The following is a 72,089-nucleotide window of genomic DNA, read 5'->3' as shown; positions in this document are numbered from 1 at the left end:
CTGGTGTATGGGGCAGCAGTGGAAGAGAAGTAACTACTTAGGGGCAGATCTTGTCCATTGGAGCAAGACAGACAGAGTTTTTCATAATCACACTTCCCTGGACCAGTTGGGGGACTCAAGTCCTGACTTGCTGTACCAGTTAGCTATTGCTGCGTAACAAAATATTCCAAAACTTTGTTTAAAACAACACACATTTATTATTGCTCATGAGCTTACAGGTCAAGTGTATGGTTCTTCTGATCTGGGCCAGGCCTGGCTGATTTTGGCTGGACATGCTCATGTATCTATGGTCAATTGGCTAGTCTAGGATGGCCTTTGTTGGGGGAACTGGCCCAAATAGGGGCTCTTTCCATGTGTCTTTCACATCCCTCCAGCAGTCTTGTTCACACGGCAGCATCAGGATTCTGATATAAATGGAGTAGGGGAGAGAGACAGAGAGAGAGGGGGAGAGAGAGAGAGAGAGAGAGATGGTATGCAAGCTTTTCAAGGTCTAAGCTTAAAACTTGTTCAATTTCACTTCTACTACATTCTATTCATCAAAACAAGTTACAAGGCCAGCCCAGGCGCATGGAGTGAGAAAACAGACTCCACTTCTTGATGGAGGGAGCTGCAAAGTCACATTGCAAGGGTGTTGATATTGAGAGGAGTAGAGGATGGGGGCATTTTTGTAATCGCTCAACCACACTCACTTTTCAGGGGTCATTGCTGGGGCCTCTCTCAAGCCCTCCTTTGGATCATTGAACAAAGCCAAAGCTGCATCTTGGGGGAGATTTCCAACCCTGCATGCATGACGCCTGGCTCTGTGTGGGCAGCAGGGCATGTTGTCTGGCCCTGAACCTCATAACCCCCCACCTCCCTTGGCTGATTGGCCCATGGTTACCCCATTCCGACGAGTGACCTAGTGACCTGTGCCTTGCAGGCTTTTCCCCAAGCAATGAGCTGGGCCACATTTCTCTACTGGGAGTTTGAAATCTGGACCCAGGGGTCTTGGAATAGTCAATGGTGAGTGGAAGCTGAGGGATCAGGATGGAGAGTCAGGACTTGGGGAGAGAGCAGAGCAGATTCTCAGAGAAGTGTGGAGACGAGAGAGGCCACGTGAGCCCAGAGGGAGGTGGAGAGAGGGGTGACCGGTTCCTGTGCCCTCCTGCTTCCCCATAACTTGGGTGACGTTTGTTTTCTGTCCTTGAATCCAGTGAAACCTCTGTTTCCTTATAATATACTCCTCATTTTTGCTTGAGAAAGTCTGATGGGGGTTCTATTCTTTGCAACCCAACACTGTTGATTATAGGACCCCCTTTGGGAGAGAAGGCAGGCCAGACAGCTTCCAGGGCCAACCTGGAGTCCACCCAGCAGGGACCCCCAGCTCATAGGTATACTTCCACTGATGCCAGAGCATCTGCCCTCCTGGGTCACACTGAGAGCTCAGCCCTGAAAGGACTAGCTCTCTATATCCAGCTTCTGCCCCAAGTCAGAGAGACAACTGATACCTGAGAGAGAGGATGAGAGCGTCACTGACATTTGCTTCTGAACATGCTAGAAGCTCCATCTTAGGGAGAGAGCCACATAACTCACTCGCCACAAAGAGGATTTCCCTAAACTCAGTTTGAACGTTTTGCTTTTTACCTTTGTATAGGGCTGATTGAGAAACAGACACCTGAAAAGAAATTCTACACTTTCTTTTAAACTCTCATTGAAAGCATTGCCCATTAAATATCCTCTATATAAAAGATAGGTCTGATCAATTCCTTGAAGAATTCACTGATAGATAAAATTTACGAAGAACATTTTATGAGAGAGACTTCTAAGACACAGTCTTTTCTCTTTTTGCCATGGTTGCCAGGAAGCCCACACGCAAATTTACCACTCAATCACTTGCAGAGAATTCCTGATGGTTTCCCATGTCTCTCTGTCTGAAAACATTCTCTGGCTGTGGGAATGTGCTTCGCAACTTTCAATCAATGAAGGATGTGAGTTGATTAATTAGAAACCAACTATATACATGTATTATATAACCAACTACATCTCTATATATTTCCTATTGCTGTTGTAATACATTACCACAAATTTAATGTTTTAAAACAACACAAATTTATTATTTTACAATTCTAGAGGTCATAAATCTGAAATGAGTCTTAAAGGCTAAAATTAAGCTGTTGTCAGAGCTGTATCCCTTCTGGAGGCTCTAGGGGAAAATCCGTTTTCTTGCCTTTTCCAGCTTCTAGAAGCTACCTGCTTTCCTTGGCTCATGGCCCCTTCCTTCACCTTCAAAGTCAGTAATGCAGTATCTTCCAATTCCTCTCTCTGACTCTGACCCGCCTGCCTCCCTCTCATAAGAACACTTGTGATTAAATTGGGCCCACCGACATAATCCAGAATAATCTCCCCATCTCAAGATCCTTAACTTACCTACATCTGCAAAGTCCCTTTTGCTATATAAGGTAACACATTCACAGGTTCTGGGGATTAGGGTGTGGACATCATTGAGGGGCCATTATTCAGTTTACCACAATAAATATATCTCAGCTTCCCTGCCCCATTGATGGGACAATTCTGAGGTGTGTGCTACAGCCTCACAGAGGACCCCCAGGAAGACTGAATCCAGCTGCCCACAGCAGTGGGCTCCATCTTTATTGCTTCTCTTCCTTTCTTGTGTTCCCACTTCCTCACATGTTCCCTGGGATCACCTCTCAAATAAACTCCTTGCACCAAAGCCTTGTCTCAGGGTCTGTTTGGAGGACTCTCCAACTGAATCAGGGACCGTATGAGCCTAGATTTGTTGGTATCATTGCCTCACCATCCTTCTTTGCAGTCCTCTGAATTTTCTATTTTCAGCAGTTGTATTATTTTTAAAAACCCAGCATAATGTAGAAAAAGAACAGGAGCTTTGGAGCTAGAAAGACATAGGTTCAAATGTTACCTCAATTTCTTATGAATTGTGTGTTTTAAAGCATTACACTCTGAAGTGTCTTCTGAATCATGCAAAATACAGTGCCCTCTGACCCAGTTAGTGCAGTACTAGAGCAAAGTGCATTTCATTTTCCTCTGAGTTCTTTAAAATTGATAATCCATGTGTATACTCTATACTGTGCAGGACATTTGCATCACCAGAGCATTTATTTCATGATCAGTTGGGATACCAGAGATCTACCGATGTGTGTATGTTGTTTAATGAGAACCCCTAGTTTTGCATTATTGAAGCCCATGTTTTCCCATATTTAAAATTATCAGAGCATCTGTGCTAGGCCTCTGAGAGACTTGCTGGGTAGGGTGTGGCCCTCATTACACGCTGACTGAGCAGGGTGGGGAGGATCTGGTCTTTAGAGTGTGTGCCTCTCATCACCGGGCTCCATAGGCCCCATCCATGTCCTGATGAGGGCTTAGAACCAAGGAACAGCTGTCTCCAAAGTGGGGTTTTCAAGACAATTCTTTGGAAGTGGGAAGAAAATATTAGAACTGCAATTTATGTTGATTTTTCTGCCTAAAAATAAGAGACAAGTTGATCTTTACTAACAGTTAATATATGGATTGACACTGGTGTCCTGTTACGTGTCAAGTGGTCGTGGGGCATGGAGGGGCCGAGGTACACCGAGGGAGGAGGGGGGTTCCACAGGCAACAGGGTTAACGGCAGTGCCTGCCCTCATTTGTCACTTCTGGCTATGTATTTCCAGTTTATATGTGGCTGGTTAAGGGATCTATGGATTATGTAGTTTTGTTTGACTTTAAGTAAACTTTTAATCGAAGTGTAATTTATACATAGAAAAAGTGTACAAATTATAAGGATACGGATCAATGGATTTTTATGAAGTGAGCACATCCAATTAACCAGCACCCAGATTAAGAAACATAAAGTTGCCAGTACACCAGAGGCCACTTTTATGCCCCCTTCCTGTCATTACCTACCCCTTGGTAACAGCTATCCTGATTTTTAGCATCACGTATTAGTTTTGCATGTTTTTGAACTTTGTACAAATGAGATAATATATTTTAATCACTTCTTTCATTCAGCGTTACATTTATGAGACTCCTTCAAGTCACTTTGTTATCGTAGTTCATTCATTCTCGCAGCCGTGTAACATTCCATGGCATGCATGCATCTATTCTCCTGTTAATGGACATTTTTGGTGCTTCCAGTTTTGGGATACAATAAGCAATGCCACTAAAAACATTTTTATATATGTCCTTTTATAAGATAATCCAATTTTAATTAAAGTAATCCTCACAAAACGGGCATGTGGCTTTAACATTTAAAATTATGATTACTAATAAATGCAAGTACAAGCAAACAGCTAGAAAATGGAAAGGCTTATACTTCTACTCCGAATAGAAAGTTTTGGATCACTAATGATGATTTAATCATTTTCAACAAGAAATTAGACAAAAAAGGAGGAAGAGTTTAAGAAGACTTTGTAAGTCTTCTTAATTTATGCACATGACCATTAAAGATAAACCTTGAGATATTCACTAATGAGAGTGTGAAGTGTCTGCTGTTAACAAGCATGGACATCATTGGTGCCGTGTGCCACATAGCTCTGATGCTCTTCTCAGGCGCATGATATAGGATTGGCCTCCTGGCTGGTTGGAGTTAAGTGTGCCCGTATGACTTGTTTTGGCCATTGAAATGTGAGCAGAAGTGACAGACATCGCTTCCAGGTAGAAGCTTTAAGAGCCAGTGTGTGATCCATCACACTCTCTTTTCTTTTTGCTACAAGGGCTGGGAATGTTCTGGAAAGAAGCTGCTTAGTCAGTCTGGGTCCCAGGGTGAGGACACTGTGGCTCAGAGCCACAGCTGACCTGTGATGTGCCTGTGGCATGCGATAAACCTGTATTGCTTTAAGCCACAGATGTTGGGAATGTTTATTATCACAGCATAACCTAGCCTCTCCAGACTGATACGATAGACTTAAAAGCAAAGACCCAGGGGTCGGCCCCGTGGCCTAGTGGTGAAGTTAGGCACCTCTGCTTCGGCAGCCCGGGTTCAGTTCCTGGGTGCAGAGCTATACCACTTGTTGGGGGCCATGCTGTGGTGGCGAGCCACATACCAATTAGAAGAGCATTGGCACAGATGTTAGCTCAGGGCAAATCTTCCTCAGCAAAAAACAAAACAAAACAAAAAATCCCAAAAAACAAAACCAAGACCCAGAACACAGAGACAAACCTGTAATATTTTTTCTACAGTGATGTCTAAAGTTATGTGATGCTCCCTCTGGTTCTTTACATAAGTTCTGAGATCTTGTGACAAATATTTAGATGCCTCTTTTGAGATTTTTCTTACTTAATAGTAAAAGTTAAAAAGCTACATATCATCAAGAAAATGCTTTTGTTCCTTCCTCAGGCAAAATGGATGAAATAATCCACAGAAAACAATTCATGGACAAACTAAAGTGCATTTCTTTGTCAGCAAATGTGGTTGGAAGATGCAAAGACAGCACCACTGAAGATGTGAAGTAACAAGTACGAGAACAAATTGTGCAGTCGGGGAGAATCGCTCTACAATTGGATGAAAGTACAGATGTTTCTAACGTTTCAGTTTATAGTATGTGCTAGATTTGGGTTTCAATAATGAAATATACAAAGAATTACTTTTTTATGAGATGGACCAGAGAAGATATAGTTTCAATAACCAGTGACTTATTTAATAAAAACAATGTTTTATGGAAAAACAGTATAAACATAACTCTCTATAGAGTAGATCCTTAACCGCAATACATGAAGGATTCCAGGTTAAAGTTATAGAGATTCCTGCAAAGATGAAATTCACTCAAAGACTAGCTGTTGAAATAAAGAGGTTAAGGCTAGATGGGCACAAAATGATGCAGGATGCCATCGATGTGGTTTGTATTATAAAACTAAGATCTTTAATAGATAGTAGAATCCTTACAGTATTTTGCAACAAGGATATAGAGGTTTGGTTATTTTGTAATGAGATACAGGGGCTTGGTGGTTATCTTGTGGCAAAATACTTTAATAAGATGGGGAACTTAAAGAGGGGTTATGCATTTTTCTCTTAAAAAAGAAAAGTGTTTCAAACTTGCTGTCTATTCTTATAATGACAACTTGCTATCAATAGCATGCTATACAATCAAATTAAAAAAATTTCAATTTTGAAATAACTTGAGGTTTACAGAAGAGTTGCAAAGATAATACACAGACTTCTTGTTTACTCTTTTCCCAGTTTCCGTGACGTAACTTCTTACATGACCAAGGTACATTTGTCGAAACTAAGAAATTAACATTGGTGCATTACCATTAACGAAACCCCACACTCCAGATTGCACCAGTTTTTCTACTAATGTCCTTTTTTCTGTTCCAGACTCCAATCCAGGATACTGCATTGCATTTAGGGAACAGATATTTTGAAAGGAACACACAAACACACACACACACACACACACACACACATTCTTTCTGTCCCTCCAGGGTATGTTGACATGTAAACAATAACTGAAAGATAAATTGCTTTCTGAAAGAAACTAGTGCTATGGAGAGAGCATTTTTAAAACAAATATTTGGAAATGTTTCCATTGTTGTGATTTTTGTGATAGAAAATGCTGTACATATATCACCTATAACGGCTCCCATGTATATAAGCTTTAAAAACTTGGAAACAGGATTTTTTAACCTGTTTAAAAAATCTGTCAAACAAAATGTTTCAGAACCTATTTGCTAAAAATATAAAAATGTAGCACCTTTTGATTAGTTTGCAAGAACCACTGATTGACATTAGGGAAGATGGAAATTTGCTTGCTGAATTTCAACAAAAAACTTTGCATAATTGGTGGATGGGAATGAAAAGCACCTATGAGGATTTAGAAGCACAGCCAGCATTGCTGTTTTCCCAGTTGGATCAATGCGTCTGTGCATGGTATCTTTTTTTTCCCCCAGCCATAACAGCAATTAAAACCAAGTATCAAAATGATCTGAATTAAGAATCAGACCTTTGAGCTGCTGTATCACAAAGCTTTGTTTTCTTTAAAATGAAACATTTTCAATCACATGGCTCTCATTAAAATTTTTACTGTGAGAAAAAATTCTTTGAACCTTAATAAATACAATACAATCAAATAATTTAAAATATTTTATCTTTATCTTATCATTTTTACTCTAAATAATTTTAATTATGTCTTACAATGTGTGTCAAATATTAGCGCAGTGATACAGGAATATGCTCTATCAATAAACGTGACAAGTGTAGGCATGTGCTCATTTAAAAAAAACTGATAAGGGTGGCTGGATAAAACAGTTTGGGATGGTGATGCCCATGTTGCTGGCGCCTGGTGGATGCTGATGAGGGGCTGCTCTGTGGAGGCTTGGAGGGCTGCCCGGGACAGAAGGGGTCAGAACCACCAGGCTGGGCCGGCCCTGTGGCTTAGTGGTTAAGTGTGTGAGCTCCGCTGCTGGCGGCCTGGGGTTCGGATCCCGGGCGCGCACCGACGCACCGCTTCTCCGGCCATGCTGAGGCCGCGTCCCACATACAGCAACTAGAAGGATGTGCAACTATGACACACAACTATCTACTGGGGCTTTGGGGGATAAATAAATAAATAAATAAATAAATAAATAAATAAATAAATAAATAAATAAATAAAATTATTAAAAAAAAAGAACCACCAGGCTTCCATGGCATGAGCCAGATGTCAGGCTCTGTACAGGGAGGCAGCCAGGACTAGCATGAGAGCAGAGGTCCAATCCCATTCCAGATTCAGGGAAAGGAGAGGAGTCTGGCATTAGCCTGTTGCCCTAAACTTAGCAACATCAGTGTCCAAAGAAATCTCTTGGGCACTCATGTGCCTACCAAGTTTCAGCCCTCTGTGATCCCATCTCTCATAACCAGTCTGGATGGGGGATCCCTGCTGATTTGGGCAACAGCGCCCACTGACTTCTCTGGATCCTGGAACCTCGGGCTGCTTGCCTCTGTGTTGACTCTGCCCAGGCCAGGCGAGCTCCTCCTCATCCTGAATCTCCTCTCACATGGCACTTCCCATTGTCTGTGCGGGTCCTATCATTTGCAGCCTTATCTTGCTCCCCTTTGCCTGGCAGACTCCCACTGTAGTGGGTTGAATGGTGACCCCTAAAATGATATGTCCACATCCTAACCCCCAGAACTTGTGAACATGACCTTATTTGGAAAAAGGGTCTTTGCAGATATAATTAAGTTAAAGATCTTGAGATGAGATCATCCAGGATTGCCTGGGCAGACCCTATATCCGATGACAAATGTCCTTATAAGAGACAGAAGAGGAGACGACACACACACAGAGGAGAGGGGAAGGCCGTGTGAAGATGGACGCAGAGATGGGAGTGATGCAACCACAAGGAACACCACCAGCACCAGCCTCTGGAAGAGACAAGGAATGGGTAGAGGAGGTGCAGCCCTGCCCACACCTTGATTTGGGGCTTCTGGTCTCCAAAGTACGAGAGAATAAATTTCTGTAGTAAGCCACCCAGTGGCAAATTATGGCAGCCCCAGGAAACTAATACATCCACTAACTTTTTAGTCCTGGCTTGCACATCTGGGAGGTCTTGTCTGGCCTCTGCAGTCTAGGTTCTTGTCCCTTCTTTGGGTTTCTGACCCCTCCCCGTGCCCGGTTTCTCCTATTAGCACTGATTCCTGCGTATTAGGAGTACATCTGATCTATCTGATTAGCCATGCCATTCTTAATAACCATCGTTCTCTGGGGCCCACAAAAAAGCCCAGAACGTGGAAAAAATGATGATAATAGCTCACATTCGTTGAGAATTTACAAAGTAAAAGGCACTGTTCTAGGAGCATTAAGCACAGTATCTTATTTGTTCCTTGCACCACCCCTATGTGGAAGGTACTTTTATTAGTTCCATTATATAGATGAGGGTAATTGAGGCTTGCAGAGGTAATCCGTCCAGGTTTGTACCATTAGTAAATAGAGCCAGAATTTGAACTCAGGTCTTTGGCTCCCAAGCTTGCATTCTTAGCCTCTACTGCCCCGATTAGTAGGTGCCCAGGGAATATTTGTTAAATAAATGGATGATCCTTTCTTTAGGGTGGGAGCCCGGACTCCCTCACCTGGGGTCTAGCCCCCTTACAGCAGTGCCCAGGTCAGGGCTCATTGCAAGAATCCATTTTGCACACCCGAGTCTAGGAGACGGGTGATCTGGCTTCACAGCCCGGAACTGAGAAATCCATCCAAGCTGAGGAGGGCTACAAGAGGTGGTCGGTCACTCTGTGACAGCTGGCATCTTGACGGAAAGTGGCTGGGAGGGGTGTGACTCTGGAAATCAGAGCAAGACCCTGCAACCTCCCACCTCTGCTAGCCGCAGGGCAATGCTGGGCGGCCCCTCACTTTGGCGAAAGAGTTCACTGGTGAGCACAGTATCCGAGCCAGATTTCATTAATTCTCCTCAGCATCCTCTGAGTGTGTGCCTGTGTGTGTGTGAGTGTGTGTGTGTGTGTGTGTGTGTGTGTGTGTTGGGGGGATGTAGAGAGAAAGGAGAGATGGATGGGAGCATGATACATTATGGACGATCTTTTAAAATTTAAAACAGTTAAAATCAAAATAATATTTTGGCTCCTAAAGGGGGTAAACTTCAATTTCCTTGAAAATTTCCTTCTGAGCAAAATCTCGTTGCTGATAATGTTGAATAAATGAGGTGTTACGGTATTAATACTGTCGATAATGACAAACATTTGCACAATTATTTTCAGGCTACAAGACACATTCATTCACTCATTCGTTCACTCACTGGTCACTGTGTCAGACAGAAATGTTCACAGCTGCAAGCATCTGCATACTAAACTAGAAGCGGCTTGAACCTAGCGGGCATTTCTTGTTAATTAATAAGGAATATCATGGTAGGAGGTTCCAGGATTGATTTGGCAGCTCAGTGGTATCATTGAGGATCCATTTTGTTCTCTTTCTCTTCTGCCATCCTCAGATAATGGTGACATTTCCACTTGTGGTGGCCAGTTGTCATCTCCACACACCTTACTCCCCAAAGCAGCCTGGAAAGCACGAGGAAGAAGTCAGGCACCGGAGCAGGAGCGCTCTCCCCATGACACACCTGCTTCCTTTATCAAGAAACTTTCCCAGAATCCCCAGCCAACTTTCCCTTCTATCTCCTTGGCTAGAACTGGATCACATGCCCACTCCTTCACCAATTACCACCCACCAATCACCATAATAGGGAACAAGCTTGCCATGACTTGTTTAGAGCAATCAGATGCAATTGTCATCTGGTCTGAACTGGGACTCTGTTCACAAGAAAGGAGTTGGAATGGCTATTAGGTTGGCTGCACTCATTCATTCCACAAACATCTCTCCTGTGCCCTGTTTTAAGTATAAGGGATACGCAGACGAGGATACCATCCAACGAGGGTGAATTCAGAATTCACATCATTCCCACATCCTTCCACAGCCCACTCTCCTTCCACCACATGTGGTTGCCTTTTTGCACTGATCTCTCTGGAGCAGCCCGGGTGGTGTAGCCTGTGTCCTCCCAGGCGGGACACTAACGGGGCTGTGGTTTGTGGCCCTGCTCTCTCGCTGGCAAGTACTGTCCTGCTCCTCCTGGGATTTATGGAGTCCCAGGATGCTCCTGTGGGATGCAGATGGGAGATACCTCCTGTCTAGCAAGCGGCAGGCTCCCTGCAGATGGGCCCCAGATGGTGGCATTATCTGGGCAGAGGGCTGGAGCCGGGGAAGGGGTGCTGGGAAAGGGTGGGGGCCAGGCCTGGTCAGCCAAGTGTTCAGTGGGGAGCAGGCCCAGGCTGCAGGGACGGAGCCTCACAGGTTTAGAGCTCCTGGCCTGAGATAGGTTTGGTCGAGGTCGGCACAGGGGCCCCCACCCTAGCACTAGACATTTTGCAGGGATCAGGGATCAGTGCCTGGCAGGGCGTGGCGCAGACCTGAGCTCACCGGAGCTTCTGAGAGATGCTGCACCTGGAGTCAGAGATGTGCGGGCTCCTGGCTGTGACCACGTCTACAGAGCCAGGGTCAGGCTCAGGGGGCACTCTGCTCGGGGAGCGCTGCGTGGCTCTCTCTCGCATGCACCCCTCCTCATCCACCCTTCGTGCCCCTTGAGGCAATAAGGGTAGTGGCTGAACACGTGGATCTGGAGCCTGACTTTGTGGGTCTGCCTCCCAGCCTCACCGATGAGCTGTGTGACTTTAGGCAGGTCATCTAACCTTTCTGTTCCCAGGTCTTCTCATCTGTAAAATGGAACTAATAATGGTGCCAATGCCACAGGACTGTTTTGCGGATTGAATACATGAATGTGTGTAAAATGCTTTGCCCAGGGCCTGGCGCAGAGTGAGCACTCCATGGGTATCAGCTGGTATTATTATCACCACCAACCGCTTGGTGCTGTATGAACCTCCCTAGTTTGTCTAACCCAGATCTTGGCTGGAAGCCTTCCCCTTCTTGCATTTGAGTGAAAATTTGGAGGAACTTCCCAATTTCTATGACTTGGGGAAGTCCAGTGCCTTCTCCAGGGTTGCTATGACATCTCGGGGGACTTGAGGTCTCTGGTCCCCACCACTTCACCTCGAGTCCACTTGGCTAAAGAATTCGGGCGTTACTTTGCTGGTTTTCACAACAAATCCAGTCTCGCAAGCATTTCAGGAGCGACGGCGAGGGGGGACAGGGACGCCACAGGTACAGCTCACCCTGCGGTCCTCCTCTCCCCATCGCTCATCTTCTCGCCTTTCTGGATCCCTCCAACTGTTTCTCCCTCTGGTAAGCAGAGGGGCCTTTCCCTGAACCACGCCAGGAGCTACCGTCTATCGAGCACTTGCGACGGGCCAGGAACTGTTCTAAGCACTTCGAAGAGTCACCTTGTTTAAACCTCACAAGATGTCTGTGAGTATGTGCTTTTGCTATCTCCACTTTGGGGACAAGGAACTGGTGACACATTCGATACAGGCAGTCTGGCCCTGAGCCCAGGGTTCCACCATCTGCTGCCCCTCTTGGCTTTTCTGAAACGTTAGCTCCCAGCTCTGGGGCTAAACCGATATCCAGCTGAGTTTGTAAAACAATCTTTTCCCAACAAACATGGATCTCTCCTTATAAGGAATCCTGTTCTAATTGTTCCTCTACGTTGTCTCTCGGTACACATAGGGAGGCAGGGAGAAGTAGAAGGAAGAGGTGAGCTTTGATGCTGCTCAGACTGGAATCCAGGCTGGGCTGTGGGGCCAGGCACTTCACCTCTCTGAGGCTCAGTTTCCTCTTCTCTGAAATGGGGAATAACAGTACACGAGTCATTGGGAGGCTCAGCGGTGGTCAATAGCAGGTCTCTGTTTCTCTGTCCCCAGCTCCCAGCGTGGGCCCACCATGGGGACATCAGAAAGGGCTTGTCGGGTTGCTTTTCTGTGTCTTCAGGGGTGACTTCTGTCTGTATAGTTGGCCTAAGGTGCAGTCTTTCTTTGTTCCATCTGTTCATGTTTCTGCCTCTGCTGGGTCCTCTCCCACTTGAAGCCCCTCTTCCTGTCTTCCATGTCTCCAGGGGCAGAGGGGCTGCTCTTTCCCATACCTCCTGATCCCCTATAGAGCCAGCTCTAGGGCAGAACTGACCCAGGCTTGTGGGGGACAGACAGTCCCTGAGTGGATGGATGTGCTTCCTGCTCGCCCAGCCCTTCTAGTGGTGACAGCCTCACCCAGGCCAGAGGATGCCTGGCCTGACCTGCCAGAGGCCGAGAGGAGAGGGGTACGCTGAGCTCTTCTCAGGATACCATGTATCCAGCTCCACCTCTGAGAGCAGCTTTGGGCTGGGGCCGTGACAGAGAGCAGCCCGGTTGGGCAAAGAGGCTTCTCCTGGTGGTGCGAGAGGCACAGAAATCTCCCATGCCCGCAATCACCCCGTTCCCACTGTCATCCCCGAGGCTGCTCCCCTGAGTGGAGCTGCAGAGCCAGATGGAGGCCGGAGCCAGGAGTCCTGGGTTCCCATCCCAGATCCATGCAGCTGGGCTGAGGCCCTGGGCAGGTCCCTTCCCCGTGATCTGGCCTCCCTCTCCTCTGCCCCACAAGGCTTGGGGGCAACTCCACTGTGATGGGTGCTTAGACTCTGATTGGTGTGAAACTGCTGGGTTGAGGGCGCCCCCTGTGCCCTATGTAGACACACTCACCCCCTAAGGGATGGGGGAGCATGGGCTGATCTGGCCTCTCTTAACTCTGTGGGGCTTTGGGGGAGAAGAAACTCCCCTGCCCCAACACACCATGGACCATGGACCCACTGTGTGTTTATGTATGTGCGTGTCTATATTTGCGCGTATGCATGTGTGTGCGTGTCTGTGTGTGTCTATGTCTGTATGCATGTGTGTGCGTGTCTGTGTGTGTCTATGTCTGTATGCATGTGTGTGCGTGTCTGTGTGTGTCTATGTCTGTATGCATGTGTGTATATCTGCGTGTATGTGTGTGTCTATGTCTGTATGCATGTGTGTATATCTGCGTGTCTGTGTGTGTGTCTATGTCTGTATGCATGTGTGTATATCTGCGTGTATGTGTGTGTCTATGTCTGTATGCATGTGTGTATATCTGCGTGTATGTGTGTGTGTCTATGTCTGTATGCATGTGTGTATATCTGCGTATATGTGTGTGTGTCTATGTCTGTATGCATGTGTGTATATCTGTGTGTATGTGTGTGTGCCTGTATTTGTGCCCCCCCTGTGCTAAGCTTTAAACGCTTCCCCACCTCCAGCCCAGGGGCACTGTGAACGCTGTGTGAGCCCAGGCCTCCTCCAGCACACACTCCAGGCCATCTTTTCCTTGACTCCTCAGCACAGAGTGTGAACAAGCCTGCGTTTCTGTTTCTGAGTCACTTCTCCACCTGGCAGGAATGGACTTCTGCGGTGAGTTGGAGCTTCCTCTTCTCTCTCAGGTCTGCCTTCTGCCTCTTGCCCCAGCCTCTCACCTTCTCTCTGTCTTCCCTCAGCTGTCTGATCCTCTCCTACTTCCCCCTCACGGCAGTCTCTGACTCTCCCTCGCCCTTCCTGGTCTCTGGCTCTGCTTCCTCTCTCAGTCTTCCCCTCTCTGCCTCTCCCTTCCCTGCACCGTGTCTCTCTCTGTCTCTGTCTCTCCCATCCCTGCCACCAGAACGTGCTGACAGCTGCTCTTCTGGGAGGCGTGAAGACAGACTTGGCAGCCAAGGAGCTGCAGAGGGTGCAGAGCCAGCAGCCTGGGTGGGGCTGTTCTGCGTTCAGGATGGGGAACAGTGGTGTCCGCGGGCGAAGAGGAGCTCCAGGAAGTACCAGGAAGAGCTGTGGGGTTGGGTCAGGTCAGCCCTAGGAGGGGCCTGAGGTCTGCAGGGAGTTGGAGATGGGGTGGACGGGGGATGAGGTTCTGAGGATGGTGTATGTTGGGGGAGGGGTAGGGGTGAAGCCCGGAAGCTCTCAGAAAAGAAAATTCTTTTCTGGGTCTCGTCCTGCCCATTCTAACCCAGCATAGGCCTGGGCACTGACACACAGAGCCATAGCAGATGGCACGGGAGCACAATTCCTATGAGCTGGGGTGGCGGCAGACCCAGAAGGCCTGGCGGTTTGGGAGCAGAAGGTGCCTAGCATACATTACTGCACCAGCAGCGAGGCCAAGGGCTGTGGAGGAAAACTGGGAGGCAGTAAGCAGGAGTGACATCCATGGGTCCCTTGCTCTCCAGTGCCCTGACAACGCTACACAGCATTGAAGGTGAACTAAGGGTCAAGAACTCAGAGTCGCCTTGCACTCTTCAGTGCCAGGAAGCTCACGGCTCACAGAAGCAACCCAGTCTGTTTTTGGAAACCAGGGTCTCCTAGAAAGAACAAACAAACAAACAAGGTGACAAACTCCTATTCATCCCTCAAAGCCTGGCTCAGATGTTACCTTCTCATGGGAAGCCCTTCATGACTTCACCTAGAGACACTCCCCTCTGAGGCATCTCTCTACCTTGAACTTGCTTCTGTCACAGCACTGAGTCCACCATTTGGTAATATTTGTGCACCTGTGTGTCTTCCTCATGAAACTTGGAACTCCTTGAGGGTAGGGCAAATGTCTGATTTATCTCCATGTCCCCCAAGTCCAGCATGGGGTGGACCCAGAGTGGGTTCTGAGATCCTTGGGTGACTTAGACTGGACCTAAGGGGTGGCGTTGGGCAGACAACCTGCTCCAAGTCCGGGGGTCTCCAGGGCACTGGATCTCAGTCAGTCAGTTGGTGAGCAGTATGGGCTGAGGGTCCACTCTAGGTACAGGTTGTCCTGGGACCCTGGGGCGGAGAACAATATGCAGGTGTCGGGAACCCCACTCTGAAGGAGAGACATGGCGCTGACCAGGAGACCCCAGTCAGAGGAGGACAGTCATGCTCGTAGAGGGAGTGTGTCTCCTCACCCTCCAGGCTGGCTTGTCACCACCAGCCTGGACAATATCTGTCTGTCTGTCCCATCTTTAATTCAGTTTTAAAGCGATTCCTCCACCCCCAATCCTATGTCTAATGAACCTGACATTCAGAGAAAATGTCTTCGGTAAAGGTCACAAGAGGAGGTGGCATTCTCGCTGACAGACCTGTCTTTCCTGCACGAGCACTCGCTCCTTCAGGACGAGGTGCCAGCGCTCGTGTCCCTCAGAGCTGCCCCTCCCCCATCACCCGCCACCTCCATGTGGCTTTTTCCCAGCCTCTCAGTCTATCTAGAAGGACACAGCTCAGGACCTGCCTCATTCATGTGTTCATTCTCCCTGCTGGTCATGGAAGACTCAGGGATGACTCAGATCCCAGCCCTACCTGGCAGGGCACCTGGGAGGCAGATCCAGGGACAGCTACCCCGGAATCATGGCTCAGGGGTGTATCTGCAGGGGCGGGCAAGAGATGAGGCAGGCACAGGGGGCAGACCTGGGTAGTGAGAAGTCACGTACCCCATGCTCAGAAGTTTGGCCTCGGTCCTGAGGAAAGTGGTGAGTCACTGAGAGTTCAAGCAGGGAGATGTGGGTCATAGACGTGTCTTAGGAAGATCGCTCCTCTGGACGGAGGAGGGTGCAGGTGGAGGCAGGAGATGATGGTGGCCTGGTCCAGGACAGTGGTGGACTTGAGAGGTTCCCTGGCCCGTGCAGAGGGAGTAGTGGAGATGCAGCTGTGGCCGTGGCCGTGGGGACCGAGTGAGAGGTGATGCTGTCTACCGAGACGGGAGGGGCAGGGTGGGAAAACAGATGAGAGTTGGCACCTGCTGAGTTTGAGGTGCCTGGGAGAGGAAGATGTCCAGGGGACAGGTGGAAAGGGATCTGGAGCTCAAGGAGGAGGTCTGTGCAGGGACAGGAGCTTGGCAGACCCCTGCAGCTAAAGTTGGTAACCGAGACCCTGGGTGTGGATGTGGTTTCTGATGGGCAGCGTGCAGACAGAGCGCGAGAGAGGCCCAGGACGGCGCCATCAGGCCTGCTGATGTTGAGAGGCGGTCCTGAGGAGGAGGCCGTGCTGGAGCCTGATAAGGAGCAGTCAGAGAGGGCTTCGCAGGGGCAGCTCAATTCTAAGTCATGTGCTGTGCTGTGTAACCACTGCCATTTTCCTCAGACCTTCTGGAAAACTCACTCATGTGGAATAGCACTGTGCTCATGGTTGCTTTGGAGGGTCGAAGGACAGGCTGCAGAGTTCCTGGGGTTAGCCCAGGGCAGTGAGGAGACTCCAGTGGCAGGAGGCAAGACCCAGACGAGGTGGACAATTCTGCTGAGTGATCTCTAGGAGAAACATAAGGCCCTGCAGCTATTGTTGGGGTTGCAGGGTCTCCTACCGTATGTGGGGGGCATGCTGGGGCCATTTTACTTATATGTTAAAAGAAAGGTGAACCCACAAAACTGAACAATGTGGGGACATCCAGATGCCGGCAATGTAAGGTTATGTGTGTGAAACACGCAGCACAGTGCTTGGATCACACATCGCTCGGGAGATGGTGGGGAGGGTCCCTTCCGAGGAAGGAGGTTTCCTGTGCTAACCACTCGCTCACAGGACTCGATGCTTGGCCTCGTAGAGCTGGATTTGAAACAGTTGGGCTTACTAGACAGGCTGAACCCCATCTTATCCCCCCAGCCTCACCAGGCCCCAGTGAGCCCTCTCCACTCCTCACTTTCTCTTTTGTTAAGCAAGAAGCTCCAGTGCAGGCTGCTTGTTCCTCTGGTCAATTTTCTGGACATCCTTCATTCCAGAGCATCCAAATCTCAGACTCTGGGGTCATTTTATTTCTAAATCGTGGCCAGACATATATAGCCATAAACAGGACTGCAAATAAAAGTTGCTGAATGATCAGGAAGCAATCATTTTTCACCTTCCCTTTTGTCTTGGAGCTGCAGTATTTTCCTTCCTGCCACAGGGCCTCTGCACATGTTGTTCCCTCTGCTCAGAATGCCATTCCCCCAACACCACCCTTCCTTGCCTAGTTAATTCCTACTTATCCTTCAAATCTCAGCCCAGTATGGCTTACTAAGGAAAATCCTCCTGAATTCTAGGTTCCTTTCTTACAGACTGTATTCTCTTCCTGCAAATCTCAACCTACGTAACTATGCGAATAGTGTCTGAAAGCCTGTAGGCACCATGAGGCAGGGATCATGTCTGATTTTTCCCCCTGTTGTACTGCCAGCACCAGCACAGCTGGCCCAGAGAAGGTGCTCACTACACATTTGCTGAAGAAATAAGTGAAGATATGTTTAGTCCCAGGATAAAGGGGTCAGCTTGGACCCCATCGGGGCTAGTGGGGTCCTTAGTAGCCATCTCTCCACCTCCTGCCTCCAGGTGAAGCATTTACCTGCTAAAATGCAAACATTCCCAAACCCTGGCTCAGCTTTTCCCTCTGTGGGACTGAGGAGTATTAACTGTGGGAGGGGGGATGCCAGGATGCTTCATGAACAAAGGGTGGTCTGGGACATACATGTAGAAAATTAGAAGGTACGTTCTCTTTGGTTTTTTCCTTTCTCTCTCTCTCTCTTTCTTTCTCCTTTCCTCTCTCCCTCTCTCCTTTTCTCCCTCTGTCTCCATCCTTCTTCTTTCTTCTTTTTACTGTTGGCTTTCTCTGAGATTTTAAATGCTAATGAACATAGCAGATCTCCAAGACAAGAGTCTACTCTGCAGCGAGTCCCAAATGTGTTTGATCCCAGAGTTTATTGATTCATTGATTTTGCAGAGCAAATTCAAGATTCGTGTTTCAAAGGAAATTCTTGGGGAAATGCTGACCTACAGAGCAAAGTCCAAGTTTCTTAGCTTCGCGTTTAAGATCCTTAAAGACCGGGGCACTGTACCTCCCCAGGTCCCCTCATTTACTCTTTGTTGCAGCCCACCAGTGAAGGATGGTCTTCCAGTCAGCACATCCTCTCTCGTGCCTCCATTCCCTCTGTTGGGATGTAGGTAATCCTATTGTCTGCTGGCTGAGCTCCCGTTCATCCTTCAAGGCCAAGACCAAGCGTCACCTCCTCTGTGGAGCTCTCCCTGACCCTTCAACTGTGTTCCCCAGACCTTTCTCGGGGTCTTCCACCAGGACATGTCCATGGCCTGCTGTAGGGAGCTGTTGACACTGCTTCCGACCCCTTTAAACTCCCCAAGTTCAAGGTCAAAGCCAAAGTCAATTCTTATTCACGGCTGTGTCTCCAGTGACTGACACAGAATCTATCACAAAGTAGAAGAGCATAAATATTTATTTAGTGACTAATGGCATGAATGAGGGTTGAAATAGAAATGTTTCCAGTCTTAAAAATGGTAGTGAGAGAGACAGCCCAGCCTCCTTTGCCAAGATCTGCGGTGAAAATCTCCATCCCTCCATCCTTGTCTTCTGCTTCTGCGGTCAACCCCATCCTGAGCAGCTAGAGGTGGTATATGACATGCTGGTGGGTTTTGATTCTCAAAAATCCATTAAGTCTTTGGCTTTCTTTATCATGCCAATGAAGAGTGCATGAGAGGATGAGGGACGGGGTGAAAATGGGGATGGGTGAGGCTCAGGTGCCGCACGCGGTATTTGCCCCAAACGAGGTCATTGGCCAGACTCCATTGGTCACTTCTGGTCTCATCTCACTCAGCCTCTCATGGACATTGAACAGAGCTGTCCACTCTCTCCTTCTTGAAACATTGTCTCCCCATGGCTACCAGGACACCACCTTCCAGCTCCCTGCTCCTTCCCCCTGCCCCCATTGGATCTCCAAATGTTGGAGGGCCCAGGGGCTCAATCCTGGGCCTCTTCTCTATAGTTATCTCCTCCAGGAGACCTCATCTCATCCACTGGCTCTAAGCATCATCTCTTTGCTGATATCGACTGTCCTGCCCTCGCCACTGAGATCCACGTGCACTTACCCAAAGTTCCACTTAGATGTGTATTAGGCATCCAACCCACCAAGGCCGAAGCAGGATCCTTGATTCTCTCCTCCCCCAAATGGGTTTCTTCTCGAGTCTTCCCGTTTCAGAACATGGTGCCATTACCCATCAGTCGCTCAAGTCAAAAACCCTTCAGCAAGTCAGTCCGTCAATAAGTCCTGTATGCTCTATTCCTAAATGTAGCCTAAGTCTACCCCTTTCTGGCCATCTCCTCTGCTATCACGCCACCATCGTCTCTCACCTGGACCATTGCAGCAGCATCCGAACTGGTGTCTCCACTTCCTTGCTTGCCCCCACGCTCCTTCCCATTGCCACAGACCAAACTTGTGAGAGTTATTGAGAGAGTGAGCGCTTTGGAGTCAGACAGACGTGGGTTTATAGCCTGGTTCTACCACATATCATCTGTGTGGCCTTGAAGGAATGGCTTAGTTTCTCTGAGCCCCAGCTTTTCATCTGTGAGATGAGGATTAAAGCAATCCACTTGCTTTGGAGATGAGGTCCCTAGGGTCTTCTCTCCTGTGGTTAGAATGACAAGATGGGGCTACGGGGTGGACCCCTTGGATTTGATTTCATCAGGAAAACACAAGATCAGACTAAACATCGTGGGAGAATTGCTTTTGGAAATACACATGTGCTAAGTTTTGTGACCATTATAATTGTATCTACTAAGCATCAAGCCCTCCTTTGGGTGGTTTACATACACTGACGTATGATGTTTAAAATGACCCCATGAGATACACTCACGTGGAAGACACAGAGTAGTTAAGTAACCTGTCAAAAGGCACACAGCTTGTAAAAAGCAGGGTCCACATTTTGAATATCAGTTCTGTTTCTTGACCCCAAAGAAGCCTATGCTTCCACTTTGTGTGACTAGATCAACACAGAAACAGCCCCACCCACATGGAGGTGGTCTCATTCAGCAGAGAGCGCCCTGGCCTTGGGTGGCCCTTGGGTTCAAGTCTTGGCTCTGCTGTTTGAGAGGTTGCCTCAGTCAAGCCACTAAATCTCTATTATCCTGTGAGAAAAAGCATGAAGACAATAGCAGTTACCTGTCAGGCGGTGTGAAATCGGATGCCGCATTATGTGCTAAAGTGTTCTGTAAACTGTAGACACACGAATTATTCTTTCCTCCCTCAGTGTTGTGGGCAAGATGGATCCAGAGAGGCTGCTCGGCTTCTGGGGGCTCAGCCCCGCTTCTTGGAGAGCTCTCAGGCACCCGAATTCCTCGGGTGTCCCCGCCTTTCTCAGTCTACACTGGCTTCTGCTCACTCTCCCCTTAGCTCCTACTGTTTCCTTGACTCAGTTTCTCTCTGGAGCTCCTCAAACTCCCTCCTTGGCTCTCCGTCTTTATGCTCCCCTCTTCCAGCCTTCTGGGAAACCTGCCTGGAGGTTCTCACTTGGAAGAAGACACCCGCATAGCCAACCCCCATTTATACTACTGTGCTATTCCCACCTCGGGGAAGACAGGAGTATTCTCAGCCCACATGAGAGGATTTTTTTGAGCTCCCACTTCCAGAGATAAGTTTCTTATTGGGATGGAGCGGGGAGGGGCTGCCTCTGTTCATACCTGTGCCTTCTTCTGCTTCCTAATTTGGGTCCCTGTCATGTACTAACCCCAACCCACCTTGGGCCTGAGGAGTTGAGCACATGACGGCCTGTGGCCAGTCGGGGGCAGCAGAGGGCAGCAGAGTATGGACTAGCAGGGAGGGCAGAGGGGGCAGGTGGCTCTGCAGCTGTTGGGCGAGGGGCCCTGGTGGAAGGGTCTGGTCACTGGGTCTGTCCTGCTCCAAGTCTCTAGGCCACCCCCTCTGGAGCGGTCTGGAGTAGACAGCAAAGATGTGGGAGTTGTCTCCAGAAGGCCAGCGGAGAGAACGCATCTGCAATAGTGTGATAGGATGCCGGTTGCAAGTGACAGAGACTCCATTGGAACCAGTTAAGGCACAAAGGGGCACTTTATTGGCTCACAGAACCTGGGTCTCAGGGACAATTGTAACCAGGAACTCAAAAGCCATCAGGACCATCTCCCCCCTCTCTCCGTCCTCTTTCTTCTGTGGGTTGGCTTTATTCTTTTATATATTTTTATTCTCTTGCAGATTGGCTCCTTCTAGGGACCAGAACCATGACCACCAGCAACTCCTGCCTCACTGTGCTCCAATTCACTGTCTTCCTTTGGTTCTGCCTGGACAAACCTCAGGGGAAGACTTTTCATTGTTCTGGGTTGGGTGATGCCCTGCCCTGTGGCGGGGGGTGGAGTCCTTTGATTGACAGCGAGGACTGCATGTTGGTGTGGGGGAAGGAGCTTGCTCCAGAAGAAGGCCTTTCTCTTATGGAGGAATAGATGGGTGCTGAGCAGACACAACAATAGCATCTACCACAGCCCACAGCGGTGTGTGACACTTTCCCTTTGACTCAAAGGCACCGACCTGTTTCTCAGATTCATGAGCTGACCTTCAGGCCCAGGAGGCACCTCCCACCCCCAGCCCCTTCCTGAAATGAGGGGCTAGCATCCCAGGAGGACTGCTGCTCATCTCTCCACCTTAAATTCACCTCTCCCCTGGTTCCTTGGTGAAGATGGACTCTCAGGTGGATGTAGTGACGGGGTCATCGTGAGCTGGTGTCTGAGCTGGAGGGCGGGAGAGGAGAGGAGGGGTCTGACCTCAGTGAGGTCTCAATTAAGATCAGCAAATAAGGCATCATTACAGATGTTCTGCCCAAGACGCACTGTAAGGAGCAGTTCACTCTGTGCCTGACATTTCCCGTAGCCCTGAGAGCCGAGCAGGGCTGCCTGGTGCTGCCATAATGTCACCATTTGAGCATTACTAGTGGTGTCTTCTGGCCTGCGGGGTCATCTGGTGAAGCATGGATAGTGGGGGGGCGGTCTATGGAGGCTTTAGGAGATACGAGCAGTGTCCCAGAGCCCCCCAGGAGGAGGAGGCAGCAAAGGATGGGGACCGCGTGCCCCACACACCTGGCGCAGGTTCTACCGTGGGTCCAGTGGTGGGCTGGGGGGTGGGAAGAAAGGACTGGGGGCACCTGGCCAGACCTTTGGGCAGTTTTCACCCAAATTCCTTACATGTGTAAAGTATCTGCATGCACTGCCTTGTTTGACCCTAGCGGTCTTTGATCCCATTTTACAGTTGAGGAAACTGAGGCTGAGAGAGAAAGTGACTTGTTTCGATTCCCGAAGTCAGTCGGCAGAGCTCCGACTGGGACTCAGGGCTCCTGATGCCCAGACCAGGTCACTCTCTGTCGCCTGGAGCGGAGACAGCTGGAACGGGGAAAGAGAAGGCAGCTGATGGGACACAGTCGCAGACATCTGGGGATGGAGGTTCATCCACACAGCAGCACCCGGGCAGGGTGCACAGGGGGATTCTGTAAAGTGAGTCATCGGGGTTGCTGTACTGATAACGCCCCGCTGCCGAATGCTATTGGAGCAAACAGGTGTGCGCTGACTCTTCCCGTGGATGATTGCATTCCACTTTCTGGTACCTTCTGCATGCCCAGACCTCTCTCCTGAGCTTTCAACCTGCTTGTGATTACAGGACATCCCCATGAGGAGCCCACAGTCATCGCAGGCTCCCTAGATCTCAAGCTCTCATCTCTTTCTCCTTCCCCAACTGCTCCTTCTCTGAATCTCCACCTCAGTGAACAGGACCACGTTCCCCAAATCATTTAAGTCAGAAATCTGAGCATCACTTCAACTTCTGCCCTCCCTCCTCCCACGTCCAGTCAAGCTTCCAGCCCCCTGGACTCCCCTTCCTTGGTGTCACTCAAATATGTCCTGGCGCAGCTCCCATCCCACGCCAGATAACCCAGACCACGGAAGCTGGACTGGCTTCTCCACGCACACTTCCTCCGGGAGGTGGTGTGTCTCCGCCTGCCAGTGCTGAGGGCGAGGCACGACAGGAGATGCTCCCATTGAGGGAGGGGACAGCAGCCTTGGCATCCTTGGGGAGGGGAAGTGGGCATGGAACAGAACTGTTGACAGACTCTGGGCTGCTATATTGGGAAGATTTGACAACACACACAAGGAGAGAGTGAGGGCGCGTTGACGGCTCGTGAGAGGCGTGGGGGCTGGCTGGGGACGTGCCGCCACCACCCACGCAGGAGGAAGTTGGGAACAGATTGCTTGGGACCCGTGCCAGCCTCTTGAAGAAGCATCCGCTCCCTCTCTCCTGATTCTGGCACCTGCTGAGGATTCGGGGAAGGGGCTGCCTGGTTGCAGCCAGGTTGGCTAGGAACGTGGGCTGCAAGGGTGCGTCCTGGGATGAGAGCTTAGCTCTGCACAGAGGGCCCTCTCTGCCACTGGTTCTTGGTTCCCCCATCCCATCCCATCCCATCCCATCCCAGACAGTCCAATCCTAATCTCACCCTACACCTTCATATTCTCATCCTGTCTCACTCCTATTCCATCTCATACCCTTTCCTGTCTCCAAACCCTCCACCATCGTATCCCACCCCATACTCATCAGTATAGGACATGTCTTCAAGTTTTGTTTGTTATTATCTCACCTTGAGTGGATGAGCAAACAAGAGAATGAGTTTTATTTATTCTTGGGGGGTTTGGGGCAACAATCAGACTCTGCTGATTCCAAACCCCAAGCTGGTTTGGAACCATCTGAATAGCAAGTCAAGAGTTGGGCAGAGAGAGCCATAGAGAATGTGGCTTGGAAGTGTGGCCACGACTGGGCGTCCCAGGCCCCCTTCTCCACACCTGCCCTCAGGCACAGGCAGAACTGGACAACCGCAGGCCTATCTTCCAGGGGCAGCCTCAAGGGATCCACCCGCCCTCCATGTTCCTTCTCCCCAACCTCCCACCAGATGGATCACTCCCTAGGGAGTCAACAGGGATGTTTCCAGTTCAGCACCCCGGGGCACATGATGGGACTGCATTCTTGGCCCCTCCTCGTTGAGCAAAACCTGGCTGTAAGAGTGAAAATGTCAATACATTCTAAATACTAGTGTATTCTCCCCTGCTCCCGCCCCAGGTGATATAGAGGAGTTGAGAGAACAGAGAGTAGACTCCCACATCGCTGACTAGATCTTAGGAGGAAATAAGAAAACGAGACATAACCTTCTTCTAAAGTGCCTGATGTGAGTACTCAATTCATTGAACAAATGCTGGTGTGCGCGGGAGCATTGAAACCGGCCATCTTTAATTGGTCTAATTATTTCAGGGGCTGTTCTGCTCTGCCACTTCATCTTTCTGTCACCCCATCTTCCGGTCCTCCGAAACGGGATCCCCACTCCCACTGGATCTGTTGTCCTTCCTAAGGCGGGGGGCGTGGGAGAAGACAGTGGATTCCGAGAGACTGGCACGTCTCCCCCCCCATCTTCTCCTCCCCTCAGTGAAGAGCACCCAGCACCTCGTATAGCTGAATCCACGTGCCGCCCCCGCCTGCTTCTTCCCTGGGCTCCTTTTCCGCCTCCTTGCCTCAGCTCCCTCTCTCTTTCTTGCATAGCCCTCCACATCGGATTCCCACCCCCTTCCTGTGCCCCTTCCTGTGCCGGCTGGAATCTGGGCGTATTCCAATGACTCTTATTCTCTGGGAAACTGCTAGTGGGGGCTGGCGATCACCCTCCTTCCTGACCCAGACACCTGGCTTCCCACACGCCTCTCAAGGGGTCTTGAATGCAGTTCAGAGACTTGGGACAAAGCCAGTGATTAATGAATTCTTGAGCAGGAGGACTTGACAGCACTTGTTGAAGGAACACATGTGTGTTTGTGTGAGTGTGTATGTGCCTGTGCGCACGTGCTGAGGGGGGCACAGTCTGTGAAGGACCCTAAACCGACCAGTTCATAACATCTAGAAGCATCTGGGCAACGAGAGGGGAACCTGGGCTTAGAGTCAGTCATCTGTTGGAGTTTTGGCTCTGACCATCAGTAACTGTGTGGCCTTGGGCAAGTCAATTCACCTGCAACTTCATTGTCCCCACTGCACAGTGGGTGCCTGCAGTAGACGGGACTCCTGGCTGGGGGCAACCAGTGAGATCAGGACTGAGCAGGAGCGCTGGAGAGCCAGGTGCTCTGATTGCCATTGTCATCTTCAACTGGCAATCTGCACTGGTCATCACCGCCGACATTCTGCAAGACAGCTGAACCAGGTGTCCAGGGCAAGGAAGGGGCTTCAGGCTGGGGATGTCCTGGACGGTTTTGGTGAGAGACTCCACCCACCGACTGGGCCACGGAGGAGGGCCAGGACTTCAGCAAGCAGAGCTGAGGGTGGCTGGGAGGGCATTTCACACCAGGGCAGAGGCTGACCCCGAGGTTTGAGGGTTGATGGGGGCGCCACCTAGTGGTAGGGGTGTGTGTGTGTGTGTGTGTGTGTGTGTGTGTGTGTGTGTGTGTGCGCGCGCGCGCGTGCTGACTCAAGAGAGGTCAGCAGATTTGCAGAACCACTGGTATTTCAGGCTGAGGAGGATGGGGCGCTCAAACTGGGCAGCCCATCATTGTTATGGACTGGCAAGCAGAGATTTGGAGAGGGGCAGGGGCATCGGTGCTGCAAACGGAATTGGGCAGCTCAGGGCTGAGACCCGTGTCTCTGGGTTCCTCCAATTCCGGGGGCCCTGAATGTCCAGCTAAAGCCCTGGATCGACCTGGCTGCCCCAGGAAGTCACCGTTGCCTTTCGCATGGAGGAGTGTGGCCAAGAGATAAGAGCAGACGGACTGGTCTGTCTTTCCCTTGTCTTGTTGCCACTTGGATGAAGTTGGGAGCTTTCAGCCAATGACACGGACATGCCGGGGTCTGCCAGGTGCTGTGGGTCTGGATGCTGGGCTGAACCATCACCCTGATGGTTCAGCCCAGCATCCAGACAGGAGGTTCCCCGTCCTGGCTGCAGGTGAGAGAGACCTGGAGAGCAGAACAAAAGAACGGTGCCCAGCCCACCACAGGCTCTCCGAAGCCCTCTCTATAGGTGGTTCTCTCACGGCCAAGCTGGTCTTCGGGTCTCCATGGGGAGATCACAAAGTCCCCATCAGAGTGATTTGAGGAGTGAGTTTTCCCGAGAAGAACACGCTGGAAGTGTGACGACTTGTAGCCGTATTTCCATGGGAACACCACCGGGGCAGGGATGGGAAACGCGTGCCAAATGCTCCAGCTGCTCCCTCCCTCCTGCACATTTCTAATCACATCCCGTTGACCTGTCGGAAGCGCCTCACCCTTGGGCTGATTCCAATGATGCAGTGGGCCCTGCCACTGCCATGTGCCTTGAATTCCTAACTATCGCTGCCTCCAGTATGGTCGTTAGCAACTCAACATTAATATCTCCCATGTCCATCACCGCAGTGATTAGGATCCGCGACTTGCCGGCCATCTCACGGGAGAGGGGGTGTGATGTGGGTCCCCGGGGCCTGGCCACCCTGCCCCGAGTGGGTGGGGGAGGGAGGGTGACAGGCCAGCTTGTTAAATCTAATTACCTGGCTGCAGACTGCGGTCCTGAGCTCGTCTGAGAGCCGGCTCAGCCCACCGCGTAATCCTCTGCCAGCCTTGCCACCATAACGAGCCGGCCCGCCACCAGCCACCACGCGCCTAGATGGGACTGAGTTTAATTGCTACCCAAAATGTCAGCCCTTTCAAACCCACAGTATTTCATCACTTACCTTTAAAGAAGAGGGGGAAAAAAAATCAATTTGGACCGTGAGTTTCGGCAGCAAAGCCTGCAGAAAGGGCTGCCCAGTTCTTCAGGGGAGCTGTTCTTTTCATTAAAATAGCTATTTTTAAAACTCTCTCTCCCTCTCTCTCTCTTTAACACGAGATGAAAAATCCCGGTTACAAGAAGAAACCCTTTCATGAGGGAATAATAATGTAAAAAAAAAGAGTTTAAAAAAGTCCACTTCTAAAATGGGTCCCTTTTTTTTAACCTCTCAAAGGTTAAAAAAGGAAAAGAAAAGGGTTTTGTTCTCAAAAGGCTTTTACATGTGTGATCTCATCTCACGCTTGCGGAAGCTTGGGGTGCTGGGGGAGGGCAGAAGTCATTGTCCCCATTTTATGGATGAAGGAATGTCCCTAGAGGCTAAGGGCTCTGCTGGAAGGGGGTCACACAACGATTCAGGAGGCAGGAAAGAGGATCCCCATTTGCTGCTCCCCAGACGGGTCTCTCCCTGTGGGTTCATGCATCCTGTCGCGGGATACACCCACCTCCCAAATTCAAGCTATTTACCTACTAGTCAGAAAGTGAAAGTAGAGGCATTAAAAAAAAAAAAAAACCACAGAGGCCCATTAGAGTTTAACATTCATTTAACTCTCCGTGAGATCACAGCCGTCCTTTCTTCCCTAGGGAGAATTTTTTCCCCTTTCTTTCAGAAGAAAGGAATGTAATTCTTTTGGAGATTACATTCCCTGGAAACTGGTTTCTTAAGCTCCTGCCTGAAGAAGCGTTCCAGAGTCTGCAGACTAATTAACCCCATTGTTCAGAATTAATCACCTCAGGACTATTTGGAGTCAACAAGAAATGTATCAATTGGGCTCTTAATAAACCTAATGAAACAACTCAACATAAAGGCATATGAAATAGACTTTTAAAACATTAGCATAAGCCAGCAACCTCCTCGAGCTCTCCGCAGCACAATCAATCTTAATTGACACTTTATTAGCACCAAGAATTGCTATCAATTTGGCAGATCCCCCCACATGGCCTAATGAAATGATAGACAAAGTTTTTTAAAAGGAAAAAAAGAAGAAAGAGGAGACTTGGAGCTCTTGCTGAATGAAGATAGAGGAGAAACTGAATCAGAGTCCCAGGGTGGACACGGAAGTGGCTGGGTCTAAAGCGTCCTCCCCACTCCCTGGAGTCCAGTAGAGGCTGGGGTCTCCTCCACCGTGTCCTTCAGGGTTGAGGAATTCTCCTTGACACATAGCTAGAAGTCGGCCCCAACGGTTTGCTCCAACTGGGTTTACCAACAGAGGCGGGACTGAAGTGCTGGGGTGGGAAGTCAGGGCACAGACGGAAATGAAGGAAATGCGTGAGCCACGAGGAGGTGCTGGGGATCCTTCTTGTGTTTTGGTTTCTATTGTGAGGAAACATTTGCTTCCAAAGGTTGGGGACTGTTTCCGATCATGCATTCTCTAGTCCCTCTTAATTTCTCATAATTCTGCTCTAAGTTTGGAGTAAATGTCAGAGGGCCCCCAGATATTGCTTAGCAATCTCAAATCACCCATGGGCCAGGAAATAAGGTCCTCTGGGGTTTATTTCAAGGGACTTCACACGATTGGGCTGTCCGTCCTGAGTGTGTGTGACCAGTCTGACATCACTGTCCTCCCTCTCCCCTTCCTCCTCTTTCTCCTTTCCCTATTCTTCCTTCTATAATTCCTAGGGACACAGTTTTAGGGCTCAGCTCAGGAAAGCAAGGTGGCCCCACACTTTCTGGAGCGGCTCCTGCTTGCTTGGAGCAGCCAGAGAGGAAGACGTTTTGGGAAGAACACAGTGCTGTCCCAGAGAAGCCATGGATAGCTGCAGTGTGTCCAGCCCATGGACGGCGAGTCTGTGAAACGAAAGGGAGGCAGCTCATGCTTGATTTGAGACTGACAGAGGCGTCTGGAGTTTCCTGTCATCTGCCTCCAACTTGGATTCGAGTTCTGCATTTTGCAGCTATTATGTGCACAGGCTCTGGGGCCAGATGCCTGGGTTTGGATCCTGGCTCTGGTGTATCTTAGCTGTGTGACTTTGCATGCCTTAGTTTCCTCATCTGTAAAATGGGATAATAATAGTGGGTCCTAAAAGGACTCTGATAAAGATTGAGTAAATTAATGTAAAGTTCTTAGAACTATGCCCATCATAAACACTATATAAATCCTTTGCTCTTATTATTTAAAAAGGAAACTAGAAGAAAGTAATAGCTAATGCTTATTGATCATCCACTATGTGGTATCATGAAAGCCGAGGGCAGAAGGGATTGTGAGAGGGAAGAGTCAACAGGTCAAGCACTCTAGATGGATAAGATACTGCCCAAGAATCTCCCACTGAGCTGCTGGTGACCAACGGATCCAGACCTATGGGGATCTGATGTCAGAGTGATCTCAAGACCAGGCACAGTTCTAAGCCCTTCACGTGCATTATCTTATTTCATCCTCACAGAATCTTATGACTCCATAGGTACAATACTTACCCTCATTTTACATGCAAGGGAACTGAAACAGAATGGGTAAGTATTTTGCCCAAGATCATATAGGTAGTAAGTGACAGAACTAGGAGTCAAACCAGACAGTCTGGATCCAACATCTGTAACCTCAGCCAGGTAGCCATGCACTGGTTGGGACTTAGGGCTTCAACTTTGAAAGCCACATCAAAGAGTACAACCACAATTGTTTCTCCAGAAATCATGCCAAAGCTCAAATCTGGGAGCAGAAGACACTGGGTCTTTCTCTGAAGGCTGTTTAGGTTGTTCTTCTAGAGTAAATGAACTCAAGCAAATCTTTCTGTAAAGTATTACATCAATTTTGGTCAAGCAAATGATAGTCAGCTCTTAGTCTTCTTTGGATCACTGTGACGGGTGTGCAGGTAGGTTTCTAGAATGCCATAGCACTTTCCTCTCAGGTGCACTTGCCCTGCTTTGCCCAGGCCAAATGAGCTCTCCCTGCTGACACTCTTAGTGTGACATACCAAAACTTTGCTGCATTTCTTTTTGCCTGAGTATTTAGTGTGTCTAATAGAGTTAGGATGTAGTGTTGTACTCTGCCAGTAGGTGTCACCGTCCAATATATGCAATCGTCTACCCTGATGTCTCCTTAAATCTAGCATTTGGGTTTTGTAAAACGGTCATTTATTCAACACATGCTCAGTGACTGGCTGAACCTCTTATGTGATGGAGAATATAGGAAGAGGATGCGTTTCAGGGAGGAAGATGGTATGTTCAGTCTAAGAATCTCCAGGCAATCTGAGCAGGGATATGTTTGCCCACCTGGATCACCCAGGGAGCTTTTAAAAGTTAGACATGATCAATACCATTATAATTACCTGTGAATTTCTCTCAGGGCTCATTCCGTGGCCCCTCCCTCTGCAAAGAACCTGCTCTTATGAAATTTCTCTTTGTTACTCTCCTGCTTTCTTGTGTTAAATGTGATCCATAAATAATATATCCATAAATAGTATATTGTTTAGTTTGACTTTATAAAAATAGTACAGTTGAATGGTCTTCTCAAAATGCAAACGTGATCAATCAGTGCAATACACCATATTAATAGAATAAAGAACAAAAACCACATGATCATCTCCATAGACAGAAAAAGCATCTGACAAAATCCAACGCCCTTTCATAATGAAAATGCACAGGAAGCTAGAAATAGAAGAGAACTTTCTCAACCTGATGAAGAGCATCTATTAAAAACCCACAGTGAACATCATACTTGATGGTGAGAGACTGTATATTTCTCCCTAAGATCAGAAACAGACAAAGGATGTCTGCTCTTACTGCTTCTGTTCAACATTAGATGGAACTTCTAGCCAGGGCAATTAAGCAAGAAAATGAAAAAATGAAATAAAAGGCATTCAGATTGGAAAGAAAGAAGTAAAACTACCTCAATTTGCATATGACATGATCTTATATGTAGAAAATCCTCAAGAATCTGCAGAATAGCTGTTACAGCATATGAGCAAGTTCAGCAAAGTTGCAGGATACAAGATCAATATACAAAAATCAGTTGTATTTCTATATACTAGCAATGAGTGATTCGAAAATTAAGAAAACAATTCAGTTTACAATAGCATAAAAAGATACTTAGTAATAAATGTAACCAAGGAAGTGCTCGAGTTGTGCTTTGAAAACTACAAAGCATTGTGGAAAGAAATTAAAGAAGACCTGAATAAATGGAAAGACATTTATGTTCATGAGTTGGAAGATGTAGTATTGTTAAGATGACATTACCACCCAAAGCAAACTACAGAGTCAATGCAGTTCCTATTAAAATTCCAACTGCAGAGGCTAGCCTGGAGGCATAGTGGTTAAGTTCGTATGCTCCGCTTTGGCTTCCCGGGGTCCGTGGGTTCAGATATTGGACGTGGACCTACACACCACTCAAGCCATGCTGTGGCAGCGTCCCACATACAAAATAGAGGAAGATTGGCACAGATGTTAACTTAGGGGCAATCTTTCTCACCAAAAAAAAAAACACAAAAAAACAAAAAACTTCCAACTTCATCTTCTTTCTCTCTCTCTCTTTCTTTCCAGAAATGGAGAAACTGGTCCTAAAACTCCTATGGAAATTCAAGGCATCCCAAATAGCCAAAACAATCTTGAAAAAGAATAACGAAGTTGGAGGACGCAGTTCCCAATTTCAAAACTTCCTACAAAGCTACAGTAGTCAAAACATTGTGGTACTGGCATAAGAATAGACATAGATCAATGGAATAGAATTGAGAGTCCAGAAATAATCTTATACATCTATGATTTTTGACAAGGATGCCAAGATCATTCAATGGGGAAAGAACAGTCTTTTCAATAAATGGTGCTGGGACAACTGGTTATCTACATGAAAAAGAAGAAATTTGGACTCTTATTTCACATAATATTAAAAAATTAACTCAAAGTGGATCAAAGACTTAAATGTAAGAGCCAAAACTATAAAACTCTTAAAGGAAAAAAGATGTAAATCTCAGTGACCTTGGATTAGACAAGTTTCTCAAATATTACACCAAAAATATAAGCAATATAAAAAAATAGATAAACTGTATTTCAACAAATTAAAAACATTTGGGCATCAGAGGGCAATCAAGAGAGTGGATATACAATCTACAGAATGAGAGAAGATATTTGCAAATCATATATCTGATCAATATCTGTGATCAAGAATATACAAAGAATTCCTACAATTCAATAACAAAAAGACTCAATTAAAAAGCTCAATTAAAAAATGGACAAAAGATTTGACTAGACATTCTCCAAAAAAAGACATACAAATGTCCAATAAGCACATGAAAATATGCTCAACATTGTTAGTCAGTAGGACAATGAAAATCAAAACCACAGTAAGATACTACCTTAGACGTACTAGGATGGCTACGTAAGAAACAAAATGGACAATAGCAAGTGTTGGCAAGGATGTGGGGGAATTGGCACCCTCATACATTGCTGGTGGGAATGTGAAAATTGTGCAGCTGCTGTGGAAAACGTTTGGCAGTTCCTCAAAAAGTTAAACATAGAATTACCGTATGACCCAGCAATTCCACTCCTAGGTCTACACCCAAGAGAACTGAAAACATGTTTCCAAGAAAACTCATACAGGACTGTTCATAGCAGCAATAGTTATAATAGCCAAAAAGTAGAAACAACCCAAATGTCCATCAACTGATGAATGGATAAACAAAATGTGGTATATCCACACAATGGGATACTATTTGGCCATAAACACGAATGAAATACTGATCCGTGCTACAATGTGGATGAACCTTGAAAACGTTCTGCTGGGGCCGGCCCCGTGGCGTAGCAGTTAAGTGCGTGCGCTCCGCTGCTGGCGGCCCGGGTTCGGATCCCGGGCGTGCACCGACGCACTGCTTGTCAAGCTGTGCTGTGGCGGCGTCCCACATAAAGTGGAGGAAGATGGCACGGATGTTAGCTCAGGGCCAGTCTTCCTCAGCAAAAAGAGGAGGATTGGCATGGATGTTGGCTCAGGACTGATCTTCCTCACACACACACACAAAAACCAAAAAACGTTCTGCTAAGTGAAAGAAGCTACACACACAAGGCTACATGTTTTCTGCTTCCACTTATAGGGTATGGCCAGAATAAGCGAATTCAGAGAGACGGAAAGTAGATTAGTGGTTGCCAGGAGATGTGGGAAGAGGGGAATTGGGAGTGACTACTAACAGGTACAGCGTTTCTTTTTGGGGTGATGGGAATGTTCTGGAATCGGTTAGTGATGATGGTTGCACAACACCGTAAATATATTAAAACCACTGAATTATACATTTTTAAAATGGTGAGCTTTGTATTATGTGAGTTTTATCTCAATAAAAAAGTTGCAAAAGAAAAATGCAAACCTGATCATGTCAGTTCCTGGCATAAGATCCTTCACAGATTTCCTATCACTCTTGAGGCCTGCCTGAGCTGCTCGCTGCCATCTCCTCGACCTCATTTCAGGCCACTTTGCCCTTTCACTTTTGGTTTCCAGCCTTCTTTCCTCCAATCCCTTAAGAGAATGTGCCAGGCTTCCTGCACCCCCTTGGGCCTGTGCACAGGCTGCTCCCTCCACATCAAATGCTCTTGTTCCACATTCTGCATCTTACATGGAACCTTCCATGACCTTCCGAATCATGTCAAGACTCACATAGCCCTTGTTTCACCTCGTGAGCATTTGCCCTTATGCCACAGAGTTTATTTGACTAATGTCCACCTCCCCCACCAGACTCCAAGCCTCATTCCCTATTTTATCCCTGATCCTTAGCACAGCTCTCGGCACACGTCTTCTAAGTGAAGCCTCGGTTGGTCTCTTCCACTGCGGCTCACGTGGCCTAACTTTACCTGCCTCTGGTTCTTCTCGGCAGCTCCATTTCATTCCTCTAGCCCAGAAATTCTCAATCCTGGCTACCCTCTTGAATTACTCAGGGGAGTTTTTTTTTTAAAAGAACCCATGCCCAGGCTTCAACCAAACCATTGAGTCAGAATTTCTGGGGGTGGGACCCGAGCAAATGTGGTTTAAAAACTGCTCAGTGATCCTATTGTGCAGCCTGGGTTGAGAACTGTTGCTCTAGTCTCACCCCCTCCCTGCTCAACTCAACCCCACCTGCATTTTTCCTGAGCCCCTGTGATGCGTCAAGGCCTGTGCAAGTCCCTGGAGAGCAGGGAGGCCTCAGACACCATTCCTGGAGAGAACAGACCCCTTTTCTGAGTTTTCCTAAGGGCTTTTTAGTACCAGCTACTACCAAGAAACAGAGTAGAGCAAAGAAAGCAGGGGAACATTTCTGAGTTAGCAGGAGGCTCAGAAGTTTCCAGCTCAAAGTCAGCGCTGGGGACTCTCCCAAATATGGCTGTGACATCTCTTGGCCTGAAGTCTCCCCCAGCCCTCGACCAAGCTCCTTGACCCTACCTCACTTTTGCCCATGGCTGGGGGCTTCTCCAACCTTCTTTTTGTGTCAGTCCTGGTTGGGTAGGACAGAAAACCCCTAGGGGTGGCTTCAGACGTTCCAAGTCTAGGTTAATACACATCTTCAACTCTATCCTGGTTCTGCTCGGCTGGCTTCCATCTCCGGCAGAAACCCTACAGGGGTGGCTCTGAGCTTCTTGGAATTCCAAGTGGGAGGGATTAGGGTAACAACTTGGTTGAAAGCATTTTGGGGTAGGGCTAGGGGATTTGTGTTGAAGTCACATTTGCCTAGAAAGCATGCAATTTTAACTTAGGTTGGATGCTACAGATCAAAATAATTAGCAAAAATTTTATAAAGATGACTTTAGTTATAATTTACACAAGACTGAAAACACCGCTTGCTTGTATCGAAGAACATTAATATACTATTTTTTTTACAGTAGCTCTGGAGGTGAGATGTTGGTGAAGATTTTGATGGGGCCACGGGATGGGGCTATCTCTTGGTGCTGCCTCTGAAGAGACGTCTCCAAACTTCCTGGGAAATGCTCTAGTTGTTCTCTGAGTTTAAAATGAGAGCAATACTCACATCCTTCAAAATAAGGGTATGGCTTTGGCATGTGAGCCAAGGAGCAAAGGGTTTTGGCTTCAGTTTCCACTCTGCTGTTGACTTGCTGTGGGATCTAAGGCAACTAAGCACCTCAGTCTCTTCTTCTATAAAATGGGAATAATATTGGAATTGACCTCATAGCATTTGGGGAGACTCAGTGAGATGATACAATGTAAACCAGTTCTCACAATGCCTGGCACAGAATAAACTCGCAAGAAACTTTATGATGATGAAACGTATGAGCTACACGTGGATGTGGACATCTGTGTGCATATGTGTATGAGGTCCCAGTACCGTATTTCTGGGTCTGTCCCTCATGCACCATATCATCTAACGTACATAATCTCATGAATAATTGAAGAAAAATAACCCGTTAATATTTAAACTGTGCTCTACCTTGCTGATGTTTCATAATGTGGGGTTGGTGTGGAAATTATCTTTTGGTCTGTGGATCAACACGGCGGCAAACATTTTATCAATGGATCCAACTGCTTGTTTACGTGTTTCTTCCAACGTGCACCCACCTGAGAGGCAGCTTTTGATGAATCTAGACTGTTATGAGGTCAGGCCACAGGCCTGGGTCTCTGAACCTGTTTTAAGCTTCTCATTGCTGCTGGGGGTGGGCCTAGTCTCTGGGATGATAGAAGAGCGCTCGCAGAGGAGAGGCAGGGCTGGAATGGGTAAGATCGCGAGCTTTGCAGTCAGGGAGATGTGGGTCTTGATCCTTGCTCTGCCACGCCAAGCCAAGCAGAGGTTGTTGGTTATTGGAGATCAGCAAAATATGTAGCCAGTGCCTAGCACCCAGCGAGCCCCTACAAATGGTGGCAGTTACTAGTGTCACTGAGTTTTGGCTCTTTTGCAGCATTAGGGAGCAAATCTTCCCAACATCACAAGGACACAGCAGCCCCCTCTCCATGCACAGAGGCCCCCACCCCCCAGCCCTGAGGGCTCGAGGCTCCGGAGAGAGATGGTGTAGGTGCTGATGGTGGAGAAGGGACCCCTCAGGGCTTCTCCCTGAGCCTTGCCCTTCTGGGATGGGGCACCACACCACACCCGCCAAGGTGTGTGGTTGCCCCTCTCCTTGTCCTCATCAGCAGAGCAGAGGCATGCTATTTTCCATAGGAACTCAGCTCAATGCAGAGGGAGATGATCACAAACAACCTCCTAGAGAGGACACAACCCCCATCATGAGGCAGAATCTCAGAGGGATCTGGCGTGGACTCTGGAGCTGGACTACCACTTGGCTAGTTCTTCAGCTCTCTGGGCCTCAGTTTCCTCATCTGTAATATGGGGATAATCATAGTACCTTACTCTTGAGGTTGTTGCGAGGCTTAGAATGGTGCCGGGCATGTATTAAATGCTTACTAAATGTTATAATTAGTACAAAGCCCAAGTCCTCATGGACGCAGGGCACAGCTTCCTGGGCCCCCAGGCGTCCTCCAAAGGCCCCCACAAGAGACTGGGCGTTCTAGAATGAAGGGACCATGGCTTGTTCATCTTTGAATTCCAAGTCCCCATCACAGCCTGGCACACAGCAGGTGCCCAATAAATAAGTGATTTTAGGTCTCTAAACAGTCCTATGGTGTTGGGATTGTGAGTCCCACTTTACAGAGAAGGACCCTGAGACTCACAGAGGAGAATGGACCTGCCCTAAGCCTCATGAGGTTGCCAGTGAAGTGTCTGGGTTTGACTCCAAGCCCCCTGCTCTTTGCTGTCTACCAGGAGGGTGACCCAGGCTTTCCCACCCAACCCTGAAACACCTACACTCTGGGACTGCTCCCTGGGCCTCGACTGGGGAAACGGGCCTGGCAGAGCATACCCTACTCAGGGGCCCAGCGTGGCAATTCCATAGAAACCGAAAAGTGCAGCACTGGGATGGGGAGCTGGGAGAGGATGGGGGAGCTCCCTCCCTTAGGGATGTGGAGGCGGCCAATAGGATGGAGAGGAGGTAGAGGGGATAAGGTGTAGATACAGGCCTCTGGGGGGGAGGGGCATATTCCTGGCCATGAGTGGTTCTCCTCTGCCTTTCACAATGTGTGGTCGCAGAGGGGATGGGGAGGTGGGTGGCAGGCGGCCCCGAGGCCTTGCGTAGAAGCCTGGGAAGCTAGGAGGGCAGGAATGGTGAGCAAAGGCTGCTGACCTGCTGCTGGGCTGGTCAGAGGGACAGAGAGGGAAAGAAGGAAGGAGGGCGCTTCCTGCAGGGGGTGGCCTCAGGGATCCTCTCTCTCAGAGGTCCCTGCCACTGCCAGCGGGCTGCTGCTGTCCCTGCAGTGTATCCTGGTGACAGCGACTCATGTGGGCAGAGCACCCCTGCTGTCTTCTGTGCCTGGAGGCCTGCCCTTCAGTCGGGCTGTGTGTGTCTTTAAGGACTGCTCTTCCTCGCCTGGAAAGAACCCAGGTGACCTCCACCATCAGCTCTGAGTGCAAATACGGGCACTGCCAGCTAGAGAGACAGCCTGGTGGAGAGAGAGGAGCCTGGCCTGCGAGTTCCATCAGCAACCTCCTGTGTGACCTTGGACAGGCCCCTTCCTCTCTCTGGGCCTCAGTCTTCCCATCTGTAAAGTGGGGAGATTGCATTTGACGACCTCTGAGGTCCCTCCTTGCTCTGACCGTGACTGTGCCTAGTAGACACCTAATCAATATTTGTTGAATAAAAGGAGGAGTAAACGTGATTCCGGATTGGTAACAGGAATGGGCAGGAGGTGACTTTTGAAAGACAAATGAGGCTGTTTTAACCTGGGAAGTTAACAATCACTGTGAACATTTATCTACTGCTTACTCTGCCAGACACTGTGCTAAGCACTTCCCATCTGTTGTTTAATTAAACATTCATAACCACCTCATGACGTAGGCTTGATTATTTTTCCCATTTCACAGATGGGAAAATTGAGGCACAGAGAGGTACCTTGTCCAATAGCACCCAGCCAGAGTGACGATATTACTCAGGACCCTTTCAGCTGCTTGTGACAGAAATGCAACTCTTATAGGCTTAAGGATAAAAGAGAATTTATTGTTTACATGTCTGCAAAGTGCAGGGCAGCTGGACCCAAGGGCTCAAATGATGATTTCAGGAATTCCTCTCTCCCTGCTGACTTCAGCGTAGCTATTGAGGGTGTGGACTCCACTCCAAGAGGAAAAATAGTATAGAAGCCAAAGGCTTCATTTCTGAAGTCAGAGTACCTGGGTCAGACTCTGGCCTTGCTGTGTGGCCCTGGGCAAGTCAATAGCTTCTCTGGCCTCAGTTTCCTTGTCTGTGAGATGGGGATGAGAGTAGTACTTACCTTGTGGGGCTACTGTGAAGACTAGATGAGTTCATAGTGTGGAGTGCTTGACAATTAGTAGGTGTGCACTGCTGCTACTGCCTTCAGAAATGCAGGATGAAGAGAGGGCCTCACCTACCCCAACCCGAAAAAAGCCGCATGTTTGTCCATAGTGGACTGACTTGGGTCCTGTGCTGCCTCTTAAACCAATCACTGTGGCTGGAGGAGGGAATACATTGATTAGATCTGGTCACAAGCCTACCCCAGAGCACAGAGATGACCGGTCCTCCCCCCGGAGCACGAGGATGGCCAGTCCTCCCCTGGAGCACAGAGATGGCCGGTCCTCCCCTGGGGCACAGAGATGGCCGGTTCTCCCCCCGGAGCACGGGGATGGCCGGTCCTTCCCTTGGAGCACAGAGATGGCCGGTCCTCCCCTGGAGCACAGAGATGGCTGGTCCTCCTCCTGGAGCATGGGGATGGGCAGTCCTCCCCAATGCCATGGACTTGAGAGTGGTGGAGGACTGACTTGCCAGAGGAAAATCTCCAGAGAGAGAATGGATGCTGAGCAGGAACCAACCAACAGATGACTGTTACTGTAGCCAACCTGGGCCTTGAGCCCAGGCCGTTCACCTTCCAAGCATGCCGGCATGGATGCTTTTTTTTTTTTTAAAGGTAATTTTCCATTTATTTAAAAAATTTTAACATATACAGTAAAATTGACTTTAAAATTTTCTGTTCAATTCTATACATTTTAACTCATGCATGGTCTTGGAACCACAACCACAAACAGGATACAGAACAATTCCAATGCCTCAAAGAATTCCTTCTTGCTGGCCTGTTATAACCAGTCCTTCCCTGACCCCAACCCCCGGCAACCACAAATCTGTTCTCTGTCCCTACAGTTTTGCCTTTTCCAGAATGTTCTACAAATAGAATCATCAGTCTAGAATCTTCTGAGACTGACTTCTTTCACTGAACATAATGCATTTGAGATTCATCCATGGTGTTGCGTGTATCAATAGTTCATTCCTGTTTATCGCTGAGTAATATTCCACTGTACGCCTGAACCACATTTTGTTTATCCATTCACTGTGAAAGGATATTTGAGTTGTTCCCAGTTTTGGTAATTATGAATAATGCTGCTATAAACATCTGTGCACAGGTTTTTGTGTGAACATAAGTTTTCACTTCTTTGTAAATAAATACCCAGGAGTCAGGTTGCTGAGTCATATGATAAACTTATAAGAAACTGCAAGACTGTTTTCTAGGGTGGCTGATCCACTTTGCATTTCCACCAGCAATGTGGGAGGATTCTAGTTGCTCCACATCCTCTCCAGGAATTGGGAATTGCCAGTATTTTTTATTTTTGCCATTCCTTTTTTTTTTTGTGGCTGAGGAAGATTTACCCTGAGCTTACATCTGTTGCCAATCTTCCTCTTTTTGCTTGAGGAAGATTCACCCTGAGCTAACATCTGTGTCCATCTTCTATTTTGTATGTGGGTTGCTCCCACAGCATGGCCACCAACGGGTGGTGTAGGTCCACACTTGGGAACTGAACCTGGGCTGCCAAAGCAGAGCACACCAAGGCTATGTGGCCGTCCCCATACTTTTGCCATTCTTTATAGGTCTGCAATCCAAGCATGGAACCTTAATCAAAAATGTTAATAACTGGTGTTAAGAGCTGCAGAAGTCAACAAAAGGATTGCCAGAGTGAACTGGAGCCTAATCACTGCATGCCAGATACTAGAATGGTGAAGGGGTGGTGGTGGCGGGCTTCCTTTGAGCATGTGAAGGAACTGGGTTGTTGAAGACAAATTGATGATGGACCTGGGAGAGCGGAACAGCTCTCCAGTGTCAGGGCCATAAAGGCCCTCAGACATCACTCTGTGACATCCCTCCACTGTACCAAGGAGACCGAGGTCTGGGTGCAAGGGAAGGGTCTTGACCAGCCACCCGACGGACATGCACTAAATTCTCAATAAATGAGTGAATGACAAAGGGGACATTCTTCTCCAGGATTCCACTGGGGCTGGGATGTAGAGTTGCTCTTGTGCTGGAGGTAGAGGTGGACTGACCCACCTTCCTTGGGTTCTTTGAACTGAGGGGGTCTTAGTGAGGGACACAGCTCAGAACCAGCTCTGTGTGGCCTTGCTTGGCCTGGGGAAGCTGTGCCCACTATGTAAGGAGGAGGGCAGAGTGGGGGTAGGGATGGGTGGCAGCTGTCCAGCGTGCAGATATTAATTGAGCCTGTGGTGTGAAAAGTGGGCCATTGTCCTGCCCCTGTGTGACCATGGGCAGCAGCTCTGGTCACCCAGACCTGGGGACTCTGGATCCTCATTAAAGCCACTAGGCTGGTCCCACATGGGACAGAAGAGTGCTGATGCTGAGGGATCCAGGCTGTAGCTCCCCCAGGCCCGGACCTGCCCAGGCAGAGCTCCACTCGCTCCTCCTGTATCTGATGCTCAGAGAAAACCACAGGGAGGCAGGGCTGAGCGGGTGGACGCAGCCCTGGCTTCTGGGGACGAGAATTAGAGAAGGACCAACGATCACCTGTGTGCTGGGCCAGGGTGTGACTTGGTCCCCACCTCAGCTCCTGCGGGGGGTTGGGGGCGCTTTCTGACTCACATCTGAAGAACTCACATGAGGGAAGGAGGGGAGGCGGAGAAAAACCCTGTGCAAGAAGCTCAAGGCCATATACCCTGGTCAAGGAGGAGGCCCCCGGGCAACTACGATTGTAGCGGCACCGACTGTCTGCCCCTCCCCACTTCTCCCTCCCCTGCTCGGCCGTGTACTGGAATTCCACCGTTAGGGTCACTCCTTTGATTAAAGCTTTGACTCTAGAAGAACCTCTTGAAAATGTCCATATTACCTGCGGAGGGCAGGCGGCATTTTGTGTTGCCACTTGGAAAGTGCCTAAGGCAGGGCTTTGAGGGGCTGGGACGTGAGAGGGGTAAGGTTTGGTGGGCTGGGAAGGGAATGGAAGAGGGAGGGTTGGTCTGAGCAACAGGCATGGCCCAGCTGGGGTAGGAGGGCGTGTGTGTAGGGGCGGGAGGGATGTCAGAGGCACCTCAAGTGGGGAGGGCCAAGTGAGGAGGCTGGTGGGGGAAGCAGATGATGGGGCCTCCAGGGCAGAGGTACGGGCTCTGGAGGAGGGAGGTGCGGCGATGGCCTGAAGGCATCCTTTTCATCTGCTGTTTTCTGAATGACACACACACACCTTGGGAGTCTCTGTGCTCCTGCAACCTTCAGATGCTGCTATGGGGCTGCTCTTTGGGGCTTCTGGGAGAGTCCTCAAGGACCCCTGCTGACCCCATTACGTTCCTTCAGAGCAGCCTCCTCTACAGGAGCTTGTGAAGGAAGATGAGTCCTGCCTCTTAGCCTCCTTTCCCCGCTGGCATCTTCAAAGGTGCCACCTCCTCGCAGTGAATGCATTTTGGGCTGAGAACACCGATAATGACAACAACAACGTCTCAGCAATGACAGCAGCAAATGCCATTTTGGGGGGCTTACTTCCCGCCACGCACTGTGTAAGCCCTTCACACGCATTTCTTGTAATCCTCACGAAGACCCCATTAATACCTCATTTTACAAATGACAAGATGGAGGTGCAACTTGTTCAGGGTCATGTGGTGAGTATAGAAAGGATCAGGAATTCGTATGCAGATCAGTCTCCCTCCAAAGTAGATGCTCCTCACCACCACTCAAGGTCAAATGAAGTGGAAGTGGTCCGCTCCTTAAGTCAGGTCAACTGGGGAGCATGGCATGAGGCGCCCCTGGGGGTCTAGGTCTGTGTTGGGTAGGGGTAGGGGATCTGGGCCATGATCCAGACCCTGCCCAGAAGAGCCCCTAGTCCATCCGGGGGAGACAGGGTGGCACTATTGGAGAGTGGTGCTGATGCTCCCTGCTGGGGCAGCCCCTGCCCTTGGCTGGCATTCACAGTAGGACTTCCCTGTCTTGTCTCCAGCAAAGTTTATCCAAGGAGAAGTTGGCTGTAAATTTTTTCCATCTCTGCCGCCATCCGGCCCTGGCCACAGCCTCGGTCAGTGGATGCTGCCGAGCAGACAACAGATCCGTCACTGGGCGCGTCCTGAGCCAGCATAGCCGTCAGCGGGAAGAGGGGCTCTTTGCCACAGCCCTGGCGAGTTTACCCTTGAGCATGACAGGTGCAGAAAGAGACTTCAGAATTTGTGGCTCTTCCCTCTGAGTGATGGATGGACTGGCTCCTTGAGCCTCTGCTCCACCACCTGCTGTCAAAGGAGGCGACTCTGGCTCGGGGGGAGTGAAGCAGAGGGTAGGATGTGCCTGCTGTATGCCTTTGGGGCAACTGGATGGGTAGGCAAGTTGGGCATTGGTGCAGGGCCCTGGCCAGACTGGAAGAAGGGACTTAGAGGCTGGGAGTGTGATGTCCACTGCTTCCCCACCCTCCCAACAGTCTGCACCACCCCCCACACAGTGCGGGCCAGCAGGGCATGACTCTTCCTCACTTGCTCTCCTGCCAACCATCCATCCATTCAGCAAATACTTACAGAACACCCGCCATTTGCAGGCACTGGGCCAGGTGAGGGGGACGGAGCAGTGAACAGGACCCCCAAGATGCCTGCCCTACAGAGCTTCGAGTCTAGTGAGGGCAGAAGCCAACAAAATCAAGAAAGAAATGAGAACAAAGGGAATGATGAGGGCTACAAAGAGAATTCAAAGAGCGTGGTGAGAGTGACCAAGGGGCCACTGGAGTGTCGGTGACCAGGAAGGTGTCTCTTAGGCGGTGACATTGAATGAGAAGGGAGTGGCCAGGTGTAGTCTAGAGTAAGAGCCCCAGGCAGAGTGAATGGCTGGTGCAAAGTGTGTAAGGTGGGAGTGAGGCAGGGTGCTCAAGGAACAGAGAAAGGCCATTTTGGCTGGAGCGGAGCATGTGGTGGGGACGTGGTGCAGGGTGGAGGCTGGCGAGCCAGGCCAAGGGCTGCCTCTTCACAGGGCCTTTAAGTTAGCACGAGGAATTTGGCTTTTATCCTAAGTGGGATGGGAAACTAGTGGGGTTTAAAGTAGGGGAGAGGCACGATCTGATTTATATTTTGAAAAGATTACTCTGGTTTTGTTAGAGCAGATGCCATTAGCAAAATCCAAACTCGCCACAGTTCTCCAGCTGCCAAAACACACAGCCTGCCCGGAATACCCAATGCTGTTTGTCCTGGTGCCATTCCAACCATATCGAACGCCTTGTGTCTAAGATGATTTTAAACGTGTAAAGTTTTGTAGTCGTGTCATTATACACAGACACATACCTCATGGGTATTTCTTTATGAGACATGTGGACAAGGTCCAATCTTATCCAAGGAAGAGCCTTGAGTAAAATTGGCACCGTTACAAACCATCCCAAGTCCATCAGTTACAAAAATTGCTCTTAATAAATTGAGTGATGTAGGGACGTTAAATGCAAGAGCCTTAGAAGCGTGGGCCCATTGGCCCAAAGGGATATTAACAGATTGGCGTTTGTGTTGATGTTTCTCAAGCTTTGGGCAGCATCATAATTCAACACATGGTTTGGCGTGACAACGTTTAGTGTGATATGTTGCATCTGGGATGAGTATGTCATATATAAAAGACAGGGGAAGAGCTGGGGGCTCAGAAAGGAAAGGGAGACTAGAAATTGAGAAAGCTGTATTAGAGCACGAGAGGAAAGAATTTAGAAGCAGTAGTGGAATTGGCAAGAACAGCATGAACGTACTCCTTTAACATTCTGCTCTATCACTGAGCTGTCCCAGGCTGCCTGTGGGTTGATGCACCGGCCCCAGGTGTCGTGTGATAACCGTGCAGCCCCACTGACAGTGGGTTAGTCTTTTAGATCACTTTGCACCAAAAGGAAGCAGGGATTCCCTGAAGGATAAGCGGTGCTGGATCTTGGGCTGGAGATGGCTTGGTATTGGAAGGCAATGATGCTTTCAAAGATGTTTGCGGGAAAACCGGAATGTGCACTGAGGCCAACCCAAAGAGAGTCTCCTCTACCCCCCATTAGGACAATCAAGCAGGGACAATCTGAGCGTAAAAATCAGTAATTATGGGCAAGCAGCTCAAACTAAGTTCATAAAAGAGTTTAAGTCCATAAGGCTATTGAAAAATGGAAACGAAGAGGAAGCACGCCAGGGGAAGCTGGAATGCGCACCATCAGTCTTCAGTCTGGTTACAGAGGGATATAGAGCAAGTCGCGCGGTAGAGGCTCACACTTCAGTTGTGGCCAGCAACCAGGTCTCCAATCCAAATTTTTGTTGACTTTGCTTAAAGGATTAAACTGCGTGCAGAATTGTGCTGTTCCTTATGGTGTGTCTTTGGTTGTGCTCAGGTTCGGTGTTTGTAATAAGCACGGGGTGGAATGTAGTGATCTGCAAGACTTGTTTCACATACTCAGAGAGCACACACACACACTCAGACCCAAAAATCCAGATTCTGTCATTATAGAGTTGTGGATGGCATGTCCACACTGCCCTTTGCCCAAATAGGCCTTTGTCATCAGGGAAAGTGTTTTATCAAAAAGAAATCAAGTTGTCTCGAGAAAAGGTATTGTCCCTAGGCCAGGGTGACTGACTCCCCAGGGCCGTATTTAGCCAACAGATACGTGTGTACAAGTGTGTATATTGACCCATATAGGGCCCCAAAATGTGAATTATTGTAATGACTCAGCATACGCATCATCACAGGAGGCTGGGGTTGAATAGAGACCTCCCGTTTTAGACAGCTCACCACTCCAGTTAGCCCCAGTCCCTACCACTCCCAATTGCCTCTTATCTAAATTACTTTCTTGAGCTCTGTAGACAGTTGAATTTTTGACCCCAGTGGTGATACCAATCAGCAACAACAATAATAAAGGGCCATTATTACCATTTTACAGGTGAGAAAACTGAGGTCCAGAGGGTTCAAATAAATTATCTTAGAGCCACAGGCTGTGGAAGGGACTGCTAGTTGATTACCCTACCATTCTTTCTCCCCTTCCTCACTACTAACAGAGCCCTATTTTATTTGGACTGACAATGTGCCCAGATAAAAGAGTACATTTCCCAGCATCCTTTGTAGTTAGATGTGGCTATGTGATTAAATTCTGGCCAATGACATATAAGCAGAAGTGTTATAAGGACCATTTTAAAAAGTATCCCTAAAATGGAGAGCAAAGTCCTTTTTTCCTCTCTTGTGCTCATTCCTGATGCCTGAAATGCAGATGTAATGGCTGGAGCTCTTTCTGCCATATCGGACCATGAAGAGACCTTAAGGATGTCAGAACAGAAGGATAGGAACTGGATTTTGTGATGAACGTGTAGATCCACCATACCAGTCCTGACCCACGTTCTCTTAGATTTCTTTTATGACGGTTAATAAACCACAGGTGTTGAAGTCAGGTCTCCATTCCTGTCGCTGATGCGGTTGTGGGGTCAGGATCCACACTCATCTGCCTGACAGCAGAGCAGGGGCTCTTAGTTCATTCCCCTACGCGGCCTTCCAGTCTGTGCTGCAGTTACGGCCAATCCCAGGCTTGCTCTGTCGCCTGAAGCTGCTGTCAACACTCCCTCCTTGCTCCTGGCGTTGGAGGAGAAACTGTACCTCACGCGTGGCCTGGCTAGTGAGCAAGTGGCCATCTTCCAGTTCTGCAGAAAGTGCAAAACCGACCCAAACGAGGGCAACTCGGGAGTTCCTTGGTCGGGGACTGCAGTTCCAAATGTCACCTCACTCTGAGAACTGTAGCCTCTGAGCATCCTTTCCGGGCTGCCCTCCAAGGCCAAACGACAGATAAACAACGCTGCAGCAAAGCCCAAATGGAGGGGGCTCTCCGGGAGAACCCAAAAGTCTGCCAGGCTGTCACCAGCTGGTGTCCTATTTTTCTCACGTGCAGGGTGTTCCTGTAGCGACAAGTGTGCTTTTGGTTCAAAGTAATGGATCCTTCGTTAAGTGGTTGGGATTAATTTTGTTTTTGGTGAAAGAAAAACCCACATGGTCACGTATTGAGACTACTCTGGGGCCAAGAACAGAGACAGCCTTCTGGCTGGAAAATTCTCAAGGTTTGTGCTCAAGTCTCTCCAATCTTAAAAACAATGATGAGGATCCTAATAATCATAATAACATCACTGCTAGCCATTGCGCTGTCTTTCTTCTTGCTTCTACTTCTCCAAAGAATCGTCTAAGTCCCTTCCCCTGTGGCTTCCCCCCCTCTTCCTGCTCACCCCAGTGGCACCTGCTTCTACCCCCATCCTTCTGGGGACTGCTCTGGCAAAGGTCATCAGCCACCTCCTGTCAAGCCAATGACTTTTCTTTTGCTTTTATTTTATTGGACCTCTCTGTGGAGTTTGAAAACTCTGTGAGTTTTTCCTTGAAATTTTCTACTCTTTTGACTTGCGGACAATATGATCTTTTGGTTTTTCCCTCCATCTCTCAGACCGATCCTTCTTTGGTCTGAGGTCCACCAATCCTTGTTCCTTGGAGGTTTGTCTTTGGTCCCCTCCCGTCTATCCTCTCTCCTTCTCTTCCTTTCTCCTCTCCCTGCACACGCTGTTATCAGGCTTTCTCTTTACTCCCCTACATTTATCTAATGTTAGTCATTGATGATGCCTGTCTTAGGTCCAGGTCCTCAGAAACAGGCTCTAAGATGCAGAACTGCTGGCAGAAAGCTTCCCGAGAAGTGCTCCTGGGCACTTCTCACAACAACAGCTGAGGGGCATGAAGGACGGGGAGTGCGCGGAAGGAGGGATTGAACTGGGGTGCAACCAAGGCCTCATCCTATCCCATGGGGGCTCTGGACCTGGGATGGCCCTTCAGAGTTATCCTGAATTGAGGTAAGGGAGACCAGCCCTTGCGGCCCTGCAGTGGCAAGTCAGTGGATGTGAGCCACCCTGGGGAGGGGGCGTTGCAGGTGGGGAAATGAGGGCCTCGTCCTGAAGGGGGATCTGGGCAACACCACAGCATCCACAGCACAATTCCAAGTCTAAATTTATAGTCCTGACCTTTTATGAGCAACTACCATGCTTACGTAGCCAACTACTGCCCACTGCACTCAGCCGTACTGTACTGTTCCCCAAATGCAACGTGCCTTGTACCCCGCTGCTCCTATGCCTAGAATGCGCTCTCCTCATCTGTACTCGTTCATTCCACACACGCATACTGAGCGCCCACTCTGTCAGGCAGTGCTGGGCCTGGGGCACTGGCCAGAGGCTTAATGGAAGCGCTTGGGCCTGGAATTAGCCTGCAGGGTCCAGGGGGGCTGATTGGGCAGCCCCAGCCAGCAGAAGGGTGGGCAGCGTGGAGCCCACCAGGACCTGGGCAGTGCCACACTCACCCACTCTGGAAGCTCCTAGTAGCCAAGCAGTGGGATGAAGAAAAATGAGCCCCAGCAGGATGGTGGCAAGAGTGAGTCTGGGGGCCTGGGGCAGGCGGGGGCTCAGATGAGAGGCCAGATGTTCATGGGGTTTGGGGAAAGTGGAACAGGGTACCCCCATCCCATGTAACCCCTGCCTGGCCCCTGGCCCTCACAGGCACCTACCTGCTGGGCCAGCTCCCTGCCTTGGGAAGCGGCCTGCAGTCCACTCCCAGTCCGCCCAATGAAGTCGCAATCACACACCCATCCTGTGCACATATATGTGCCCACCAACAGACCTGTGCCCCTTGTGCACAAACACACGATCGTGCCTCCAATTCCCCCATAGGTGTGCACACAAGCACATCCATGTTCCCACCTACATGCACATACAAGTGGGCATGCCATCCTCCCAGTACACCCCACAGCCCTGTATTCACACTCACAATCCCCACCTGCCCGTGCCCACACAGACGGGGCCCCTTTTCCTGCTGGCACCTGCGCACACATGCAAGGACCCTCACGGACATTCTCACGAGCTGGTGTAAGCACACATCCGCGCACGCGAGTGTGGGGTGACTGAGTGACAGCTGTTAGGCTGCAGCGTTACTGGGCCTCTGCCAAGTCCCTGCTGCAGGCCAGGGGGAATTATGGTTCCGGCCACTGCGTCAGCCTCTGGGGAGGAGAGGTGAGCCTTTTCTCTTTTCTGCTTTTGGCGCCAGCCTTCTGAAGTGCCATGAATAAGCATTCAGTTCCCTTCCCTCCCCAGAGGCCAGGTTGCTCTCTAAATATCAAGGCAGGAAAGTGGAGACTTAAAAATGTCATTACCAAATATCGAGAGGGTGGTATTTAGCTAGAGAAGTGGCTCCTGGAGGGAAACCTCAGACCTCAGCAGGGAGCCTTTGTTAAAAGCCCCATTTGTTGCCCTGCATCCCTGTCATTGGAGTGGGAGCACGAGGTGGGGAGGAACAGCAAGGCTCCACCCTCCAGGGCAGGGAGCCCCCTCAGCTGGGGACAGACCCCCAAGGCTAAGCGGGCTATTTGGGGTCATGGCCGGCTCTGGGTGGGTGAGAATGGTAGCTCTGTAGGTGGAGATCCTGGAGATGGGGGGGTCCAAAGGAGCTCCCCACTTTTTCTGAGGAGCAGATGAGAGGAAGTAGGGCTTCAGTCACCACCCAGGACCATGGGGGCCTGGCAGGAGCCAGAAAGCCCATCCCTCTGCTTCCAGACTTAGCAGAGAGGTTTCTGGGACAGGATGGTAACCCCTCCTGTAGGGAATACCTCTGTCTCTTCCTCTACCCTTTTATGTAATTAAGGTGGAAAAAAATGATTACCTAACAGCTTGAGGGCACAATTCCTCTTAGGGTCCTTGTTTAGGGAGATTCCTTGATAAGCTGCTGGGGCAGGAAGGTGGGATCCTGAGGGCAGGATGTTGACTGGAGCCAAGGCAATAAGAACATCAGACTGGCCCAACTGCTCTGCAGGAGAAAGTGAAAGTTTTTCTCCAGAGAGGAAAGGAGAGAGAAGAAAGGCCTGCGGGAGGGGCGGGAGAGCCAGGGCAGAGCGGGAGGCTGTCCACGCTGGATCTCCTCCATCCGCCTTCCGCATCTGTCCCCTTCCTTCTCCACCCTGCTCTGGGCCCCAGCCTGACCCACAGGAACATCTCTGACCTCCAGGCCTCCTCTCCTCTGGCTGCTGATTGGGTTTGGCCCACGGGAGGTGCTGATGGGAGAGCAGAGGGCGAGAGAGAGAGGCTGGCGTATTTACTCCCTGGCTCCCTTCCGGCCTCTGCCTGAGCTCACACGTCCTGTGGGGAGGCCCCCTCCACCACGGCTACATGTACAGCCCTGCTTCTTTCCTCCCAGCTCAGCCAGACCTGATCGCTGGGTGCTGGGATGACCTCACTAAAGCTGAGGGGACACTTGGGGACAGGAGGCTACCATCTGCTTCTAGCTTGGGATCTCCACAAAGAGAGTGTTCTAGACTGAATGTTGTGTCCCCCAAATTCTTGTGTTGAAATCCTAACCCCCAAGGTGATGGTATTAGGAGGTGGGGCCTTTGGGAGGTGACTAGGTCATGAAGGTAGAGCCCTCACGAATGGGATTAATATCATAATAGAGACCCCACAGTGCTCCTTCGCCCCTTGTGCCATGTGAGGACACATCAAGGAGTTGGCAGTCTGCAACGCAAAAGAGGCCCCTCCCCAGAACCCGACCAGGCTGGCACCCTGATCTCGGACTTCCAGCCCCCACAACTGTGAGAAATAAACGTCTGTTGTTTATAAGCCACCCCGTCTGTGGTACTTTATTATAGCAGCCTGAGATGACTAAGGCAGAGAGGAAGGGCTGGCACAGATGATGGTGACGGAGGCCATGTCTGGGGCATGTGCTGGGGGAGGGGTTAGAAGAAGGAAGCTCATGACCCTGCAGAGGGACCCTCTGTGTGAAAAAACACCCGGGCGTCACGAGGCCCCACTGCCTGTGACTAGTGAACACCCCCAACCCCCTTCCCCTCGCCGCGCCAGCAGCTCAGGAGGTGGTGGCAGGTCCTGGACTGCATGTGGCTGCCAGGAGAGCTGGGTGGGCTGAGGGTGGGGGACAAGGAAGCTACGGGAGCTGAGACTTAGGGATGGATTTGTTTTTCTGGCTCCTACAAGGCAGGGAGGGAGGAGGAACAGGCAGAGGGGGGCCTTTCAGGACTCGTTTTTTCCAATTCTACTCGTGACGCATCATGCAATCAGATGACATTTAAATATTCATAAAAAAAGGATGCAGATGCGAGTGTGAGGCTGGTGGGCTGGTGGGGGAGGGAAGGAGGGAGAGAAAAAGGGAGATTGGGATCCACTTGCTGCATTTTATGGGAAACAGGATCTCAGAGGGAGGAAGGGCATTTGGGATCATTTTGTTTGATCTTTAACTGTGGTGGGAATTTCATTACGGCATCCTGATGGCAGGTACCCTCCCAACCACAGACAGGAAGCTCACCTCATTCTAAAGCAGACTTTTCCATCTTGGGGCACTAATGCTTGCTACAGGGAATTTTTCCTTAGGCTGAGCTAAAATCTCCATCACTGTCCCCATTTGTCCCCCCCAGTGCTCCTAGCTCTGGCCCCTGTGACCCCCCAGGATGTGGCCACTCCAGATGTCTCCTGACAGCCCTCAGGGATCTTCAGCAAGTGACCATGTCTTCTTAGCTCCGTGCTCCACCGTCCTAAGCTCCCTTAGCCCTCGGCCAGACCTTCCTTGAGGTGCTGTCAAAGAGACCCCACGAGGGAGGCGGGGAGAGAACTTGTATCTGCCGATCCATACCTGTATGCCCAGGGGACTCAGTCCCCACGTCTGGACGTCTGCCATCTAGCTGGAGAGTGGATCACGTCTGGCTTTCTGGGGAGCAGTGAGGGCGTGGCGTGGCAGGGAAGCAACGTTAGTTTGGGGATCCGGAGACTTGGGTTCTTGATTCAGCCTGGACGCTTCTGGCTGTGTGACCTGGAGGAAGTCGCTTCACCTCTCTGAGCCTCAGTTTCTTCAAGTGTGAGGCAGGGACATCTCCCTTTGGAGGATTCCATGAGGATTGATGAGCTGGGAAGAGCAGTTTGCCTGGCTGGAAGGGCCAGGACACTCAGCTGGGTTGTGGGTTCTCTGGACCAACTCTGGAAGCAGAGGGAGGAGAGGGCCAAGACCTGAGGGCACGCGGGCATCTGGGGTCTATCCTTGGAGGCTCCAGGTCACGGTGAGTTTCAGTGATTGTCATGGAGAATGCTTGGCTGGGGGGCAGCCTCACTACTCAGTGATGTGGCTGGAGAATTGATGCATCTCCTCGGGGCTACGCAGGAGGTCCTCCAGGTAGGGGCAGTGGACCCTGCTGAATGGAGCAGAATAGATGAGACAAAACCCAGAGCTATAGGGTCCAGTTTTGCTCCCTCACTGGCTTTGTGATCTTGGGCAAAAGTCCTAACTTCTCTGACCCTTAGTTTCTCCATATGAAAATCATAGAAAACAAATAGCCAGAGCCTCCTGGGGACATTCTAAAGATGAGGGAGGAATTAACAGTTGAGTTTAATAGGAAATGAACTTGGATGGGCGGGGCCTCTCAGAATACCCGGATGGATGGGACATAAGAGCTCCCAAGGGCCATGTGGGCCCTGGGGGACTGAAGAAGGTGTCAACAGGGCGTTGGTCTGGCCAGACTCAGCATTATCCCTCCCGACCTGGGGACAGCGGTGGGTGGTGGGGGTGGGGTGTGGAGGGAATTAGACCCTGTCCCAGGCCTTTAGAACCCAGGGCAGGATAGGACGTTGAGGGCCGTGGTCAAGCTTCCCACCCAGTGTGGGGATCTCCACTACAGATCCCAGCTGAGATTCTTGGCTTAGACTTCTTGACTGATGGGGAACTCACCGCCTCCCACAGTAGCCCATGGCATTGCCAGAGGCTCTGATGGGAATTCTCCCTCATGCTACACTTCCTCCTTTTCTATTACCCCTGTCCCCAGACAGGCTTGGGAAGTTTTAAGAAGTTTCTACCCTTGGGGCTGCAGGAAGAGATCACATAATAGAGCAGTAAATGGTTGGAATGAAGGAAGGGCCACCACCGTGCCTCGAGCTGCCCTTCTGTTCCTGCTCAGTGGTCTTTTATGTTGTTAGGACTGCTCTAAATCTTCACTGCTGCCCCCAGAGCCCTTCCCGTCAGTCCCAGGCTCTGGAGGCTGAAGCCCTGCCCCTTCTTTCCCTGTCGTTGAAGCCTGCTTGGGACTGAGGCTCCCTCAGCTCCCTGTCCCCAGCCTCACACCCTCCTCCCACCTCAGAGGAGGAGCTGCTCCTCTTGCTGTGTCATGAACCTCCACCTATGCCCTTGGCTCTGGCCCTGCCACCGTCTCTCCTGGGACCTTTCTCCAGGAGTAACTCCTCTTTCTTGGGTATCACAGCCTCTACCTCCGTATCGCCTTTCCACCTTAGGCCTCTAAACCTACTGAAGCTTTTTCCATTGAAAAAATAAGCCAACAAAGAGACAAACAATACCACCTCTCCCAAGACCTGGTGGCCCCTGTGGCTCTGACCCTGTCTCTCCTTTGCCTTGAAGCCAAGCCTCTTGAACAATCTCTATTCCCTGTCCTCGCTTCCTCATCTCCCACACCTGGGTAGTTGGTCTTCTGCTCCCAGGAAGACCTTCCAAGGTTGCCAATGGCAGCCTTGAGGCTAGGCCTGATGGACACCCCTCAGTCCTTATCTCCCTGGACATCCTGCAGCCTTTGGGACTGATGATCACACCCACACCTTTGGCTTTGAAGGCACCACTTTCTCCTGATTTTCTGCCCACCCTCTGGCCCCAGCTTCTCAATCTTATCCTCCTCAGAAGGCTCTTCAGTGTTGGTGGTCCCCAGCGTTCTGCATGTGGCCTTCTTCTCTTTCCACTCCTCACACTCTCCCTGGGTGAGCCCACCCACTGGGTGGCTACAATTGTCATCCATGTGCCCAAGACCCTTGAATCTCTATCTCCAGCCTGGTCCTCTCTCCTGAGCCCCAGACCTGCAAATCCAACTGCCCGCTGGCCATCTATTTCTGGATGCCCTTCAAGCTCATCGTGTCCAATATGGAGTTCATCATCTTCCTCCCCAGGGCTCTATGTCAGGGAACGTCACCTCTATTAGCCCATCACCCAAGCCAGAAACCTGCGACCCCTCCTTTGACTCCTTCATCTCTCTTACTCTTCTACTTCCATCCAATCCCTAGGTCTTGCCAGGTCCACCTCCCAAATATCTCTTGAATCTGCCCCTCCCTGTCTGTTTGTGAACAGCACTGCTCCAATCTAGGCCAGTATCTCTTGCCTAGATTACTGACACAGCCCTCTACTGGTGTCCCAGTTTCTAGTCCCCCGATCTCAGCAATGCCAGCATGCTCTGCCCCAAGGAGGAGGTGAGGTGCCTGCAGATGTCACTGGGACAGGCCTCTTGAACCTGGGACAGATCTGGAGTTCTGGTTCCTTGTGAATCAGGGTCTGACTTTGGGGAGAAGGGATATGTGCACACACGTGCATGCACGTGTGTGTTGTGTGTGCATTGCATGCATGTGTGCATGCATATGTACGCATGTGTATATTGCGTGTGCATTGCGTGTGTGTGTGTGTGTGTGTGTATGTGTGCTGGATGGGGGGCGATCAAGGAGGGGCTCCTAACCCCACGGTCCCCAGAGATGTTTCCCAAGAGCCTGTCTCCTGCCTGTCACCCACCCCCGCGGGAGAACAAAGCTCTTTCCAGTTGACTGCCACCCCTGTTTGCTGAGACAAGAGTTGTACATCTCAATTTTTATCATATGAAAATGAAATAAAGAATGCTGGAATAGATCCCGAAGAGACAAGACTGCAGAGAATGACTTGTCCTTTGCTGTAAAGTCCTCTGGCACGCTGTCTCTCTTGGGGCCTTCAAAGAGGGTGTCGTGGCTCTTACATGTTAAAACACAAGGAGAGTTAAACGCACCACAGCGGCAAGAAAAGTGGTTTTAAAACACGTTGTTTGCTGTCAGCTCGCGCCGCTCGCCTCCACATCCTGCCTTGATGTTGCCGCCTTGACTAGACAGACAGAAGATGTTTTCCTTCTCAATTAGGAAAAATCCACAGCTTCACGCCCCACATGGGAGATGCAGCACTGGAATTAGCACTGGGGGCGGGGAGGCGACAGAGGCGACAAATGTCTCCCTTGGCCCTGGTTTCAGCCCCAGCCTGGTCCAGATGAACGTGCCCGTTTCCCTTTGGGTCTTTCCCTCCTTCTCTCCCTCCGTCCCTCTATTCCTCTGTTTCATGCAATAAACGTGAACTTGAGCCGCTTCCTGCTCTGTGCCAGGCCCTGCGGTAGATCTGAGGACACAGAGGAATAAAATGCGGTCCCTGCCCTGGGGGACTCAGAGTTAGTCAGAGAGGCTGATAGAAGAGAGACAAACTCAGATGCCACCTAGGCTCTTCCTGCTCCTTAAGATCCAGGTCAGATCGATTCAAACCCCCGTTGAACTGACTGTATGCAGAAAGCGTTCCAAGATTCCCGCACATTCCTGGAGAGCTTCTCGTGTGTGGTGGTTAGGAGCACAGACTCGAGACTGACTGTCCCGGTTCAAAGCCCAGCTCTCCCCTGCTGGAGGGACCCACGTTACCCAACTGCTCTGTGCCTCCCTTTCCACGGCTGTAGACAGTGGAGAGCAATAGTACCTGCTTCACAGGGTTGCTGTGAGAATTAGATTAGTTAGTTCCCATGCAATGCTTACAGCAGAGCCCGGCACATCCTGAGCACCATGAAAGCTTAGCACTTTATGCTCATTGTCACTTCTAGCTCTGAGCTCCTGCTTGCACCGAATTAATTCAGTTTGTGCATCTTCTCACCCTCCTGCTGGTGCTGTCCGTTCCACCCCGACTCAGCCCAGACATGGACCTCAATCCTTTTCTTTATGTTCCATTAAAAAAAAAATCAGCCTCACTCCTAAAACAAAGCGTGGCTGGGCACACAAAGTCCCTGTGGGTAGCAGACATTTCCAAAGGATGGCGAGAAGAAGGGATTTATAGATTGCAAGAACGCCAACAGCGTAAAAGCCCATCTTTGAGATTTCCATTCCTAGAAGCCCCTCAGCCATTTCTGCCACCTGAGCTTCAGCCTCCTGCTACACTGTTTTATTATTTTCCACTTTGCTCTCTCCTCCTCCCCCTACCTTCAAATTCCCACTTATTTCCCATGCAGAGCAGTTTAACTATCTTTTTTGGTTCCTTGCCTCTTGTCAAATCATCCCCTTAGGATGTCACCTCCCCCCAAGTGATTTATCAAGGTCTTTTCTTATACAAAGACAGTTGCTTCCCTAAGAGGAATTCTGGCGTCAGATGTTATATCTGTCAGGATCCAGCCAGGAAAAGGGAAACCTCTCTAATGTTTAGGACAGAAAGGATTTAAGGCAGGGCGTTGGTTACACAGGTGATGGAAGGGAAGAGAAGGCAAATAGCACGTCTGCACAGGTGGATAATATATTGAAATACATTCATGCTAGTAAAGAGCATGTTTCCACCACTATCCTGGCCCCCGAGTGCTCCCCCAGCCCCTCTGTTATGTGCCCCCCACTTCCCCATGTCCCATAACTAAAGGGTGAGTGCCCGTCACAGCAGGGAGCCCCCGGGATCTGCTCCAGGGCATCCTCCCGATTGGTCTGTGCCACATCCATATGGGTTGTTCAATGTTTGGAACTGCCCCCCCAGCCTGGAGGAATGGGGCTGCGATGGAAACAGTCTGGAGCAAAGAGAAGCTTCTGAGATGGTTGAAGCAAAAGAGTGACCAAACCAGGTATGGAGACTGTGGGGGAGGACGGAGCAGAACAGGGAGAGGCTGGAGGCAGGGAGACCTCTAGGAGGCTGTGGTTAACAGTCCAGGGAAATATCCCATCATTGGACCCGTTAGCTTCTCGGTTTCTCTGCTGGATGGCACACGGCAGCACGCCCTCCCCTCCAAGGAAGAGATCTGGGCAGGACATTGGCCCATCGTTTTACAGATGGGGAAATCGAGGTTGGTGAGCCAGAGGTTTTTCCACAGTCATAGAGCAAGCAAGGACCAGTACGGGGGCTCCTGAAGTCCAGCTGAGGGCTCTCCCCCGACACCCCTCCCCAGACCTGGGTGGTAACACCAGCATATCCGGGTCTGGAGGAGCAGGAGACGAGATGAGAAGAGGACGCAAAGGTGAGCAGGACCTTCAGATTCTGCTCCGAGGGAGACAGCAGAAACTAATGAGATCTCTGCAGGACACAGCGGAGCTGGAAGAGGCCTTTGAAGGACTGCGGAGGGAAGGCACACCGAACAGTCAAGGACACACTGCCCCACTTCTGCAAGAGGAGGGCGAGAGGCAATTAGTGGTGGGGAGAAGTGTTCACGGGGTGGCGAGGGGGAAGGGGCAGCCAACCCTCTCTCAAAACGAATCTATACAAGGGCCTTGCTCTCTGCTTTCGACCTCAGCCAACCTTATAAACACATGGCCGGTTAGGATAAAGGCTGTCACACGGAGACGGAACATCCAGTCCTTGTGGGGCAGTCGGGCCAGTCTGGTTCTTGTTTAAAAGTAGCAGAGATGGACTCTGGGCAGCATAAGCAAAAGGGCATTGGCCGGAAGTCTCTGAGGTTCTCTCAGGCCCAAGAGGGGACATGAGAACTGGCCTCAGCAACAGGAGGGAACGAAGAGTGATGGTGGGCCTGGCCAGAGGGAACGTGGTCTCAAGGCAGGTGCAGTGTAGGGGTACGCAGCTGCGGCCAGGACTGACCTCCGACCATCCCCTCTGCTATGACATCTCGCCCAGGGTCACATGGGAGGGTGAGCGGGGGTCCCATGCCCATTCCCTGACTGTACTGGGGTCAGGAGAAAGAAAAGCTCATCTTCCAGACAAATTTTCTTCCCACAAGAGAACACTCAATGTGGGAGAGGTGCCCTCACCTTGCTCCCCGAAATCCAGGTGATATTGGAAAATGGGTCTTGAGGAATCAAAACCCAACAAATACCCATCGTGCCTCTCATTTAGAAGCCACTGAGGGGCAGGCTCCGTGGCTTAGCGGTTAAGTGTGCGCGCTCTGATGCTGGCGGCCCGGGTTCAGATCCCGGGCACGCCCCAAGGCACCACTTCTCCGTCCAACGCGAGGCCGAGTCCCACGTACAGCAACTAGAAGGATGTGAACCTATGACATACAACTATCTACTGGGGCTTTGGGGGGAAAAAAATGAATAAATAAAATCTTTAAAAAAAAAAAAAAAAAAAAGAAGCCACTGAGGCCCCGCAAGGGGAGGCAGACACCCACCGTCATGTGGTGAGCCAGTGCCTGAGTCCTGCTAAGGGTCTAATTATGTCTCCCTTCCAGGGTCTACATCTGCAAGACTTCTGGGGCTTTTGGGGGTTCTGGGGAAAGCATGGGTGGGGTGTGGCCCCACAGACACCCTGGTGCTTGTTCTGGATGAGCTGTCTTCCTCCCTCCCTGAGCACTGAGGGGCTGAGGTGCTCAAAGCCAGGTCATCCCCTCCCCTCCTCTCTGGGTTTACCTGGAGGAAGTCCTTTCTGTGTAGGGACTGGGCAACTACAGCATAGCCTGGGCACAGCTGGGAAGTGGACCCTCTGGTGTGGGCTGGGGGGTGGCAGCAGGCATGCCCCACTGAGGAAGGAGAAGGCCCCTGTTGATGTTACTGGCCCTGTGCTGTCTGGAAGAGGCACAGAGGAGAGGTGGGAGGGAGGTGAGGGACACTGACCGGGGCTACTTGGGCCTGCCCCGGTTCCCTGGGGACCCCCTCCACCCCAGCTCCCTGTGCTGGTCCCAGAGCCGCTCTCCTCCTGCCCTCTTGCTCTCCAGTTCTCCTGGGGACACAGTTTTTCATTTAAGCTGCAGCAATATCTACCCAGGCAATCATCTCTCCCCTCCTCTCTCCCCTGGAAGCTCATCGCTGTTCACTCTGCAGCCAGGACGTATTTAAAGGAGAGAAACTTTAAATTAAGGTGGGAGAGTTTAAATGAAAGAAAACAAACCCTTACTATTATCACAGGTAAGAAAAGGGCTTCTGGCTCCTGCTGGAGAATTGCAGGCTCTCCTTCGTCTTGGAGCCAAGAAGAAAATCATGAAGTTTTTTGCTTTCTCTCACCCCCTGACCATCCGCCCCCCTGCCATCCATGTGCCAGGTTAATTGATTAGGAAGCCCTGTCCATATCAAGGTGGGTGAGTGTTGGCTCAGCTCCCCAGGACAAGATTCCTCAGCACGTGCATTCAGGCACTGAGGGGCTCTGCAGGGTGGGAGGGAGGTGAGGATTCTTCCGTGTCAGCATCCTAAGCCTCTCTTGGTGGAGAGGGGCAGTGGGCTTGGAAGGAAGGAGGTGAGCTCAGCCTCCACCTGTAGGCTGCCAGGGCCTGAGAGGTCATGGGAGGGGAGGGGCTGCCCTGACCTCCACACCGGCCCTCCTGGATAAGGATCCCCTGAATAAGCATCTCCCAGATAAGGATCTCCTGAGATGAGTGGTCTCTAACAGGTCCTCCCAGGTGCTCAGCCCTGTCTGGGTGCTGCTGAGGAAGCATGAAAGACGACCCAGGTTGTATGGCTCACTCCGTTTCTTCCTCTACCCACTGCCTTCCTCACTCACAGGGTGGGCTGGGATGGAGGGCAAAGACATTCATCAGCACCATGCTGGGATACAGAGCCCCCGGTTTCTCATCTGTCAAAGAGAAACAATGATGCCTGCTCCTTAGGGTCCAGGAAGTAGTCCACGGGCGTGAAGTGCCACATGACTGAAAGGGATGACTCATTTGCTGAGAGTCCAGACAATCATTCCAGCACAAGGAAGCAGAGACTAAGTTAAAGCTTTTGATACTTTGCCTATAGGCAGGCAGGCACACAGACAGACAGACAGATAGATGGACGGATAGGATCTTTTGAAGGACAGTATTGAAATATGGAGGTTATAGAAAAACATTAGCATTAATATTAGGGTAGAGACAATTTAGCTCAGATTTAAAAAATATATATATATCCATTAATGTTATTTGAACGATAAAAGCAATTCATGTCTATTGTTGGAAACCAGAAAAATACAGAAAAGCATAAAGAAGAAAATTAAAATGATCCACAGTCCCACCATCTAGCAATAAATACTATTAACACTGTAGTGTTTCTGCCCAGTCTTTTCTCTCCAGGCATATATGCAGCGTTCAGAGGGCCTCCCAGCTTATGCCTGAGCTGTGTCCAGCTCCGGGATTCAGCCATGCTCCAGCGTCTCTGAGGAGCTGGTGGCACAGCGCCACCACCATTTCTTCTGGGACTGAAGTACCTCCCGGAAAAAACTTACCCTGAGGGAAGAGGCAGCTAGGCAGGGCCAGCTCAGTATCTGTGAACTCCAAGACAGACAGAGCTGAGTCTGAATACCAGCGCCACCCCTGCGAGGTGGGTGAGCTTGGGTCTATTTCTCTGCTTCCTAATCTATAAAATGGGGGCTAAGGTGGGGCTTGGCTCATCATTTGTTGAGAGGATTAAATGAGATAATAATACATGTAACAAGGTACAAACTACAATATTTTCATATCCAGAAGTCACCAGCTATTTCTCTGTATAGATAGAGAAAGAAATGGAGCGGAGCTCCTTGGTTTGGGGAAGCTAGCTGAGTCTTCTTCGGAGTAATGCAAATAGAAAGCCAGTGGGCAAACTTACTGAGAGGTAACAAGATTTTTCGGGGGGTGTATGTGTGTGCACATTCATAATAAAAGAGCTGGTACCCTGGATGCCCGGGTGGTGCTGGCAGGATTCAGACCTGCTGCACGGACAGGTTTCCACTGGGCAGGCAGGACCAGTCTTGAACTGGGAAGGGCATCCTGTTTCTCTCTCTACCGGTGTTTGGAAGTAAGTTTGACCCCTTTCGACTGCATGAGACTCTAGGGCTTTTGAATAATGCAGAGGGAAGCGGGACAAAAGCCTCACGATGGAGTTACTGGATCCTACTATTAAGATTGGTGGGTGCTTAAATAATTGGAAACACACTAACAGATGTTTCTGCATTTTACCCCCTACCTGCTGAGCTGGGCCACGCAGGTTATAGGCATCTTAAGTACTTCCAGTGCTTGGCACATAGAAGGCATGCAGTGAGTGGTAGCTAGCTCCAAAGCCTTGACCCATATGAGAGAGGTGAGGCTGAGCATATCATGGATTGTAACTCAGATTTTCCCATAGCCCAGCCCCATGAACTCCTGTGTATGTACCTGGGAAGGAAGGAGGGGACTTACGCAAAAATAAAAAGAGCAATTTGACTAAAATCCCCATGAGACCTTGGGGACATTAACAGTACCCCTTTGACACTCCACTAAGAGAGAAAGTTCCACCTGCCTGCCTGCTACCATTTCCTTCCTTGAGGGAACTGCTTCATCTCTTACCCCAACCCTATGGTTCCAGTGGGAGCTTCCAATCACAGAATTCAGCCTTATAGCCATATGGGTGAGCACATGACCCAGGTCCGGCCTGAGATTTTAAAATTGGAACTAAGGGAAAAGAGTTAATCTTTCACTGAAAGCAATGCCATGAGATGTGATCCTCAAAGTTATAGGTTGCAACCTCCCCTCACCCTGTGGGAGAAATCAATCTGACTAGGAGAGAAGGGAGCCAATACATTGAGAGAAGCAGAGGTGAGAAATGGAGTGGGAAGTGTTTGGAGGACAGTCATACTCCTGGCTCTGGTCATTTCTGTAATCTAAGTACACCGCTCTACTTCCGTGGTTGGGTCATGTGAACCAATAAACTCTTCTTTTCATCTAGCTATTTCACGTTGGGATTCTAGAACTTGCAAGTCCCGACTAGGCTTTGGTATCAGATGATTGCAATGCATTGACGGTGGGTCTGGCTGGAGATGTTGGAAGCCCATGGTGGGTAAAGGTGCCTGCTGACAGGGGCTGTGCTCAGCAAAGCTGGTGTTATCTGGGGTGAATGGCAGAGATACCCAGGAGAGAAGGCAGTGCTGGGGAAACTAGCAGCATCTGGCAGAAGCAGTAGACAGTTGGGGGTGGGTGGAAGTGGGGACATGCCACGTAATTGGGCAGACTTACTTATGAAATTTATCACACATACAATCCATGCAGTGGAGGATTCTTTTCATTTCCACTTGACTTTACACCTTGGGCATCTTCCCTTAAAATTAAATCTGATTTGAAAACGTAATTTTGAATGACATCACAGCATTCCGTCATATGAGTCTAACATAATTTATTAAACAAATCCCTAGTGTAGGGGATTGTAAGTAAATTGTCTTCATTTATTGTGTGTGTGTCTTTTATTCTTTTGTTATTGTGTGCTACAATGCTAGGAACCCTCTTAGAAATAAATCTTTGCCCACATCTCTAATTATTTCCTTAGGAGAAATTGTTGTAAATGGAATTGCTGTATCAAAGGATATGGACATTTTGAAGCCTTTGATCCATATAAATAAATTGCCTTACAGAACAGTTGTGGGCATTCACACTCCCACCAAAGGGTCGAAGAGTTTCCTTTCCTCTGAACATTTGCCAGCTCTAAGTACTATGATTTTTTAAAAGCTTGGCTAAGATGACAGGCAAAATATATGTCTCATTATTTTAACTTGAATTTCTTTTATTACTAGTGATGCTGAAATTTTTCACATATTTATTGGCTATTTGTAGTTTTCTATTGTAAATTTCTTATTTATGTCATTTGCTCATTTTTTCTAATGGGGTTTTCAGATTTTCTTATTGATTTGTAAGAGTTATTCACCTCACCTGTCACATATGTTACAAATAGTATTTCCTAGTTCGTTGTTTGATTTTTAATTTTGTTTATGACATTTTGATCTAACTAATGGTTTAGTTTTTATGTTTTCAGATTTCTCATTCTTTCTCTTTATGCTTTCTTCTAAAAAATAGTGCTTAGAAATACCTTCCTCACTCCAAAATCACATAAATATTCACCAATATTTTCTTCTGGTTCTTCTAGAATTTAATAGTTTAAACTTACTCATCCATCAAGAATTTATTTTGATGAGGGGGAGGTAAAGATCTAACTTTTTTTCCCCTCCAAATAGTCAATCACTTGCCCCAGCATCATGTGGTAACTATTCTATTCTTTTCCCACACATTCGAAAGGGCATCTTATGGTCCACTGAATTATTTTAAGTCTAGGATCTGTTTCTGGACTTTCTGTTAGATTCCTCTGGTCTAGTTGACTGTTTTTGGACTAGAATACAATTGAATTTATGTTTTTTGACCTAAAACAAGAGTCCTTGTTTTACAACAGGGAAATTTAATCCCGTTGTGTTTGTTGTCAAAATGGATCTTGTAATTTTGCATTTTCATCTTGTTTCATGCTTTTTTCTTTTTTATGCCTTCATTTGTCTGTCTTGTCCACTGCTGTAGCTCCACTGCCTAGAAGAGTGCCTGACAAAGAGTAGGAATTCAATAAATGCTCATTAAATTAGGGGATATGTGAATTTAGCATAGGATAAAGGTGGCCGTTTAAATAGGGGAAGAAAGGATAAGTCATATTGAGTCAATTGGATTGCCATCTGGAGAATAAATAATGTAGATTCTTACTCATACTGTGCACAAAAACAAATTTCAGATGAATTAAAAACTCAGTCTTTAGGGCTGGCCCAGTGGCGTAGCAGTTACGTGCACCACTCCACTGCAGTTGGCCGGGGTTCGCAGGTTCGGATCCCAGGCGCGCACCGATGCACCACTTGTCAAGCCGTGCTGTGGCGGCATCCCATATAAAGTAGAGGAAGATGGACCCAGATGTTAGCCAATCTTCCTCAGCAAAAAAGAGGAGGATTGGTGACGGATGTTAGCTCAGGGCTAATCTTTCTCACAAAAAAACACAAAAAAACAAAAAAAACTGAATCTTTGAAATAAACTAGCAAATATCAGAAAAAAATGTAGGAGGATAAGTTCCTAGCAGTGGGATAGACAAGATTCTCTTAAGTGAGATATATAAAATGCAAAAGCCACAAAAGAAAAGATTGACGTTTCTGTCTATATCAAAATTTAAAATTTTTGTAAGACAAAATTTTAAAAATTTGAATTGAAACCAAGCTAAGTAAAGCAAGAGACTGGGAGAAAGTACTTGTAATATATATATAACAAAGGATTAATAATCTTAATAAATAATGAGATTGCATAAATCTAAAAGAAAAGTAAAACAATATCATACAAAATAGGGCAAAAGATAAAAATTGGCAATTCACAGAGGGGGATATGGCCAATAAATACTTAAAAGAACAGTTTTGTAATTAGGGGCATGAAAACTAAGAAGACAGTGAGATATTTTTTACTCATTTGGTTGGCAAATATCAAGTATTGGGTTGTCTGGTCTCAAAGCAGAGACGAATATGAAATTGGCATTATCAAAGATAGGCAGAATCCATTAAAATAAAAAAAAAATGCACATGTCCTTTGAGCCAGAAATTCCACTTCTTGATATTTACCCTTTGAGAATTATTTTCACATGTGCAAAATGAGGCAGGTATAAAGATCTTTCTTCCGTCTTTGCTAAGATTAAACAATTGTAAAGCGCCTTACTATCTTTCTACAGAGGAATGATGAAATAAACTGAGGGATGTCAGTGGCAAGGGTTCTTAAAATATTTGTGCCACAAACCCGTCTGGCAGTCTGAGGAAGCCCATGGATTCCTTCTCAGAATAATGTTTTTAATACAGAAAATAAAGCACATAGGATTACAAAGGAAACTCATTATATTGAATGCAATTATCAAACTATTTTTGAAATTTGGTATAGTGATATATGTATTTTTCTACTAATATATTTAATTTCAAGATCTAGAGGCAAGTCTATTAACTATGCAAATTTGAAGTTAAGATGAGTGTAAACAGTATTTTGAGATACAGCAATAATGGTAATGTGATATGAAAATATCTACGATTTCTATTGGTGACAGGTGCTAATTCTACTGCTGTTTGTTGACTAGTGTATTAGTTTTCCACTGCTGCTGTAACAAATGACCACAGACTTAGTTTATTATCTTACATTTATGGAGGTCAGAAGTCCAAAATCAGTGTCAGTGGGCTAAAATCGAGGTGTTTGTGAGGCTGTGTTCCTTTTGGACTCTCCCAGGGGAGAATCCATTTCCTTGTCTTTTCCATCTTCTAGAGGATGCTCGCATTCCTTGGCTTGTGGCCTTGTGTCACTCTGACCTCTCCCTCCATTGGCACATCCCCTTCTCTGACTCTAACTCTCCTGCCTCCCTCTTTTAAGGATCCTTGTGATTACATTGGGTCGACTGGGATAATCCAGGGTAATCTCTGTATCTCACAAGATCCTTGATTTAGTCGCATCTGCAAAGTTCCTTCAGCTTTATAAGGTCACATATTCACAGATTCTGGGAATTAGGACATGGACATCTTTGGGGGTCGTTTTCCTGTCTACCACGCCTACCTTCACAACTAAAGGAAATGCTAAATTTTGGTTAGAGTTTAGTAAAAATAAAGATGCAAAATTTTCCCACTCAAGTTCACAGTCCTCCCTGAATAATATCCATGAACCCTAGATCTACAATATTGATATCTACTAACAAATCACCATCCAGAAAGGTAGAGATAACATTTAAAATCTTTACGACAGGCTATAAGGGTGTCCATTTCCCTCTAGCTCTTACCTATACCAGGTTTTATCATTAAAGAAAAGGAAAAGAAAGGAAAATAATAAAGAAAAAAAAAGAAGAAAGGAAGGATATAAATCTCTCTGCCAGTTTGAAAGGGGAAAAAACACATATAACTGAGAATTTGGCTCTATCTAGACATTATACTTCTTTTTAATCTCAAAACCAGTTTGAAATTTCCACACAATCTTTTGGTATTTATGACTGTAGAGCAGAAGTTGGCAAATTTTCTGAAAACGGCTAGGTAACAAATATCTTATGCTTTGCAGGTTATCTGATCTCTTTGCAACTATTCAACTTTGCCATTGTAGTGTGAAAGAGCTGTAGAAATATGTGAACAAATGAGTGTGACTTTGTTGAAATAAAACTTTATTTACAAAAGCAAGCAGTGGGCCTGATTAGGCCTGCAGGCCATTGTTTGGCAATTCCCATTTTAGGACAGCACTGTACATTAAAAATATGATGTGCTACACATGTAATTTAGAATTTTCTAGTACCCATATTAAAAAAGTAAAAAGAGCGGCCGGCCCAGTGGCATAGTGTTCACACACTCTGCTTTGGCAGCCCGGGATTTGTGGGTTCAGATCCCGGCGCAGACCTACGCACCACTCATTAAGCCACGCTGCGGCGGTGTCCCACATACAAAATAGAGGAAGATGGGCATGGATGTTAGCTCAGGGACAATTTTCTTCACCAAAATAAATAAATAAATAAATAAAAGGAAATAGATGAAATTAATATATTTTATTGGATTCAACATATCCCAAATATTATCATTTCAACATATAAGCAACATAAAAATTATTGAGACATTTTACAGTATCTTATTTTGTAGTATGGATTCAAGATCTGGTGTGTGTTTTACACTTTCAGCACATTTCAATTCAGATCAGCCACACTGCCAGTGCTCAGTAGTCATGTGGATAGTGACTACTGCATTGGACAGCGTAGTTCTAGAGCATAAGTCTGAGACTGATTTTGTTTTTTCTTTGCAGGAACCAACTATGTTTTCCTGTAGGCCTGCTTTGAGGATGGATTTTTATACTGAAAAATTAAATTTAACTAGACATGTTTAGGCTTTTATCTTTTTCAATATTTTTGTCTGCTGTTTAGTGATTTCTTTCAAATTGTAGACTCTGTTCTTTAACAGAACACATTTTCATTAGAATATCTTTGATAATTACTTTGGTTCTATTGGTGTATGTATTTTAGAAAGACTAATTATTTGAATATTAGATCTCATTTATTTCTCTCCCTTATCTGTCATTTCTCTTTTACTGCTTGAATCCATTTGTCTTTTTCCTTTGCATTCCGGGGAAATGTTTAAAGTTTGTCCTGCACATGACTGATTCCATTTTTCTGCACTATGGTTTCTTGTTTTCATAGGCTTCTAATGAAGATTTAAGTATTATTTACAATCATGCCTCATCTAGCCCTCTTGTTATTTTTGCCTGCCACTTAGTCAACTTGCTCCTTTTCCATCTAAACCTTTTGTTTTATGACTTACTTCCCCCCATTTAAAAATTCAATTTATTGAACATAAAAATAAGCTTATTCACTTAACTCTCTGTTGAAAACCTTAATATATTATCTCTAAATTGTCTAGTGTATCAGTCAGTTACTGTCACAATAATGCTGTGTAACAAACCATCCAAAACACTATGATAAACCAGAGTAAGTATTTATTTTCATGCTCTGAAGGTTGGCTGAGGTGCTTTTCCTCAGACTGTGGGCCCCCATGTTGACTAGCGTGGCTCTACTCTGTACTTCATTCTGGGCCGGTGGCAACCTAGGGCATGCTATTTTCATGATGGAGGTCAAAGCTCCCTGAGGCACAAGAAGAAACACTCTAAGACTCTTAAGGCTGAGACTCAGAACTCACACGTTGTCACTTCCACCCACTTGTCATTGGCCAGAGCCAGTCATGTGGCCAAGTCCAAAATCAATTGAGTGGAGTTTTGTCACTTCACTTTTTGTTGCCTGTTTTAAAGAGTCAACTTATGAAAACCAAAACCATATACTACTATACTCCTACTAGAATGGCTAAAGTGAAAAAAACTGACCTTACCAAGTGCTGGTGAGGATGCAAAGAAACTGGAACTGTCATACATTGCTAGTAGGGATGCAAAATGATACAACTCCTTTGGAAAATGGTTCAGCAAGTTTTTATAAAGTTAAACATACATCCACCATATGACCCAGCAATTCTACCGCTAGGTATTTACCCAAGAGACGTGAAAACTTATGCTAAGTTAAAGAAGCCAGATTCAAAAGGCTACATACTGTCCCATTCCATTTATAACATATTCTGGAAAAGGAAAGACTATAGGGGCAGAGAACAGACAGTGAATTTTAAAAAATGATCGAAAACAAAAGCTGGGGCCTTTCTGAAAACACCTTTTCTTTCCTTTAGTAAATTGTTTTCATAAGAAGCCTCTTCTCCTCAGTATAGACTGATATGACCACTGTTTTATATTACAACATATTTCTTGGCCTATATTGTTGGATTTTCTCCCTCTCTAGTCTATCTAAATCTAGCATTTAACCATAATTGGAGAGGATGGATCCTCCTGGGTTCTTCTCGATCTACCTGGTTGTAATTTTTCTATCTGATTTCAACTAAGGTCAGTTTTCAGCACTGGTTTTCCTGTAGCACCTCTGCAGGCTATGCTGGCACCAGGAACGGTGTCCAGCGGGCATCACCCACAGAGCCAGGGGAGCAGGTCCCAGCCTCACAGAATCCAGGTTTAAGAGAGGACATGTGGTCCCCTTAGTGAGGCTTGAAAGAGAACTCCACTGGGGAGAGGGGCCCCCGGACAAAGGAGACTCAGCCTCCAGATTGCTAGGCTAGGTGACAAATGAGCCTGAGGAAGTTGCAGGGCCTGAGGGGACAGGTCTGAAGGAGTTCAGACAGGGACATTCCATCTCGTGCCCTTGCCCCAAAGAGAGGCCAGGAGTGAGACAAAGGCGGGGCTAGGGGGTGTTATCCAGGCTTGCCAGCCCTTGGTCCCCCACGCTGCCCAATTTCCTCTTTAATTGAAACCCTACTTGCCCTCCCCCATCAGCCCCAGCACGGGTCCCCAGCAGGCAGAGTGCACATTAATAATTAGCAGATTTGTGGCTAAGAAGGCTGCATAATTCTGCAGAGATGAGCTCCCCAAAGGAAGCTGATGGGTTGGGCTGGTGCCCCTGACCACCTCCTCTTGTTTCTGAAATTATCCTTGGACAATCAGTGACTTCCTTCCACCCCACGGTCTGCTCAGGGTGTGCAGGTAGCCTGCTGGTCTCCTTGGGCTGACCTTTGGCTTGGAGTCTGCCACAGGGCAGTGGCAGCTTCAGGGCTCAGCCAGGGCTAGAGCAAGCCTGCCGTCACCCATCTCCTCCCCAGTACAGGGCTCTCCTCCAGTTGTGGCTGTGAATCCCTTACCCTTGCACGCCACTTACTTTTCTGGATCAAGCTTCCAGCTTGGCCTGGCTGACGTGTGATCTTGGGAAAGGCCCTTCTCCTAGGCTCAGCGTCCTCCTGTCAATCATCCAGGGAAATGACTGGTCCTGGGGGAGGAAATGAGGACTGAGGTGGTGGGTCTTGCCCGAGGGAGGGAGGGAGAGTCACCTTTCTGCTCTGGACCTTGTGTCGGTTGGGTCTGGACTGAGCTGAGCTGGCCTCTGCCTTGTGGAGGCAGGTGGAAGCCAGGCAGAAAATGTCTCTAAGGGACCTCAAGTGTGTGCTGTGCCTGTAGGTTCAGAGAAGCCACGTCCAGTAGAGGCTGTAGGTTACTGTGGGTGGAGCTTCCCTGCCATTATCCTCAGACTTTCAGTGGAGCCTTATTAAACGCCATGGGCTGGTCTCCAGTGTGCTGGGGGAAATAAAGAAAGAGCCTCCTCTCTGCTTGGGCAGAGCAATAAAGGGGAGGATGGGCCCTGCTTTTGCTGAAGCCCCCTTGGTGGAATGAGCAAGGGCCAGAAGGGAGGCTGGCACCCCACAGCAGGGGTGAGAGGAGGCAGTGGCAGTTTGCAGAAGGGGCTGGAGGGGAGACGGTGGTGGGCGTGTTCCTGGGGAAACGTGGGGCGGCACCCTGGGGGCATTTAGAGACAGGGAGGCTCTTGTGAGGGTAGGTGGTAGTGGGCAGTCTAAGTTGTCATTTAAGAATTCCTGGGAATGTACCTCCTTTTGCACTGTCCAGCTGAGGTTGTGGGGACATTCCAGCTGCAGAGGTTACTGCCGCCCAGTTTGCCATGTGGAGTTCTGGGGAGGAGGTATGAACACAGGGCAACAAGAGTACCTCTTTCAGTCTGGGAGTGGGGGGAAGGCTTTCCAGAAGGGCTGTGGTCTGAGTGGATCTTGGAGGGCACGTCAGTCAACTTCTTTGTATAGAAACCTCTGTCTGCATTTCAAGCTATTTTTCTTTAGGACAAATTCCTAAAAATGAAATTTCTGTGCCAAAGCATAGGGCATCAGTCAAAATTCTTTTGGCTGGAGTGACAGAAACCCCCTCAGGCTGGCTTCTCAAGACTAAACAAGTGAGGGTGGGAGTTTTATTGACTCACCTGTAGTGGAAAAGCGTGGGGGATGGACACGTCTTCCATCAGGGTGGGATCCAGGACTCAATCAATGTCATCGGGGCTTGTTCTCTCCCCCTTCATCTCTAGCTAGGTGGTCTCCCTGCACTGGCCCCTAGAAGTTCCAGGCTGCTATCCCGCCAGCTCAGCCATCTGCACAAAAAGAGAATCTCTCTTTCCTCTTCAGTCCCCACAAGTCCTGGGCTGAGTTTCATTGGACCAGCTGGCGTCCCTGAATTGGACACCGAGGCTAGGGGACGCAGTGCCTCGACTGGCCGGTCCTGGGCCACATGCCCACTCCTGGAACCTGGAGGTGTTGTCTGCCCAAACCAGTGGGCTGAGAGGGAGAGAAGGGGGCTTCCCAAGGAGAAGTCAGGATCCTGTGACCAAAAGATGCTGCACAGCAAACCCCACAGATGTCCCCTCTAGCAGGAACATTGCTAACCCTCTCAATATCTCATCAAATTTTGTCTTAAGCAATCTCTCATTGGCTGTGGAGACACTGTTGGAGCAGAGGATCAAGGAAGGCCAGAAGTCCTGGAGAGAATCATTTATTTGCTATACGTGGATTGAAAACCACCGGACGTCAGGAGCTGCTCGGAGATCTGGGTGAAGAGTGAATCTGCGGGCCAGGCGCTGTTCTGGACCAGGAGATTAAGTGTGAACCCCACGGCTACTGCCTTCAGAGACCTTCCAGCCTGTGTGTGTGTGTGGGGGGGACGTGTACAAGGGTATCAGACAGAATCAGGAGGTCACAGGGTGCCCTGAAGGCACAGAGGACGGGCACTGAGGCCAGCCGGGGGACAGGGGAAGGTGAGTCTTGGCAAGGAGGGCCAGGCTTTGAGACTTGAAGGATGACTGACAGAGAGATAGGAGTGGCCTAGAGGGGATGTTCCAGATAGAGGAAAGGTGTGGAGACCTGAGAAAGGAAAGAGAATTTAGTAACTTCAGGTGGATGGTCGACATGAGGACAGGCTATGGGGTGAGAGATAGTGAGAGATGAGGCCAAGGTAAAGGAAAAGAAAGGGAGGGAGGGCCCTGCCAAGGGGCTTGGACTTGCTCTCGGGTGAGAGGAAGCCAGTAAGGGGTTCTGAGCAGGAGAGTGATTCCCTTGGATGTGTGTGGTCCGAGGTAGCTGGGCAGTGTCTCAGTCTGCTCGGGCTGCCGTAACGAATCCAATAGAATGGGTGGCTTGAACAGACTTTTATTTCTCACAGTTCTGGAAACTGAGAAGTTCAAGATCAAGACGTAAGCTGATTCAGTCTCTGATGAGAGCCCTCTTGATGGCTGGTAGACAGCCACCTTCTCGCTGTGTCCTTACCTGGCCTTTCCTTGGGGTGTGTGCAAGGTCATCTTATATAAGACCACTAATTCCATCAGGAAGGACCCACCCTCATGACCTCATCTAACTCTATTACCTTCCAAAGGCCCCATCTTCAAACATCATCACATTGGGGAGTAGGGCTTCAACATGAATTTTAGGGGGACACAAACATTCAGCCCGTAACAGGTGGTCCGGGCAGGCATGGAGGCAGGGGAGGGACCCGATGACGGGTGGAAGGTGAAGGGTAATACAGGGCCACCCTCTGTCTTCCTCCTCCTCCTTCCCCTCCTGTCTCTGTCCTGCCCTCGCTCTCTCTCTCTCTCTCTTCCCACCCTCCCCCTCTTCTCTCTTCCCTATGTCTCCTTGGAGGATGGGGAGCTGCCTTCCCAGAAACAGAGGTTTATGGGGAAGTTTACCCTTGGCACCCGAGACATCTGCCTCACTCCAGAAAACCCAGGGTAAAATAAATCTAATTAAATCTGTTACTGTTCACGGAGACTAGTTTTGTGGGCAATTGACCTGTTTTATTTATTATGTAAACCATCATGAAACCCAAGCTCCATATTATTTATGCTAATGGAAGGGAATAGGTAATAAATCCCGCGTGAGGATGTGGGCAGAGCAGATGGTGTGGTGGCACTTTGACGGCTTGTGCTGCAGGAGCCCATGCCAGATGTCACTCCCAACCCCAGGAGAAGGGCTGGGGGAGCTGGGAGGGGGTGGTCCTGAGTCCTGGGGGCAGCCTCACTCTCTGCAAATTGCAAAGTGCTAATGAGAAAAGGGGGCTTTCTGGGTCATCTCCCTCATCCGTCTCCTTCTCCCTCTCGGAGGACACTCCAATCTGTGTTATGTCTCTTGGGGAGATGTGGATAAAAATAGATGGTGCACCTCCCATGTGCCACGTCCTAGAGTCACTGTCCCTTACAGGATCACATTGGATTTCCACAATAAGCCTGAGAATTTGTTCTCATTTGTTCCATTTTATAATTTTATTTATTTATTTATTTTTCCCCCAAAACCCCAGTAGATAGTTGTATGTCATAGCTGCACATCCTTCTAGTTGCTGTATGTGGGACGCAGCCTCAGCACGGCCAGAGAAGCGGTGCGTCGGTGCGCGCCCGGGATCCGAACCCGGGCAGCTAGCATCAGAGCGTGCGCACTTAACCGCTGAGCCACGGGGTCGGCCCACATTTGTTCCATTTTATAGGTGAGAAAACTGAAGCTTAGCATCAGAGCTGGGGTTTGAACCCAGCTGTGTTTGAACTGTAAGCCTCAGGTCTTTCCAAGATGCCATGGCCTCGGATACTACAGATCCAAGAAGGAAGGAAAGACCCAAACCAAGAGGGGAGAGAGGAAGAGAGGAGGAAAGAGGGCAGAGCAGGAGAAGGGGAGCGCAGTGAGGGCGAATGGGAAGAAAGGAAGAGAGGGCAGGGAGGAGGGGAGGGGAGCAAAGGAAGGCAGGGAGACAGGGTGAGCAGAGGGGAAGGGAGGAAGGACAGGAGGAGAGGGACAGAGGTAGAGGCCCTTCTCTCTGCCCCTGAGAGCAAGCTGGCCCTAGATCTTCAGGAGAGACCAGAGTTAG

This window comes from Ceratotherium simum, chromosome 22 (assembly GCF_057802395.1).
Source record: "Ceratotherium simum simum isolate JZ-2026a chromosome 22, ASM5780239v1, whole genome shotgun sequence".
Classification (NCBI taxonomy): Eukaryota; Metazoa; Chordata; class Mammalia; order Perissodactyla; family Rhinocerotidae; genus Ceratotherium; species Ceratotherium simum.
Note: the sequence above shows the minus strand (reverse complement) of the source record.